Source organism: Mytilus galloprovincialis, chromosome 2 (assembly GCF_965363235.1).
Source record: "Mytilus galloprovincialis chromosome 2, xbMytGall1.hap1.1, whole genome shotgun sequence".
In the NCBI taxonomy this organism is placed as follows: Eukaryota; Metazoa; Mollusca; class Bivalvia; order Mytilida; family Mytilidae; genus Mytilus; species Mytilus galloprovincialis.
Genome location: NC_134839.1, coordinates 71,469,610 through 71,541,698, shown reverse-complemented (window position 1 = coordinate 71,541,698; position 72,089 = coordinate 71,469,610). Strand labels below are relative to the sequence as shown.

Here is a 72,089-nt window from a genome sequence, read left to right as displayed (position 1 = left end):
AATGGTAATTCTACATATTCCTTAACATGATTTACCAAGGACGAGATTTTACAAAATCACAAATCTGTCCTTCTTTCTTTTGGTATCAACATCAAGGAAAACAAAGAAAATTTACCATCATTATACTGGATACCAAAACTACACAAAACTCCATATAAAGAACGATACATAGCTGGATCGTCAAAATGTTAGACTAAACATCTTTCTAAAATACTGACTAATATTCTTTCTACAGTTAAAGATGGGCTTCAAAAATATTGTGATGAAATATATTCTACCAGTGGTGTTAACCAGATGTGGATTCTCAAAAATTCGAAAGATCTACTGCTTAATCTTCGATCACAAATTTCTTGTTTTGGGTTACAATAATTCATATTTTGTGAAGAACTTCACTGAATCTACCAGAAAATATATACTGAAGATGATATTATCAAAATGCTGGACTTTTTGATCGACAATTGTTGAGTTTGGAGGACTCATATTTCAACAGACAATCGGTATTCCAATGGGTACTAATTGTGCACCCCTATTAGCCGATTTGTTTTTGTACTCGTATGAAGCAGAATTCATTCAATCTCTTCAAAAAGACAAACAGAAAAAGCACCTTGCAAAATTCTTTAATTTCACTTTCAGATATATTGATGGTGTCCTATCACTGAATAACCCATATTTCAGCCAATACTTGCATCTCATATATCCCAGCGAACTTGAAATTAAGGATACTACTGATACTAGAAGGACTGTTTCATACCTTGATCTTTTCCTCAATATTGACACAGATGGACGACTTCACACGAAAATCTATGATAAACGGGACGATTTCAACTTCCCAATTATAAATTTCCCATTTCTCAGCAGAAACATACCCTCTGCCCCTTCGTATGGTGTTTACATATCTCAATTAATACGTTATTCTCGTGCATCTTCACACTATACGGACTTTATATACAGGAGTGTGCTCCTAACGCAGAAACTGCTCCAACAAAGTTATGAGGAGGACAGATTAAAAATGAAACTACGTAAATTTTACGGACACCATCACGAATTGGTTGATCCATACGATGTATCTTTGTCCAAACTAACTATGGACATTTTTACCACGTGTTAGATTGTGGTTTGTCATTACGTCGTCTGATCTTTTAATTACAAAACGTGACTTGTTCCCGAATGTGACTGTTTTTCTGAGTGTGCATTCGTATTGATTTAAGACGTGGCACGGTACTTATCCATCCCAAACTAGTTTGTTGGGTTTTGATGTTGTGTTTGCTGTTATCGGATTTTTTTCAAATGTTTTAACGTTTGTAGTTGTATTGTGTTGTATTGGGGGATAACTACTTATCCAGTTCATTTGATAGATTTAATTTTGGATCAACGAAATTTAAACTATATATTTGGTTTGCAGTTTGATCAGAAGAAACAACCACAAAGCTAGATAATTCAATTAATTATCTAATTACTACTTCAATTAAATATTAATTAGTATTATAATTTTCACTGTTATTAATATAAGATAGATGAGTCATACAAATCTAATCTTGAATTTCATCCAAATTCTCTTAATTTTCGGAACACGTTTTAGAAATTTATATGTGATGTCACTTTGGGCGTTGCATTGACTATGGCTAACAGGGCTGTGATTTTGTAATTTATTCTTTTTTTATTCTATAGCTAGTCACCACGTCAGTTTAATCATGTATATCTATTATATAGTCATTTTATAAAATTTACTGTTTGCAAAACTATGTATTATTCTTGATAATAATGACATTTTGTCCCATGCGGATAACCCTGGCTTCACAACTTTTTGGAACTTTTGGTCCTCGGCGATCTTCAACTTGGTAGTTGTTATGGCTTTTAAACTTTTTACATCCGAGCATAGTTTTGTGTGGACGTAGCGCGCGTCTGGTGTATAAAAATATTTTTTTCCCTGTTACCTTTGGATGGCTATTATTCGTTTGTTTCCCTGTCCTATATTTTCTCCCATTTATCTGTTTATTTATTGTAACCCTGTCGTGTAATTTTAATGTTGTTATTAACACTGCAATTAAAGCGGGAGGTTTATATATAATCATATATATCAAAGTCAAGCAGCTGCCACTATATGTTATGCTAAAATTGAAAAAAAATTGTTTTCGACTTGTCGCGAAAAAAAAAAGTTTGTACAGAAAAAAAACCATAGCCCCCCCCCCCGAAAATCAAATGGTTGCTGCCTTACAATTGTCATGAAAAATTGTTCTGAGAAATTACCTAAAAACTGAAATTCCCTCTTAGAACCTCTATAAAGTCAATATAAATACAAGCATTCCACTGGGAACACCCCATGAGTGTTCTGATACCACAAAACCAGGTTCAACCCACCATTTTTTCATAAAATGCCCTGTACCAAGTCAGAAAAATGGCCATTGTTACATTATAGTTCGTTTATCTGTGTGTTACGTTTCTGTGTTGTGTCTCTGTTGTGTCGTTGTTCTCTTATATCTGACACGTTTTCCTCAGTTTTAGTTTGTAACCACGATTTGTTTTTTTCTCGATCGATTTATGAATTTTGAACAGCGGTATACTACTGTTGCCTTTATTTACGGAGACTTTGTCGTCTGCCATTTTGTGGGGACAGAAACATGTGTTTTTTATGTCTTTAAATACCAATTCGTCCCTAGGACAATTGATCTAATATTGTATTTTTAATACCACAGATAAGATATTTTATAAGTATACCCTGCCGGACAAATATATTTTAAATATTTAGATGGTTGAAATGTTGTATGTTTTTTTTTACTTATTATGTAATAACGCAGATCGTCTGCTAAATCAATGCGCGCGCAGTGGTGTCCGATTGTTTATTTCAAGCTTCTTTATCGATATTTAAGATGCTATATCTTTGTTTTAATATTTTATGTCTAAGGACCGTCTTCGGACAACAAAAGATGATATGTATATTATATTTTTCATTATCTGAAATTTTTATAGTTCCGGCTTCCCGGAAAGGACAAGTTTCCATTGGATTAAGTACGTCACGTGACAATTACAGTTTTGTATATAAACGCGCGAGCACTCAGCATTGGCAGATATCCCAAAGTTTTGCTGGCGGCAAGTTCAAACTTAGAACAAACAAATTTACCAATAAAGCAGTAATAACCTTTAGGTGAGAATAAGGATAACATAATGAAGTTTAATTATCTTTAATTAGCCGTCTTTTGTACAGTAAGCTATCTCCCACCACGTCGGACACCACAAATATGTATTTTAGGATTTATGATTCAGTACACTTGAACGCTATTGTTTATTTATATAGTTTTTCGATGTTATAATGTTAACAGTGAGCAAATAAAACTGTTAATATAGAAAAGATTACTTTATTTTATTGAACTTGGATACATACATAAAGTACATGAATTTACAGTGATGAAAACAATAGATGTCGGAGGACGCTCGGTCAAACATAAAAACCATGGACAGCCGTTAGGAACAAAATTAGCTTAGTAACACTCGAATACAAGGGATCGCTCAATACATACATATTAAACATTCCGAAGACCATACCTGACAAGTAATTTGGAGGTTTAATTAAAATGTAGAGTTGCTAGAGGAGTCACATTCTGTTTTTAAGTGTTATTAAAGTAAACTACAGAGTATATGACAGGATGCTCTCGGGTGGCTTACAATGTGGTGTCAGAAGTGGGATGCTAAAATTCTAATTAGCATCCAGGTTACGAACCTTGGAATAACCTGTCAACTAAAAACGTGGTTTACGCCCGACGTGGTGGATTTACTATACAAAAATGTATTGTAACTATAAAATATGAACTAATAAAATTAAAAGTCTTTATTTAGAATATGGCTGATGCTGGTAGGAATTCCCCAGACCCTGAAATAAATTTCCGTAGGGAAAGGGATTAAGATGACTTAGGCCACACCAATTTAATTTCTTGTTCTACGGATTTTTGGACTCAAAAATTTGGGGCGAGCGAGCGATTTGAAAATTTTAATAAAAAAATATTTAATTTGCAAATTTTTGAGGCGAAGCTTGAAAAGTAAAGGCGAGCGACTATATTTTTTTTTTGTAAACATAAAATAGTAGGTTTTGACAATAATTAAACTTGATTTATAACTTGTACTTTGACATTTCTTTAATTTCTGAAGTATTTTTTCCCTATACACCAAGAAATAATTAAATCTGGTCTATGTATGTGTGACTGACAATGAGACAATTCTCAATCCAAGTCATAATCAGTTTGGGGTCAACCCCTAATGTTATAAATATCCCTTTTACATGTTTTATGAGGGATCAATATAAGTTATAATATATTTGTTTGTACAAAAGGGCTCATATTTTCTCAAAGAACTATATATCTATCTGGTATTAAATGGTCAAAGCATGTCCAAGAATTTTGTAATATTCCTGGACTAATTAACCATGTTAAATTAACACATTTACTTTAACAGTTTAATATTATTCAAAATAAGTGGACCCCTCTTTTAGAAAAAGTTTAAAATATGATGTAACTCTCCTCTTTTTGAGTACAAAATTCTAAGTTTTCAAAGGTTTTGTATAGAAGAACTACACAAATCCTTGGTATTTCTATTTTCTTTTCTATATCAGTAAAATGACCCCTTGTCTGAGGGAGGGTTGTTCTCAACCTGACAATAACAAACACAGGTCAAAGTACGGCCTTTTACACAGGGCTTTGATACAGACCAAACAGCAAGCTATAAAGGATCCCAAAATTATTAGCGTACACAATTCGAACAGGCAAACCAACGATCTAATTTATATATCCAAACGGGAAAAATTATACCAATGAACAACATCAACAAACGGTAACTGCTGAACGACAGGCCCCTGAATCAATCAGGACAGGTGGATAAACATGCAGCGGCTATAGATAATTTTGTTTTGCCAGCATAATATAATTGCAGTTGAAGGCAAATCCTTCAGAAGTTCTTTGTACTTTATTCTAACAACGAGCATTTTTTTAATAGGGAATATAAGTAAGGGGGAAAGAAACCAATGTGGATATCTTTTTATAATATTTACAAAAAAAACGGTGCGGGAAATAGACATGATTACATTTCCGGATGCGGGAAGCGGGAATAAAAAAAATAAATAAAAAAATTCTGTTTTGAAAAAAATAGGTGCGGGCGGGTCCGTCAAACAAGGAATCAAATTGGTGTGGCCTTAGGACAAGGGGATCAAATACACACTGATGACAATGACGACTTTGATAGAGAATCGATTTTACAAGGTCATAGTGATGAAGTAGATCAGAGACCTAAAGGACGGGATGAATATCAGAGACAGGATTTTGACGATAGGAATGATAGGGATAATCATAACATGCAACCAATTGGCCCACCAAAGGTAACACTTAACCCTGATCTGGTAAGGATTGTAGGGAGGAATACTTGTCGCATTTTGAGGACTGCGCTGAATTGGGACAATCGGGAAACCGTACAAAACTGCTGTTTTTGGCAGCTAGCTTGAGGGGTCAAACAAGGACATATTACATGAGTTTGTCTCCTGGCGATAGGCGCACATACCAAATGCTAACACAAATGTTAGATCTGAGGTTTGGGAGTTCAAACCACAAAAATCGTTGGGTCGCAAAGTAAGAGATGCGCAGGCGCATGCCAGGGGAAAGCATAGCGGAGATGGGGGATGACACAAGGCAACTAGCGCAAAAGGCGTCCTATGACCGTGACTTAGCAGCGCAGGAGTCTCTTGCATTAAACCAGTTGTTCAAGGTAATAACTGTGGAAATCAAATGTCGCAGCATTGACAAGGAATGCCAAACAATAGCAGACGTTGTCAATGTAATAGAGAGGTATGAGTCAATGCTGGGGGATCAAGACAAAAAGAAGTCAACAATCAGAGCTGTGGAGTCAAAGGACATCGAAGGACACATGAGTGAAAAAGATTATCATAGAAATTTGCAGGCTTTACAAGATAGGATAGCAAAGCTGGAACAAGGCCCCGGAAGTCGGACACAAAGAGGGCAAATACTGGCAGATGTTACAGTTGTAACTCACCAGACCATTTTATGAGGAACTGACCACACAAAAACAACCAAAGAGCAAGCGGGTACTTCCAGGGCAACCAAAGACAAAATACCTCTTTTAATAACAACCAGTTAAACGACAGAACGCTGGCTCAATAGGTGAGTTAGTGATAGAAGATAAAAGGTCTGATATGAAGGCAGAAAAACATGTCCGGATCGGACATATAGGGGAAACAGATGATATTTGCGATAACGTGTTTTATACCAACGGATTAATTTCTGGGTTTCCAGTCAACTTTTTAATTGACAGTGGTTCAACAGCATCAATACTATCTATTGATGTTTACGAAAAATTGCCTTCAAATGTTTGGTGTTCTTTAGTACCAAACAAGTTCGAAATATTTGACGTTAAGGGCAATGAATTTTTTGCCATTGGATCAATCACATTGGAACTAAATTTGGGTCAAGAAATTACAGAAAGATTGCTTTACAGCTAATGAAGAAATACCAGAACATCTTACTGACTTATTAAAAAGGAGTTCAACTTATATAAATGAGGACCAAAGACAAAAATTCTCCAGACTCCTTTCACAGTACCAAAATGTCCTTTCAAGGACAGATGATGACATAGGGAGGACAGACCGTGTAACGTTTAACACATAGAATTAATACAGGAAATACAATACCATTTAGGCAGAGATCTTGACGTATGCCACTTGGAAAGCAAGAGATGGAAAAATTAGAAGTCAATCGGATGTTGGACAAAGGAATCATCGAACCATCTTCTAGTCCTTGGGCATCAAATATAGTCCTCGTAATGAAGAAAAATGGCAGCCCTAGGTGCTGTGTTGATTACAGAATTTTGAATGACGTCACAAAAAAATATTCCTACCCGATTCCGAGAGTAGACGAGTGCCTTGACTCGCTCGTTGGGGAAAAATTCCTCTTATCAATGGACCTAAATTCAGGATTTTGGCAAATTGGCATGGCTCCCGAATTCAAGGAAAAACTGCCTTTCTGACAAGTTTAGGGTTATACCAATTTACTGACATGCCCTTTGGCCTTGCAAATTCATCATCTACTTAGAGCGTCTGATGGAAAATGTTCTCAGAGGGCTACAGTGGAAAGAACTATTACTCTACATGGACGACATCATATCAGTAAGTTCTACATTTGAAGAGGGTCTTGGGAGGCTAGAAAGAATCTTTATACGTCTACAAAATGCACATCTAAAATTGAAACCTGCCAAACGCATTTTCTTTCAAAAACAAGTTAGGTTCCTTTGGCATATCGTGTCCGAGGAGGGAATTTCCACTGATCTAGAGAAAACAAAAGCAATTGATGACTAGCCAGTCCCCAAATCTGCAAAACAGGTGAGCAGCTTTTTAGGACTTTGCTCTTACTATAGGCGATTTGTTAAGGGATTTGTAGCAATTGCAAGACAAATGCACAAAATTTGCGAAAAAGAAAAGCCGTTTTGCTTGGAATGAAGAGTGCCAAAAGGCATTTGAACAGTTGAAAAATGCTTTAACAAGTACACCTGTGCTTGCCTACCCTCTTCGAAATTTGCATTCAAACTTGACACAGATGCAAGTGATAAGTCTGTTGGAGCAGTTTTGTCACAAATTCAAGATGGTCTTGAACGAGTTATAGCATACATGAGCAAATCTATGAACATACACGAAAAGGCATACTGTGTAACTCGAAAAGAGCTACTTGCTGTTATTATAGCACTTAAGACATTTCATCATTATCTGTATGGCCACGAGGTTTTATTGCGCACAGATAACGCAGCTGTATCATGGATGAAAAATCTAAAGAAACCCACTGGTCAAACAGCCAAATGGCTCGAAGAACTGGGAACGTACAATTTGACCGTTACACACAGGGCTGGAAAGAAACACTCAAATGCCGATGCTCTGTCCAGGAGACCTTGTAAATATCTGTAAACCACACAAGCGACAATGAAACAGATGAAATCCAACTTGAAGAATCTGATTTTGTTAACCAGGAGTTACATGAAAATGAGGAGCCAACATCAAGAATAGAAATAGGACAAGTACGTACAAGACGTCAGACAGGAAATCAGTCTAGTGCTACACCAAGTGGCTACTGCATAGATGGATGGGGCCCAGATAGCATCAGACAATGCCAATTGGAAGACCCAGACATGTCACTCATTGTGACATATCTTCAAGAAAAAAAAATAAACCTGACTGGGACCAAGTATCAAAAGGAACATCATTCCAGAAAACAATATGGCGACAATTGGATAGGCTAACAATAAACAATGGCATGCTTTATAGAAAATTTTATTGTTCTGATAAAGGTGATGTAGATAACTTCAAATTGAAGCTCCTGGTACCAAAATCACACCAAAAGACAGTCTTCAAGTATTTCCATGACATTCCATCTGCAGGTAATTTAGGACCAGATTATAAAATATAAAGTAGGATCCAGCATTTCTTTTACTGGCTAGCTATGAGAAGCTCAATAACAAGGTACTGCAAAGCATGTGACTAATGTGCTGCTATGAAATCACTAAACGAAACAAGGCTCCATTGGGTCAATACATGGTTGGCGAGCCTATGGAACATGTTGCGATTGATATTCTTGGTCCACTTCCGTTAACAAAGCGACAAAACCGGTATGTTCTGGTTCTTTGCGATTGCTTTTCTAAATGGACTGAAGCATATGCTATTCCAGACCAGGAAATCCTGACCATTGTCCGCACCATCGTGAATGAATTTATTTGTAGGTTTGGATCACCACTACAGCTCCACTCTGATCAAGGAAGGTCTTTTGAAGCAAAACTGTCCCAAGATCTTTGTGATCTACTTACAATTGACAAAATTAGAAGTACAAGTCAACACCCCCAGTCCAACGGAAGCGTAGTAAGATTTAACAGAAAACTGCTAAGCATGCTAAAATTTTATAGTCAAAATGATCAGAGAAACTGGGATGAGATTTTGCCACAGGTTATGATGGCATACAGATCATCAGTTCACGCCAGTACAGGACAGACCCCTAACATGATGATGTTTGGCAGAAACATATGTCTTCCTATGGAAGCTGTTATTCCACGTCCTGATGGACCAAATGAATCCACTTCCCCTGAAACAGATAAATATGTATATGAATTACAGGACACTATATGTCAAAGTCACATGTACTTGCTATCTAACATCTTAAGCAGAATTCTGAGTACTAGTATCAAAAACGTCACTATGACTTGAAAGCAGTAAAGCGCGAATTACATGAAGGTCAAGCTGTATGGCTTTATGATGCATCAAAGAGAAAAAGAATTTGTCATAAGTTATACATATTCGATCGCAACGGATGAGCTTCGCTATGTTAGCGACAGTGTAAATAACTTTTAAAATTCATTTAATGGACTGGATATAAAGAAAACATTGTGTTAAAACGGATATATATATATATATATTCTGTTGAACAGGTCTGTCATCTTTCATACAAAACTTTAACTAGTATAGACGGTATTCTGAGTAATAACAACAATACCCAGAACGTCCTAAATTATGACCTGCATACAGATTTTCTGCGTTCGAATATTTACTCAAGCAACTCGTGCAAACGTGGGTTGTTCCATCTTCCATGTGAGTAATATATAAACTGTTGGTTAGCGCTTGTTGACAGCTCCCTCAAAGTTACATCTGTGTTTGAACTAAATTATAAATTTGATGTCTTACTTGCATCGAATATGAACTTTATCAACAATAGGCTATCAATAGCTACCAGTAATCTTAGATAATACAGTACGTCCATTGTTAAACTAAACCACCGCACTAGGCGCGGAACAAAGGCAGGGAGGAATGTTTTTCGACCGATTCGATCTATTACAACAACACAATTATCATAAATAGACAATTTTACTATTTCTTTAAAACTTGCTCCGCCCGATGTCAACAAAAGGCGAGTTGAAGTTGGTCATTGGCGGATCTTGGGGGGTTCCGGAGGTTGGAACCCCCTTCTTTGGCCGACCAATGCATTTGAATGGGGACATATAGCTGGAACCCCCACTTTTATACTGGGTTGGGACCCTCCCCCCCTTATAAAATGGCTTGATCTGCCCCTGTTGGTGTTGACAAATGCATTATCTGTGATTCTGGTGTTGATTTTATACTTATTATATCAACAGAATCTGGACAAAATAGTCTGATAAATTCTGCAGCAAAGAGACGTGTTGATTTGTTCGGTTTTTTTTTTACGAATTCTGTAATGATACAGGTACTGAATTAATCGAATTTAGGAATTATAGGTCGTTTTATAAAAGCTGCTCGAGTTAGCTAAATTTGAAATCAGTAGCATATTCTTCGGCTAAAAAGGAAGGCAACACCATATACAAAGCAAAAAAAACCCCAAAAAAAACCAAAAGTCTTACTAAGGCCAGAGGCTCTTTACTTGGGACAGACACAAAAATCCGCCCCTGTACTCCTAGCCTATGTAGAATAAAGAAACACACAGCAATATGCACAGTAAATCTCAGTTCAAAAGAAGTCAAATGACAGGACAGGCAACAAAATAAACCAAGCAAAACGACAATGATACATAAATAAACAAATGAAAACTAGCAGTTACTTACAATGTATATGCGTGATCCGGACCTCAACTACACTGTTTGAAAATAATATGTCTTCAAAATATAAAAATAAAGCACAATCCCTCCCGCTACCAGTCTTTTTTATCAAGTAAAATTAGTAAGTCTTACTGTAATGTCTTTAACCTAAACTTGAGAACATCTACAGGGCTGCAATTGTTTTCTCTGCTCAACAAGGACAACGTTATACCTAGCATTTTATCGGTCGTCCAACTGTCTATATCAATCTGCTCAGCTCTTAATAAAACTCCATATCACGGCTTTGTGACGTCAAATACGTTGACCTGGCCTTAATAACTTTGACCCGGACATATCAGGGACGTCATAATGTTTGAACCGACGTTGATAAGTTTGACCCGAACTTATCAAGTCAACTTCCGGTTGCTGGTGAAACTAAGACAATACTTCCAAAAGACGCAAATACAGCCCGATAAATCGATTATCAGGTTATCGGCATATTAATATTGTAAAATATCAGCTGCTCGACATAATATGAAGGCTTTTTGATCTCGTTCGCTGCGCTTACTCGACCAAAAGCTTCATATTATGTCTCGCAGCTGATATTTTACGATATCAACATGGAGACAACCTGATAATCGGTACGAATTCGCTAGCGATACAACTATTGGAGACGATGTAAAGGCCGCAAATAACGCCAAGCAGAAATAGAATTGGCAGCATGAAGAATAACAGACGAGTTATACCAGTTCACGCCATTGTTTCGAGTTGTCACCGGTATTCTGTCGTTCGTGCATGGCTTAATTTAGTGATTTTTCCACCTCCAGGTTTTGTTTGCATCGTTCAGTAAGTATTCTACCTCCTCAGTACGATACCATTATTCTTGTAGCTTCAACACAGGATGATTTGACAGTGCTGTAGTTGCTTCTATGGTGTTTGTTACTGCTTTATACGACTCGAAATACAAATTTAAGGACTTGCACAACAATTTAAATTTGTTTAGACATTATTTGACATAGATAAAGAGAGAGATCGTATAAAGCTACGCCTTTTGAATCAGTATTTTAACAACACGTACTATATGAAATGTTGCAAAGCAACGTTTGGGTGTCGGCAAATTAGGACAACACAAGTAATGACGCACCATTTGCCTTTGGGTAGAAAATTGTGAATATGACAAGCTGGAGCCAGTTTTCCCCAAGAGAAAAATGGCGTAAGACTTTCATATTTGTTCGTGTGCGAGAAAAATCATGCCAGGCAGCATGTGTTTACAAAGATCAGGGTCTTATTTGTACTGATATCGGCTTTTGTCAAAATGTAGGTAGTTGCAACAATATCCAGGCCTTTTAGCTCACATAACTGATGACACAGATTAAATATCATGAACATTGTTTTGTGACTTATTTTGAAACTTTATTATGACTTTTTTAACGTTTCATGTACACGGAAACGGTCAAGATTCATTTTTATATTTGTTATACAACACGCTTGCACTTATTGCAGTTATGTTGAATGAACATTAAACGTGTTATAACTCCAATAGCTCACGCAACTGGCATCATCTAAGAGGTTATCATTTACTGAGGCAGTTAAAATACCTTTTAAGAAAACTCAGTGACATGACGAATCCTGAAAAACGGAAATGAAATTTAACATGACTGCAAGTTTCGTTTGAATTATCAACAATGTATTGCGAAAATTCTTTAAAAAACTTGTATTCGAAAGTATTCCAGAAATACTATTTGTCGAGGTCAAATATCAAAGTATTCTGTAACTATTTATTAGGCTTTGAAAAGGTTTAGGTAGCAATAAACAGTTAGGAAAAAATATTAAAATTTGCCCTCATAAATTTTACAATCCCCTTTTCATTGCTTTCTGGCAATATTAAGCGTACTGTTTATGTCATATATGTGCATATGTATGTAATCAGAATCTTCCATAGATTTTATATCAAGTATGTAAAATGGTAAAATATATTTCTTTTGGGTGTATCCATGGCAACAATTTGTATTTATTTGTTATAAAAAATTGCAAAAAGGGGGGAAAGATGTCACATATTTCCCGAAAGTTTGACTAAAAGTAGAATTTCAATCGCTTGAAGTAATACCTTTTCTGAAACTGTGTACATATACAGTCATTCAGTAAATTCAATGAAAATCATATGTCTTTCATCTCATTTTTTTTTAAAATTGCGTCAAAAACTTCGTGTAGAAAAAAAGTGTTTGTAAACATTACATTAATTTTTGAACCGATGGCCGGTCTAGCTATTAAAATACGGATTGTCAAGCAGAAAATAGCCCATATAACATGTGAAATTAATCTTGATGCTCTTATAAACCGTCTTTTAAGGCTAAATTAGTACTCAGCTGTCTAAAAATGAATTTTATTACACAATAACTTTCCTATTTGAAAAATCCACCGGGCCGAAATGCGAAACAAAACTCCTAACTGTGTATTGCTACCTTATAAAACGTGTTATCTTTCAAAAAAAATTCAATAAAACGTTGATATGACGTCATGCAAAAATATCGAAAAACATCTGGTATTAACTGAAGTATTGATACGTAATACTACTTGTATACTTTATTTAATGTGTAATTGGTTTTGAAAAATACAAATAGTATCTTCCTTCAGTACGAAATAGAAGTTTTTAAGTGTTGACCTTTGACCTTGATAAAAGTCAAGACTATCAGCTTTTATACTTACGACACATATTTTCAAATAGTACACGTTTTTTTTAGCTTTCCAATGAGCTATTGAAATGCCATGAGGTATTTAGGTAATTTGAATTTCTAAAATTGTCCTCACCGCCGCTTCAATAACAATGATAGTTTATTTGAAGGTGCTTGAAAACGAAGTTACACAATTTACTAATTGACTTTAAAAGAAGGTAAAAAAAAACTTTTAATCAAAGGACAAGGTACGATAACCTATTGCAACTGGCCCCCTATTTTCGTAGAAATTAGAATGAATAATATCCAAGAAACATGGCTACTTCTAAAGAGAATATTGTTTCATCTGTGGTGAAGACGATTATGGAACATCTGTTTTTTTTTTTTTTTTTGTTGTTCAAATGAACAAGAAATTTAAACAGAGAGAACTTACGCATCTAAATGAATAGAAAAACTAAGGATTGACAATTAGAACAAAAGTTTAGAGAAATCTGGCATTTGGTGTAATATTCACTTCGCATGATTCCACAGGGTAAAAAAGGAAAGGGGATACCAAAACACTTAATGATAATTGTTCACCAAAAGTCTGAAAAAGGATATCGACTGGCCAAAAAACATGGTTTCTTGCTCGAACCACATCGGTGTTGCTAATTCCCTTTTTGGGGGGTACCTGCAGATGTTTTACTGAACACTTTATTTCTCTTTAGCGGGTCATAAAATCTGATTCGATATGTGCCTTGCATTAGGACTATTTTAAAATTTTAGAAAAAAGGGGGGATCTTCTGTATGTAAATTCAAAAGTCAATAGAAAGTTTTCCACTGACTCTGATAACAATCTATTTATTTTTATCAGTATTTTGCAATCCTTAGTAGAGTCATAGTCCACAGCTGGTTTTGGAAAATGTAGTTTGTGCAGTATTTAGACCTTTCTACAACCAAATTTGTTACATGCGTTTTTATATCAATAATTATGACATCTTGGATGGCTTTTTTAAATTTTGCTTTGACGCCTTCCGTCAATGAAAGGTTGTAAAAGAAAAAAATACAATAGCCTTTCAAGACGTCATATACATGGGTAAACCTACAAAAATGTAGTTTTTAATCAGGAATATGTTAGGGCTAAGCTTTTAGATACACTTCTCTTGGTTACGACTGCATATTGTGTAAAAATGTATTGCTGAGTAAATCCTGGATTTTTTGGCATATTTAGACAGAAACATAAATTCAAGAGTTAAAAATAAACACTGATGTCTGGCATGGGTATTCGTTCTAACCTTTACATTCAAATTTCCAGACATATTGACAACATCATGAAAAAAAATTCCAGTATCTTCTTAGCAGTGAAATGATTTTAAATTCTAGAATTCCAGAAAATTTTGGCAATGGTGAAAATATTTTCATGGAATTTTTATTTCACAAATGATATCTTTCATAAGGCTTATTTCTGGAATAGCATTGTTTTGTCAATAATAATAAAATCACTAATCTGTCATTAATCAATCACTAATCGATCAGTAATCGGTCTTAAATTGATCAGTAATCTAATCGATCACTAATCGATCAAACTCCTGAGAGAGTTTGATCGATTACTGATCGATGACTTCAAGTCATCAATCGAGTACCGATCAAATATGATCGATTAGTGTTCGATTACCGATCTGATCGATTAGTTAAGTCTGGATATGTTAAATGAAAATGGTTTCTAAAATGTGGATATTGTGGTAATAACAGATGAGAGGCATTTATTTTAATATATTGTGTTAAACATTTTAATATATTGTGCCTAACATTTTAACAAAATTGGGTTATCATTTTGATATTTTGTGCTTAACATTTTACAGTTTATGTTTATACAGTGTAATGCTGTTTTATTATGATCATTTATAGCATAAATTATTTGACTTTTATTCATTTTCCTTATAAATTAAAACTATTTCTTCATTTCAGTTATTATGTATAATCCCTGACTTTTTTTCTAGTGATTATACATAATCCCTGAAAATTTTAGTGATTATATATAATCCCTAAATTGGCCAGTGATTCTACATAATGCCTGAAAATTTCAGGGATTCTACATAATCACTGATTATACAAATTCACTGTAACATATATAAGCTGATCAGCCGTTACTTGCTAAAAGCTGGCATTACAACATGATAGAAGTTTCAGTTAAAAAATAATAATACTATCTTTTCTGTGACTATTTTATCCTATCCTATTTTATTTTATTTCTTTTCACTTTTTCTTTTTTAGAATCTTTTCTCTAATAAAATAAGAAGTGGCTATATGTGACTTGATAATTGATAAAAGGTTAACATAACTAATTTTTGTAAAAGACATAAATTGTGTTTTTGACATATTCCCTATCCAGTCCATTCCAGTTTTAGACAATGTATATTAAACTTGTATTTTGTGCATCTTCTGAAGGGATGTAGAAATGAGTAATCAAAAGAAGTACACAATGGACCTGTTAGATAATGAGGAACAAAAAGGTTCAGTGTCTTTTTGTTTTTGGAATGTACAAGTACCCGGCCACGTCCACTTATTTGTTTTTGTATTTTTATAGATCTGATGAGTTTTTTCAAATGATTTTTATAGTTCGTTCTTATGTTTTACTGTTACACCACTGTCCAAGGTCAGGGGAGGTTTGGGATCCCGCTAACATGTTAAACCTGCCACATTCTCTATGTATGTGCCTGTCCCAAGTCAGTAGCCTGTAATTTGGTGGTTATCGTTTGCTTGTGTTACATATTTGTTTTTCGTTCATTTTTGTGCATAGATTAGGCCGTTGGTTATCTCGTTTGAATTGTTTTACATTGTTATTTCGGGGGTTTTTATACCTGATTATGCGGTATGGGATTTTCTCATTGTTGAAGGCCGTACGGTAACTTATAGTTGTTAATTTTTGTGTCATTTTGGTCTTTTGTGGAGAGTTGTCCAATTGGCAATCATACCACATTATTATATTAAAATTGCACATCTGCACTAAAGGTACTGATAAATCTCCTATAGTTCCACGTCTCAAGTTTAAGATTTACACTCAGTGATACTAAAACATCTTTTGAAATGTTCAACTGTTAAGTTAAAACTAACTATGCGTTGCTAAGGAAAATTCGGATTGATTTGACGGGTTAAACAGATACAAAATCAAAGTGTTCTTTAATGCAAACATTGTTACTAAATATATCAATATAGGAGTCGACGAACTTAATATGAGTTGTATGAAAATATTTGAATTTTTCATTTATTTTTATGGATAACATTGGATAAAAATGTATTTTTGTGTGATCACTAGGCAACATTGTGGTTGCTAGGTTGCTATTAAGACCTTTTTAAAATGATAGATCCAACAATAATAAATATTAAAGTGTTTGGTTACACATCACCATTCATTTTAATAAATTAAGAAGTCTTTTCCTAGGACAATTGCATTAAGATGGATATTATAGTTCATTTTATAAAACCCGTTGCTAGGCAACCAAATAATCACATTAACACAAAATGTTCAATATTTTTTTAAGTCACTATGCATAGACTAATGATTGATTGAATATTAAGTAATTTAAAGAGGGGGCCAAAAATACCCCTTATCATACATTTATACTTTTTATTTTGAATTTTCCTGAGATATAATTTATTTAGCCGCTGCTCATTTTAACTTACATTTTATATAATAAATTACAAAACCAGAAATCGTTGCTTCTTTATCACCTAAAGTCTTTTTTCTAAATGTCCATGATGGACAGCGCGAGGCATAATTACCATTGCAAGCGTCACAAGTCAAATGATTAAAGACGTCTAGTGGAGGTTTCCAGATTTACTACGTATCAGGTACGGTTGGTAAGCAACTCAACGGTTAGTGCTGTTTTTGAGGCATAATTTAGTGCACCAGATTTTTTTTATTCATCATGATACAATTAATAGAATTGAAATCCATATCAGCAAACAACTAACATAAAAAAAATTAATCGATGACGATTTCAGAGTACCTAGAACAATTTCTTTATATCAATTAGTTGTGCACAAGTGCATGAATCAAATAAACTGAGTTGATACGGCCTTTAGATTCTAAATATAGATTTGCGTTTCTATTTATTATATGTATTGTTTTTGTTTCATTTTAGATTTTTTTATGTACAGAATTTGGATTGATTAGAATAATAACAACGAACCTTTTTCTAAAACACGCGTTACTGGCGTATGCCCAGTAAAAATTGTGTTGATTGCATTTTATAAACTTAAAGGCGGAAACACAGTTGAAATAGAACAAACAAATCGAAGCTTTATGTTAGAAAAGGCGATAAATTGTAACTGTAATGTTTACTATAGTAACAAAAATTAATAGAAAAAAAATTAATGACAGTTTTCGGCTAAACTACGAAAGTATTTTATCATGAAAACATCATTTGCGAAAGTTTTCAATTTATCTATCACATAATTAAGCTGAACAGTTAGATATCAAGTCGACGACATGGGTGTCTATTCAGTTTGAACTAAAAAATACATAACCTCCGATTTAATTTGTTTTACCATGGACGGAGAACATAACAATCTATATGTTTCTTAATTTTCGTTCCTGCCTTTCCGTTATGTGACTAAAGAAAAAATGGATCAAAAAAAGTAAATCGAGTGCATTTTTTTTATGTTAGGGCGTTTTTGAGTTGAATATTTTGTCTTGAAAACGTATAAAGCAAGAGTATTTTTTATACATCATCTTGCGTCAGATTTTATCATTTTAGCTCACCTGGCCCGAAGTCTGGCCTGGAACCAAACATGGCACGAATGTTCCTTATGAGGTGCTGATCAAGTGTTGTTACTTTGTAGACAATCAATCATCCCAAATAGCCTCCAGCGGGGAACTTAGTTTAACACAGGACCCTATGGGAAATGCATACAAATGTCTTATAGAGAACTCCTGAATGGAATGCATCTAGACATAGCATGAATGTTCCTTATGAGGTGTTGACCAAGTGTTGTTACTTTTTAGCCAATCCATCATCCAAGATGGCCACCAGCGGGGAACTTAGTTTAAAATAGGATCCTATGGGAAATGCATACACATGTTTTCTTATAGAGAATAACTAAATAGAATGAAACCAAACATAGCATGAATGTTCCTTTTGAGGTGCTGACCAAGTGTTGTTCATTTGTAGCCAATCAATTAAAATATCGGCATAGAAGGCAAACTCGTGGTAAAATCAGTATTAAGGCAAGCCCCCGTGACTTGTTTCGATTCTAAAAGGACAATAACGGATTTGTTTTAATCGAAGCGCTCTAAGTGAAGTCAAATATTTGCCATTCCCATAAATAAACGCACTATTAGATTGACATAAAAGAACGAAACACACTTAATAAGTGGCATGCTAAACTATTTACAATAACGCATTTAGATGGGTTTGGATGAATGTAAATGATAGTTTTACTTTATGTCTTATATGTAATAAAAATATGGCTTATAACACATTTTTGCATTTTTGTTTACGTTTCCTTGTCGTGATGATTTTCTGTTTTTTTTTTACCCTTTCTTCGGATATTTAACGTAGGTAACATTTTTCATACGTGTTAGATGATTTTTGCGAAAATTCAGAAAGAATATCAGAATGGTATAGATGATAAATTTAAACTACTAAAAGAACTTACCATATTATATTCTATTAATGAATGAGAAGGTTTGGTACTGAATTTAGAATAAAACTATATGATGATTACCGATATGTCATAAGTTTCCAAGTTTACCTGTAGCATTGTTCAATAAGGATTTTGTATATTCATGCTTTGATTTAGTTAGACGCGAGGTTTATATACTATAAATAAACCAAATAGCGGACCTGGTTTTTTATTTATCTTCATCAATAATATATTGTAAACAAAGGAAGTTTAAATCTTCAAATTCTTATAATCTCTCATGTTTTCTTTAAGGCTACTGTTATATCAATTTAGCAGATGAACATTAGATAGAATATGAATGTGCTTTTTTATGGGACGCCACAGCTGTCTTAAGTGGTACAAGGATGAACCTAATCTTTGTTAACACATGCTACCTTGTGTGATTTTATCCTCACATCAACAAATACGATCTTAAAGAAAGTCTGATGTCATTTGTCCCTCATGGAAAACTGGCTCCAGCTTGTCATTTTCACAATTTCCCCACGAATGACACATAATGAGCCATTATTTGGATTGGCCAACTTGGCCGACAACAAAACGTTGCTTTGCCACATTTCACACAGTATGTGTTGTAAAAATGCCGATTCACATGGCGTAGCTTTATTCGATCTTTATCTTTATTTATGTCAACTGATGTCTCACCAAATCTAAATTGTTGTGCGAGTTCTAAAATTTGTATTTCGAGTCGTATAAAGCATTGACATACACCCTAGAAGAAACTATAGCACTATCAATATCATCCTGTGTTAAGGCTACAAGATTAATACAGCCTTTAGAAATCTTCCGGAGGAGGTTGAATACTGACTGTCACCGGTGCAAAACAAAAATCGTTGTGGAATCACACCAAATGAAGTCATGAACGAGAACGGCAGAATACCGGTGACAACTCGAAACAATGGCGTGAACTGGTATAAATCGTCTGTTATCCTTCAAGCCGCCATCTCTATTTCTGCTTGACGTTATTTGAGGCCTTAACATCGTCTTGAAAAAAAATATCGCTAGCAAAACAATTCGAGATTAACGATGTCCTTGGTAGTGGTTCTTAAGTTTAGCCTTTAGGTTAACGAAATTACAGTTAGAGTAACTAATTTTACTTGGTAAAAACAGACGATAGCAGGAAGGATTATGCTTGATTTTCATATGATGAAGACATAATTTTTCAATCATTTTAATTGAGGTCCAGAGAGGGCATATCAGTAACTGCTAGTAGTCCTTTGTTTATTTATGCAGCATTGTCGTTTTGTTTGGTTTCTTTTGTTGCTTGTTCTGGCATCGGACTTCTTTTGATCTGAGTTTTACTGTGCGTATTGCTGTGTGTTTCTGTACTCTACATTATCTAGAAGTAGAGGGTAGTTTTTTTTTTGTGCCTGTATCTGGCCATTGTTAGTCTTTTTTTTAGTATTTTTAGTTTTATTTCATTTATATGTTTTGGAGTTGAAGTATGACGTTAATTTTCAGTCAACTTTGGTCTATATGCCAATGTTCTGTTTTTTAAACAGAAGCAATGGTAAGTAATGTTATCTCCTTTTTATGAGAATGATTCTTCCAAATGATACACTTTGATTTATTGAGAGGATGAATATTTTCAGACAGCAAAATTGATAAATTGAGACTTGTATAAGATGCTTTATTCCTTTTTAGCCGAAAAATGTGCTACTTATTTCAAATTCAGCTTACTTGTGCAGCTTTTATAACACGACCTATAATACCTCAATACGGTTAATTCAGTACCTTTATCATTATCAGTTTGTGTCCAGATTCTGTTGATATAATAATATTTTATCAATACCAGAATCGCAGATAAAACATTTGTAAGGCCACACCAATTTGATTCCTTGTTCGACGGACCCGTCTGCACCTATTTTATAAAACAGAATTTTTTTATTGTTTTTATATTCCCGCTTCCCGCATCCGGAAATGTAATCATGTTCATTTCCCGCACCGTTTTTTTTTGTAAATATTATAAAAAGATATCAACATTTGTTTTTAAAATCACAGCTGTCTAACCTGTAAATAACGATTTTAAACATAAAATCACCCCACCACACTGTGTAAATATCTGTGAGAATATTTGTTTCAGCATGAAAACTATTTATCTAACGCTGGAGTGCTCCGAAATAAATTTATAACAGCGGAAATACCTGTAAAGAACAAAAAATTGGTTTCTTTCCCCTTACTTATATTCCCTATCAAAAAATGTTCGTTGTTAGAATAAAGTACAAAGAACTTCTGAAGGATTTGCCTTCAACTGAAATTATATTGTATGCTGGCGAAACAAAACTATCCATAGCCCTGCATGTTTATGCACCTGTCCTGATTGATTCAGAGGCCTGTCGTTCAGCAGTTATCGTTTGTTGATGTTGTTCATTGGTATTTTCCCGTTTGGATATATAAGTTAGATCGTTGGTTTTCCTGTTCGAATTGTGTACGCTAATACTTGTGGGGTCCTTTATAGCTTGCTGTTTGGTCTGTATCAAAGCCCTGTGTAAAAGGCCGTACTTTGACCTGTGTTTGTTATCATCAGGTTGAGAACAACCCTCCCTCAGACAAGGGGTCATTTTACTGATGTAGAAAAGAAAATAGAAAAAATACCAAGGATTTGTATATAGTTCTTCTAAACAAACCTTTGAAAACTTAGAATTTTGTACTCAAAAAGAGGAGAGTTACATTATATTTTAAACAACTTTTTCTAAAAGAGGGGTCCACTTATTTGGAATAATGTTTAACTGTTAAAGAAAATGTGTTAATTTAACATGATTAAAGTCCAGGAATATTACAAAATTCTTGGACATGTTTTGACCATTTAACATGTTTAATTCCAGATAGATACATAGTTCTTTGAGAAAATATGAGCCCTTTTGTACAAACAAATATATTATAACTTATATTGATTCCTCATAAAACATGTAAAAGGGGTATTTATAAAATTAAGGGGCTGCCCCCAAACTGATTATGACTTGGATGGAGAATTGTCTCATTGTCAGTCACACATATACACATACATAGACCAGATTTAATCATTTCTTGGTGAACAGGGAAAAAATACTTCAGAAATTAAAGAAATGTCAAAGTACAAGTGATAAATCAAGTTTTAATATTGTCAAAACCTACTATTTTATGTTTACAAAAAAAGATTATAATCGCTCGCCTTTACTTTTCAAGCTTCGCCTCAAAAATTTGCAAATTAAATATTTTTTTATTAAAATTTTCAAATCGCTCGCTCGCCCAAAATTTTGGAGTCCAAAAATCCGTAGAACAAAAATTAAATTGGTGTGGCCTAAATACCAACTACAATTCGCATTTTCTTGGCATCGGGCGGAAAGTTTACAACTATAGGTCAACGCCTTCAACAGTGAGCATAGCACATACCGCATAGTCTGCAAATATAAAAGGCTGCCCTACAAACGGTATCATCTGAATGGCAAATATGGCATGCTACTTAAGTTTCGATTTCAGTATTATTTATTGCTACAATGGGAGTAAAAGTGTTTATTTTCTAGCGACATATATCGTCATTGCCGGAATGATAGACCAATTTGAATATGAACCAAATAATGGTATAAAAATATTACAATGTATGAATAATGTTGAAGCCCCAAATGAATAATACACAATATTCACTTAATCCCACAACATGTCGATAATTGAAAAATATCCCATACAGGGCAGATAGTAGTATTTTGCATCATAAAATATGTGACAAGAACAGATCGTACCATGCCAACAACTGGTTTTTGAATAGATGTGTTTATTTCCGATGCAAAGACACTGAGTGAATCAATATTAATACCATCATATGTCATTTTTAATGACCTGACATCAGTATCGTAACTGTATTTGTACTGAATAAGTCTGTTTGAGGGTTATGTTAGCTTTTGAGGTGAATGCCGACGTTGTTGTGCTTTGTTAAGTATATTATCATGAAATATTGGATGTGAAATACCTCAACCGTCTATTTTTCTGAAATGATAACCTCTCGAGATGAATTTGATTTTTATAGCAAATTATTTTTAATGACATTCCGTAAAATAACGTCACAATTAGCGATGTCTTGTGAAACAGTTATAGAAAGCAACTATTCATACAAACATATGAAACAGCTCCAAATCATGACGACACCAAACATGGTTACTTGAATAAAATACTTCCATTGATTAAGAAACAGTTAGGTGAACTAATTTTAGATGATTATATTTTGGATTATATCTATATCTATATTCATAGAAGATTGGTTCATCTGTTATGGTTTTACTTTTGTTTTATAGTTACAAAGAGTTCCAACTTGTATATACAAATGCTGATAGAACATTCTTCTATGCTGGAATCTACTCAACAGTTATTTCCAGGGAAATTAAAGTACTGTTTGCGAACCAGCACAATGTTTCCATGAAAAATGGTTCGTTTAGTTTCTAGGATACAGTTTTTTCTGTTTTGTTTAATACTAATTATACAATATTTTTTTACTCTTTTATGAATAAATAACAGTTAAGATCAATTCGATTTTAATTCCGAAAGAGATTAAGCTTTTTAACATTTAATTGATAATAATATTCCTCATAATAAATCAAATCCAAATAATTCCAGCTGAATTCTTATATTGCTGTGTCATAAGACAAATATATATTGTTACTTACTCGAAACTAGAGGTACTTAGAGTGGTATTTTAATGTAGTTGCAATTTAATGCATGGCCTAGTGTTACCTTTACTTGTCAAAAGAATTTCATACTACTGAGATATCGTAATACAAAATCGCCTGCACTGTATCCGACGCGCTAGACCATTCGAACCAGTGACAACTCTAAAACAGATTAATCCATCGAATCACCAGCAGTGATGGTGATACATGGCTGTGTACATTCTGTATATATAATTCGTCTAAAAATTAGCCCAACAATGTTAGATCTGTAAATTTGCTTTCGAGATTCGAACTCATGCTACTGAGATATCGCTTCGCGATATGCCCGAATTTAACACCGTTGTTGAAATTCATACACCCATTCGGTTGCGACTCAGGTTGTATGAATTTTCTTAATAGTTATCCCACGAGGACGCGGTGTGTCAGTGTAAGATCACCCCGATGGCCGGAGGCCAGAGGGTTATCTAACACTGACACACCAAGTCCGAATGGGATAACTATTTTACATCCTAGCTGTTTTTAGATTAGACGAAAAACCATTTACAATTCATAAAATCTAGTTTAGAACGCCACACAACCATTATAATATACCTTATATATTACTATACCCTTAATGACCCACGAACACGATGAGTAGATATCAAATAATGTCAACTCGCCCCATTGGCCAATCGGCCCACACTATATCGCCACTTTATGAAGAAAAAAAAATGCCCCACTCTTGTTTACCGACTCGCCCCAATTTGAAAAAGTGTAAAATCAAATTGAACAATCAGTCTGAGAACTCACTTGTTAACGAAAAGGGTTTAAACCCCACTGAACACAGGTCTGCCAACTCTCCCCACCTATAAAAATATCTTGCTTCCTTTAAGTATGTTGAATTACTAATAGTTCGTATCCAGTCGTCCTGGTGTAGTGGAACGTGGCGTGGCTTGATATGATAAAGGTCCTGAATTCGAATCCCAGCATATACACTGGATTTTTTCTACGTGAATTTTCATAGATGGTCTTTTCCGTATAATTAATTATAAGTTTTATAGTGGATTTGGCGTTCCCGCCAAAATGTTACAGAACAATGGAAAGCATGCATAACAAAGAGACTCAAACTGGTGTGATCTGGTAGGGGTGATCCGGCTCAAATCACCCCTGTTAGAACAAAGGAGCTGGGATGTAAAACAACGGTGTAAACACTGTACTACCCTTATTACACCAAGATAACTACTAGAAATATTATCCGATGTTCACTTCAAACACTGAATTTAATAAAGAGAAAGGAAATTTATGCATTTAAATTGGCGCAATCGTGTACTTTATTTTTTGCTCTAATGATACTATGTGTTTTCAAAACTAGTGGCGTAAACGTAGCGTTGGCTCAAACAGATTTCTCCCTGTATATTATAGGTTGACATTATGATGACTGTTTTCTTTACAATGTAAAAAGAACCCTCCTATATAACTTCGACACGAATAGTAGTACTACTATTTGTTTTTACTGGTACACTCAACAGTTACCTTATCGAAGTTAACAAGACCTTGAATACAGTTTCAATTCCCATTCTGTGCATTTTTGCTTTTTTGATGCAGAAATTCTGTGTATTTTAACTGTAGTTATTATAATATTCCATTGTAGCTAATGAACTCGAACTTGATACGACTTCTGTCGAAATTGTACCAAACTTTAAGATAAGCAGCCATATTTACGGTAAGTTTTAATTGATTGAACAATACATTATGCCGATAAAAATGGATCCTTATGCCCCGTTTATAATATCTATCCGAAATCTGCATCAATATATTACTTTGTTATATAAAAAAAAATAACGTATGATGTATTCTTAACAATTACTTTTATATAAATTAATGTCCACTTGTTTTAATGAAGTGAAGAGATATGATTACAATAGGCATTCAAAAAGATATCTATTTAGACCAAAGTAAAACTTACGATCAAATATATGTAGCTTTAAAAATGAGCATAACCAAATGCCCAATGTACTGGCCGGACCAGCGAGTTTAACCAAGATGACTGGGTTTATCTAAAGACAAAACAATCAGGAGCTGACTTTTATTTCACTACCAATCCAAATGGTGAAAAACTGAAAAAACAAATATCAATACAATTTTACAATGTGTTCAATGATAGTTAAAGTCCATTAAAAATACGGATAAACAGTTCATAGATATATAAAGCTGTTAATGTTAAATATTTCAAGATCTTATATGAATAAACACAAAAAAAAATAAAATCAAATGTACTACTTATATACACGTAAAGAACTTTGAATATTATTCATTTGAGATTTTATCATAAAAGGTAATAGAAAGTACTGAGTATCACTCTATTTGTCAATTAACAATTTGGTTCTACGTTAGCACAAGTTCATACACAAACAAACGATTTTATCGTATTCACTCCTATCATGCCTGTAAACTGTTCCAACTATCCGGAATATCTTTAAAAGTAGGGTTGGTACCGTTGATTTTATTACATATTCCACAAAAACTCGATATTTCCTTATTGTTTTGTAAATTACTGCATTAGAAATTAATCAGTCGCCATTTGCATTATTGAAAGTACATAAAATTAAAGCTCGGGATCATATACTGTTTTTTGGTATATCTGCAGATGCGGATACGTCAACGTATATGATACGGTTTATACGTCTTTAACTGGCGTATCCGAATCGACGTATCGTATAACATGTATATGAGGAAACGATACATTGAGTCAAGTTGGTCCCGATGAAAATATTATATAATGCGTTTAATTCTAATTGAGACCGGGATAAAATCATTATTGTACTAAAGTTCCGGTTAATGGCGGCGCACATGGAAAAATCTGAGTAGCCAAAAAACCTGATTTCTGATGCAATGAAAATCTCCAATATTAACCTACTATAACTAAACACACATAAAACAGTGTTAAATATTATATTTCGCTTATACAAAAGCCCACTAGAACTATTAAACATAAAATGGCACAAAGTGAAACTAGCGACTTGCAAAACACGTGTGATGACAAACGGATCACCTGTGACTTGAGCAACAAATCTGTGTGGTACTGGCGAAGGGCATTGTTGTTGAGATATTATATTGATTTAGGAAAAGGAGTAGGTCCGGTAAGACCCCTTTTTGGCCCCAAAATATAACAGTTTTACAAAATTGTTAAAATGTAAACTTTTAGTTATTTATTGGACAGTTGAATGCTTCTGCTACATAAATATGGGCTGTTTTTTGACAATACAATGCACATATATCGGGTTGTAGCACCATTAAGTCATGCTAAATTACTGAAATCTTCAAAATTCTATCATTTTAGTTAAATTTCAGACGGTTTTCTTGTAAAACGAAAGTGGCCGCATTCGTGTTCATCCTTAATATTGAAATGTAAGTTGTATTTTATGATAATACATAACATATATAAAGGTTGTGGATGAACACGGATGCGGCCACTTTCATTTTGACAAAAAACATCTGAAAAGTGACGTTTTTTGGCATATTTGAGAGATTTTTCATATTTGAGCTCGAATCGGATCGATTTTAATGACTAAATCAGTTAAAATCTTTCACTTACACTAATTAAATCAAGTGAAATAGACACTTAAGTCTTTAAAAAGTGGTCAAAATCTTTCGTCAGATGAAACTGAAATTTGAGGCCAAAATGAGTCCTTAACGGACCTACTCCTTTCCAAACGTAAATGTGAAATGGTCAGACTATGACAAATCATCCAAAATACTCAATTTACATGACGATGAACGACCATTCGAAGAAAAGACCCCCTCTCAGTCTCTCAACAAATCTACAGTGCAAGTATTCCACCACAATACCAAACTCATCACAATAACTATCTACTATTCAACCAAAAGATGCCTTGTACAAGTCAAAAATGGGTGGAAAAAGAATTCTTTGATTTGAAAGAATGCATAAACAACTGTATAAAGGAGGATAACTCCAAGACAAATATTGACAACGTCATTCGACAACTTCAAAACTCAAACATTCCTATAGAAGATGAATATAATGAAAATGAGGAAACAACCCCTAAACAAATTGAGGAAACAACCCCTAAACAAATAGATGGGAGCTCTGATGAATCCTTCCGACCTCAAAATGACAAAAACAATAATGAAAACATAAAAAAAACAATAACTTGACCAATACCATGAATACAGAAAGTGAAAATCAACATGTTTTATATGCCTTCCATTCACTGGAAAACAAATTGATAGACTGTCATTTACAATACAGTGAAAACATAGACCATCTGGCAACGCTGATCATAATAATGGAAGAAAAACTAATATTACAGGCTAAGGAGCAGGAAGAACTTAGAAACAAAAATATGGAACTAAGTAAAATCAATAAAAGGCTTGCAAATATTGAAGAACATGTAAACAAAAATTCTATTGATATAATAAATAAAATTCAAGACACTCTTACAAAAGTGGAAAAACTTTGTGCAACTGTAATAACAAATACATGTACAGTTGAAGATAAACAAAAAGAGAAAAAAACAAACATATGACAAACCTAGTACAAATCAAAGTCATGAACAAATTACAACTGGAAGTAAACCGAGACGAGATAATTTTCAAGTAACAGAAACCCGTGACCAAGATCAGAGTAAGAATAATCCAGAAGAGAGCCACCCAATTAACTTATGGATTGTAGGCTCATCAGTGGTGAAAGATCTGCGAAAAAATCGAATATACAGATACAAGAAAACCAATATTACTACTCTGCACGATAAAACCATTCGAGGTGCAAGTGAGTTTCTATTAACAGGAAAGCTTAAGGCAGACAACATTGCTTTTCAAGTCGGATCAAACGACATAGAAGATAGTACACCTGAGGACGTGGCTAAAAATATGGAAAGACTTATATTAGATACACAGAGACTTGTCCCAGGGAGCAACATCATAATAAATGCTATATTGCCTCGATTTTATAGAAACGCACATTCAAGCAAAATTTATGAATCAAAAAGATCCAAATGTAACAACATTCTTTCAGATCTATGTAATGAATATAGTCTTAAATTTGTCAAACATGAAAATTTCGTACAATTTCACTTCACAGACGGCATCCATTTAAATCAAAATGATGGTATCCCACTATATGTAAGAAATTTAAAACATGTAGTAAACCCACTACTAGGAGTAATAAATGATCAACAGAACTTTGAAAATCATCAATTTCCTAGGCAACGTAATCAACAGTTCCGTAGAGAAAATGGTAATCACTTCTACAAACGTCCAAATCGATATGATGAAGAAAACCATCAAAGTGCTACTTACATGTATGACAATAACAATAATTGTTATGAAAGAGAAACAAATCACCAAAATGCTTCACATGACAAACACAACAATTATTACCAAAGCTATGACGACAATTTAAGCAATAATGGCATAAACATGCGACTACTCAAACTAGCACTTGAAGGTTTGAAATAGAAATTCTTAATGTTGCTATGAATTTACATTTGAAATTGTATACAAATTTTGTTTACTAATAATTAATAACTACAAGTTATATTCATTTTATTAATACTGATATTAAAATTTTTAATTGACCTAGATAAGGTCTTGATATTTACTTAACAACACACATGTGCTGAAAAATGTTCACACATGTAACATCTGACATGTTCATAAATTGTATTACATTCCAATTTCTGAAACAAATAGAGTTATCGTTCTTTGTATAGCTAAAACATGAATACTATAATGTGAATATTTTGTTTTCTGTTTTTTTTTTGTGTTTTTTTATATATTGTTGTTGTTGTATTTTTCCTTCTATAGCTGTATAGTATGTTAACATGATACAATTACTAGATTTCAAAATATCATAATATTTATTTAAACATGTTTTAACTTGAAATGAAAAAGAAAAGAATTTTGAAACAAAATACCTTTAATACTCAATATATTGATTTGCATCAGTTATCTTCTTTTTCACTGCTCATTGAAAAAATATTGTAATAAATGAAAATGAATGTTGTTAACAACAACCAAATTAGCATATCTGCATGGAATATACATGGCTTAGGCGATAAAACAAATGATGAGTTCTTTTTAAAACAAATTAAAAGTGACATTAATATTTTACTAGAAACTTGGAAAGGCGAATCCAAAGAATATACCATTCCTGCCTTTAACACTATAAGCAAAATACGTAAAAAGAATAAACGTGGAAAAAGATATAGTGGGGGCATTATAATATTTTACAAAAAAAGCATACATCAAGGTTTAACCTATGTTAAAAATGGATCTTTATCAAATAATAGACTATGGTTAAAACTCGATAAAACATTCTTTGGATTGTCTGATGACATATATATATATATATGTGCTGTATATATTCCTCCTGTTAGTTCCACTCATTATGATGATGATTTTTTACAACTAGAAAAAGAAATAAACATTTTTTCTAAAAAAGGGAAAATTGTACTTTTAGGAGACTTTAATTCTAGAACTGGAAATAGATTAGACTATATTAAAGATGACAGCCTAGACATAAATAATTTTGCTCAAACTAATCTATTACCAGATGAATATAAAATAGATAACTGTTTTAATAGATTAGCTGTGACAAAGTTGTCAACGGGCAAGGTATAAATTTACTAGATTTATCTACATCGTCAAGCCTACGTATATTAAATGGTAGATATATTGGTGATATAATGGGAAATTTTACTTGTATGACAAGCAATGGTTCAAGTGTTGTAGATTATGCTATTGTAAGTGAGAGTCTCCTTTCCTCAGTTGAATATTTTAGAACACATGAGTTTAATTATCTATCAGATCATGTAAAAATTGAGATTTTCTTGAAATGTATGCAAAGAGAGTATAATTTTGATATCTTTGAAAATTCAAATTGGTCTAGCTATATATCGTTTAAGTGGGACTCGCAAAAATCAAAATTAAAATTGCTTGACCATTTATCAGATGAAACTGTTTTGAACAATATTTTAAACTTTGAAATGCAAAACTTCAGTAATGATCAAAGAGGTGTTGATGATGAAACAAATAAACTAACAACTATTTTATGTTATTTAGCTGAAAATTCATGTATAATTAAAAGAAAAATCTTTAAGAAAAGTAAACCAAAAAATAAACAACCGTGGTCGGATAATGCAATAACAGATTTAAAACATCAAATAAATGCCATCGGCAGAAATATCAAAGCAAATCCATTTGATAAAACATATAAAACTAGATATTCTAACCTTCTAAAAACTTTTAAAAAGATGATTAAACAAAAAAAAGCTAAATACAAAACCGATATTTTTTAAAAAACTTGAAAACTGTTATAAAAATAATTCAGAGGAATATTGGAAAATACTTAAAGAAATGAAAAAGACCACAAAACATGAAGATAATTCTCAAGAAATATTTAAAAACTTAGAAGAGCTAGAAAAACATTTTCAAAACCAAGGAAAATGCTCTTCTGTCAACAAAGAATTTAAAAAAAACATAGAAACAGAATTTAAAAACATTGAAGATAAAATGTTATATATAAACACCACTGACAAACCTTTTACACTATCAGAGGTTAAAATTGTTATAAATAAACTAAAAACAGGTAAATCTTCAGGACCTGATAAAATCTTAAATGAAATTATTAAATTCAGTAGCCCTGTTACACTTAAATCTTTTACAAAACTTTTCAATGTTATACTAAAATCTGGATGCACTCCTAAACTATGGGAAAACTCATATATTATTCCAATTCATAAATCAGGAGACAAATATGATTTAAATAACTATAGAGGAATTGCCTTAATGAGCTGTTTGTCAAAAGTATTTAGTGCATTGTTAAATAATAGACTAAATAAACTTATGGAATCCAAATATAACCACTCACAGTTTGGATTTCGAGAGAATCATAGAACTTCTGATAGCTTATTTATTCTTAAATCTATTATAAATAAATACCTTCATAAAAATAAAAAGAAAATATATATTTGCTTCATAGACTTTAAAAAGCCTTGGACTCTCTTTGGCGCCGGCTAGGACTAATGTATAAATTGTGTAAACTAGGAGTTGGTAAACACATCTTTAACATCATTAAAGCACAATTCAATCATACTCTTGGTTCTTTCAAACATAAGAATTCAGAGTCTAGGCATTTTATTATAGATAAAGGTGTACGACAAGGAGATTCTTTAAGCTCCACTTTATTTAATATTTTTATTAATGACTTAAGTCAGAAATTTGAAAAGCAAAACTGTTCCCCTGTAAAACTTATAAATTCTGACATAGAAAGTATCCTATTTGCAGATGATTTAATCATATTATCAGAGAGCGAAAATGGTCTGCAAAATAGCTTAAATAATCTCTCTGAATATTGTGATAAATGGCAATTAACAGTTAATACAAAAAAATCTAAAACCATGATACTACAAAATAACCCAAGTAAAATAAATAAAACCTTTTTGAAATTTAAAGAAAAATATCTTGAAAAAGTATATGAATATAAATACCTTGGATGTGTTATAACATCTAATGGCAGTCTAACTAGTAGTAGATCTTGCAAAAAAGGCAAGAAAAGTTTTATTTGCTATTAACTCTTATCCATCAGGCTTTGGACAACTTCCTGTGAGAGTGTCTTGCAACCTTTTTGAAACTTTGGTCAAACCTATTTTAACATATAATAGTGAAATATGTTATATGGACACTTATATTCAATTTTATAGAGCTAAACTCCGAGCTAACAAAAATAGCTCAACACCAGATGCTATTCATTTTATTGATAAAACTATTTTAGAAAAAAACCAGCTACATTTTATTAAACAAGTACTGGGGACAAAAAGAAGCTCTACAAATCTAGCTGTTAGAAATGAATTAGGACTTCTGCCATTAGAAACTTTCATAAAAACCCAAACTATGATGTACCTATCTAGATTAAATAATGAAAATCTAAACCCACTTCTTAATGAAGCCTTTAAATTAACTAAAAGTTTAGATACTAAGGGAACATACTCTTGGTATACTTTTGCAAAAAATGTGTCACAAGATGTAAATAGTGACATCAAACTTATTGAGGAAACTAAAACTTTAAAACAGACTAAAATGTTAAAACCCCAATTAAAAAAGAGTTATATCAACTATTATCAAACTCTTATTGATGATAAAATAAATAACTTAAACGAAAATAATAAAATATATCTATATAAATTTCTTAAATCTAATATAGATAACCAAATGAAATACTACCTATCACACTGTAAAATAAATGAAAATAAAAGAGAAATCTTTCTAAAATATTATATACAAAAATATGTGAATTTTAATACACTTAGTTTTACTGATAAACTCGTGATTATACTAAATCCATCAACACCAAATGATGTAAAAGCAGTTGTTTCTTTTATTAAAGAGTCATTAGAACTGATATGAGGAAAGGAGAACAATAACTGTTTTTATCATATCGCTTATAATATTGTCGAGTTTTCATTATGTTTGATCATGTTTGTTTTGTCAATGTATTTGCCACAACCAAAATTGGTTTTTGTCTGTTTTGCAAATAAAGCATTATATTGTAAACAAATCTGTTCGATACGTATACGTCGATCCGTGCACGTATCCTGATACGTGAATAATGCAAATGCTCTTCTATTAGAGGTCGGTCATTTAAAGACGTATCAACCGTATCATATACGTTGACGTATCCGCATCTGCAGATATACAAAAAACAGTATATGATCCCGAGCATTAATTTTATGTACTTTAAATAATGCAAATGGGCGACTGATTAATTTCTAATGCAGAAATTTATAAAACAGTAAGGAAATATCGAATTTTTATGGAATATGTAACCCTACTTTTAAAGATATTCCGGATAGTTGGAACAGTTTACAGGCATGCTAAGAGTGAATACGGTAAAATCGCTTATTTGTGTATGAACTTGTGCTCACGTAGAACCAAATTGTTCATTGACAAATAGAGTGATACTCAGTACTTTCTATTACCTTTTATGATAAAATATCAAATGAACAATAATTAAAGTTCCTTTACATGTATCTAAGTAGTACATATTTTTTTTTGTGTTTATTCATATTAGATCTTGAAATATTTTTTTAACTAGATTATTAAAGGATTGTGTACGATATTCGTGTACCTGCCCTACATTAACTCCTTTTTAAGGCCATGTTAAAGTAGTTGATAGAACCCCTTATTTTTGTTTTAAAAAACACCACCATCACAAATATTGAAAGTGTATGTTTGATTGTTTCGAAAAGATTCCAATTAGGGTTTTTTAAATGAAGTATGATCTAATTAATAAGCTCGGGATCACATAATATTTTTTGATATATCTGCAGATGCGGATACGTCAACGTATACGATACGGCCGATACGTTTGTAAATGACCGACCTCTATTAGAAGTGGGACATTTAAAGACGTATCGTATCTGTATCTGATACGTTGACGTATATGTATGGCACGCGGGAACCACATAAATGAGATCATCACAATTTATCGGGGATAATGATAGATTATCGGTCGACCATTATAGATGTACGGCGTAAAGTATACTTTACGGATGTAAATGCATTTACGACAATCTATCATTATCGATCATAAATGCATTAACAGTCGACAATCTATAATAAAGGAACGCGGGAACCACATTATTGGATAATTACAGTTTAACGGGCGATTCATAAATGCATTTACACCCTGTTTTCAATAACAATTCATATGTACCCAATATCAATGGGTTATCGACAATGCTAAATAATTTCGTCCAATCATATCCATCGATTCAAATGACAACACATTCAAGTAAAATGGATCGTCTAGCCAGGTCTCACCAACCGTCAATTAATAGTATTTTAAAAGAATTGAATTCTGTTAATTAGATGCAAGTTTAAAGTTATTAATTATTTTTACGTTTGCAACAGAGATCAACAGACACGTATCCCGGGAATATTTAAAATTATTATACTTATAATAATTTTACTAAGTTAATAAGTTATAACTGGCACTAATTTCATATACATGTACATGGCAAGTCGTTGTAGAATAATTTACTTTCTATTTATTATAGTATTGTCCAGTGCTTCTGTTGGAATACAGTAATATGTTTAGTTGTAAAAACAATTACCAAGTGATAATCCATTTATAACTTCACCTCCGGCTTAATTTCAGGTGATCGGAGGGCAATAAATTGCGCAATCGCACACCTGTGAATTAGTCACAACTCGGGCTTCAGAACTAATTATCGGAAAATCGGACACATATAGTTTCACTGTGTAATTAAGAAGCAAACTTTAGCAAAAAAATGCGGTACAGAAACGTTTCTTGCAATATCAATAGATCATTACCAGATTTTAATTTTTAAATTAAAAGAAATGCCGAGAAAGTAGCTTTTTATTTTTTTGGTGTATAAAATGACCATAAATTCACTTATTCATGGTATGGCATCAATATTTCTGACCTGACACTACGTACTTTTTATTGCTTATTTCTATAGAATTTGATATACAATGTTTCGGTTTCTTTAAGGAATATTCCCAGGTAAAGCCTCATTAGAGACCGACAGGTACTGTCTAGTGAATATTTAATTGTTACAGTACATAATTAAATAAAGTTTATCAAGAGAAAATAAAATCATGAAGACGTATCTATTGGTTATTGTCAAAATACACGTAGCTGTCGAAAAAAGGGGAAAAGTGAAAGGTTAATGACTCTTTTTGGTCTCTTTTATTTTTAATACCTGAATGTTTTTTTTTTAATAATTGTTTGATAAATGTATTAAATGTGTTTATAGACTTGCTTCTTGTATGTCAAATCCTGACTTCTTATATCTATTGTACATTTATTGCCCTAAACGTGATGTCACTACGATATATATTCAGTACCTTTAATACAATTATGAAAGCATGAACGACTGCATCTACACACATTTCACAATCACGTGTTTTTCGTGTCAATCTATATACTTGTATATGTCATGTATGTGTTAACACTCGATATTTAAATCATTAGAACTTCACAGGCGTACAGTTGAATGATAAATTAAAGTTAATGTTGACAATCTCTATATACGCGTACTTTAAAATGCTTATAAATGAATCATTCAACATCAGCAGAGTTGGATTGATGACTGATATCAATTTTTCAAATACATTTAGCAAGCACACTTTTTTCAAATATTAAGAATAAAAGAGACCATAATTTTCCTATTTGTTTCCTCTCTTATTTCTGTTCTCGAAATTATTTTCACATTTTTTGACTCAATCATTAATAGTTATCGCACAAGGACGCGGTGTTTCAGTGTATGATCACCCCGATGGCCGGAGGCCAGAGGGTGATCTAACATTGACACACCAAGTCCGAATGGGATAACTATTTTAAATTCCAGCTGTTTCAGATTATACGAAAATTAAAACCATTTACAATTCATAAAATCTAGTTAAGAACGCCACACAACCATTAAAATATACTTTATATATATTACTATATGATGTATACCCTTTATGGCCCCCGAACACGATGAGTAGATATCAAACAATGTCAACTCGCCCTACTTGCCAATCGGCCCATACTATATCGCCACTTTACAAAAAAATCGCCCCACTCTTGTTTACTGACTCGCCCCACTTTTGAAAAAGTAAAATCAAATTGAACAATCAGTCTGACAACTCACTTATTAACGAAAAAGATTTAAACCCCAATGAATAAAAGTCTGCCAACTCGCCACACTTATAAAAAGATCTTGCTTCCTTTAATTATGTTAAATAACTGTTAGTTCGTATCCAGTCGTCCTGGTGTAGTGTTATGTGTCGTGGCTTGATATGCTAAAGGTCTTGAGTTCGAATCCCAGCATATACACTGGATTTTTTCTACGTGAATTTTGATAGATACTCTTATCCGTATAATCAATTAAGTTTTATAGTGGATTTGACATTCCCGCCAAAATGTTACAGAAAAAACCTTTTTTTAAAGAAAGCATGCATGACAACGAAACTCAAACTGGGGTGATCTAGTAGGGGTGATCACCCCTGTTAGAACAAAGGAGCTGGTATGTAACTATTTATAATATACACCAGCTTTGATAAATGTTTAGCATGACTATAAAGTTTTACTTCTGTTTCTCGTACAATGAGCTAAAAAAAAAAATCCGTTCTCCATTTATGCGTCATACCTTACAACAAAATTATTTTCTTTTATCTGTGTTCATTATTCTCTTTGGCGGCTAGGTTATTTTTTCAAGGTTATGGTTGAATTTCCGAAATGATTTGGCATCTCACAGCGGTATACTACTGTTGCCTTTATTCATTCGCCCCTTATTTTATTGTTTTTGTTTTTACATTGTGTCATAGATCAAATTTATTCGTTCAGTGTATGTTTTATTGTGTTAATATGCCTTTTGATTGAGTTAAGCCATTTCAATTGATAAATTTATTGTGTGTCTTTCTATGTTGTGATGTGACACTGTTGTTTCGGGTTAGGGTGAAGGTCTGTACCTATTTAAACGTTTAAACCAGCTGCATTTGTTTGCATCTGTCCTAAGTCAGGAATCTGATGCTCAGTAGTTTTCCGTTTGTTGATATGGATCATAACTGTTTCTCGTTTCTCGTTTTTTTATAATATAGATTATATAGATTGGGGCCCTTTATAGCTTGTTGTTCGGTTTGAGCCAAGGCTCCGTGTTGGAGGCCATACATTGACCTATAATGGTTTACTTTTTTTAAATTGTTATTTGGATGGAGAGTTGTCTCATTGGCACTCGATCACACCACATCTTCCTATATCTATAGACCGTTGGGTTTCCCGTTCGAATGGTTTTACACTATTCATCTTTTAGGCCTTTTATAGCTACACAGTTAGGTGTGAGCAAAGGCTCCGTGTTGAAGACTTTACTTTAGCTTCTGATGGTTTTCCTTTTACAAATTGTGACTTAGATGTAGAGTTGTCTCATTGGCGCTCATACCACACCTTCTTATACCTATAGGAAAGACATCAAGTCTCTTTCTTATATAGTTTAAGGTAGCACCACAGTCAGAATTTTCTGACTCCAATCAACAGGCTCTTTAAAGATTAATTTCTTCAAAACTACTCAACAGGTTTTTTAAAATCTTTAACTCATTTTAAAGCTGAAATATAACTCTTTCTTAATCTATATATAAATTTATTTTTGGTTTGATTAATTGAAAGTATAGCTCATTCATTGCCAAACAAGTGGTCTTCCAACTTAGCTGAAAATGGCACATTCATGTGAAATGGTAGTAAAAATTTGTTATCATCCCTTTAATCAACAATATACAATCTCCAAATCCGTGTCTGAGATTTTTTATATATGCCTCCAGTAAGAAGATACATTAATTTAACTGCTGGGTGCCAAACCTCATTTCACCTTTCATCTTTGGAGACCTATAAATTCTTTTAGAAACAAATTATCCAAAAACTGGGACAGGGTATTGTAGAATTTACACCCTTTAATCATATATATCAAAGTCAAGCCGATGGGGTACCCATAAAGTAGCTATTTTCATATTTTCCTTACAATTGTAATGAAAAATTATTCTGAGAAATGACCTAAAAACTGAAATTCCCTCTTAGAACCTCTATAAAGTCAATATAAATACAAGCATTCCACTGGGAACACCCCAGGAGTGTTCTGATACCATTACTATATCAATAGAACCACACACTTTGTGTCTTTAATGCTCTAATGCTGTATATTTTGTATTATGTTAACCCGAATAATTCAGTCGTTATATTCCGCTTACTACATTAACGCCTAAATGCATAGACAATGAAAAATCTTCAATCAACCATTCGGAATTAGCTCGGGATTTACCTATCTCGATAAAATAGAGCTAATTGCTGATTTGTCACCTCTTCTACAGGGCACCAATCAAAATCAAGGATTCGTAAAGAGTTTTTATCGTGTAAGGAATTCAGGCCCTCGCAAGTAGGAGAGATTGATTACGGGGAGGGACTGAATTATTCGGGTTAGTATTATATGTGAACTGTTCAACACCAACTTGGCATTTGGAGGAGTTTGACGTTACAGATTTGACCAACATTTGTGATGTAGTAATTAAATATAGACAAAGCTCCACCTCTTTCCAGACAGTCTAAGATAAGAGAATAACATGATTGGCCAGCTGCATATAAGCAATGTTTAACATTATTCCCTATATATAAAGAATAATTTTCATTTGAATTGAAAAAAAAAGAAATAAACTATGTCTGAAATTAGCTAGAACATTAAAAGTGTGCATCAAAAACATGTTCATAAAAAGATCAAGACCACCCTCTTCTTGAAAATACACTTTCCCACCTGATTTAATGGAACTGAAAAATTTACACATCAACTGAAAAATGGTTAAAATGCATAACACTGTATTTAAATGAAGACTAAAGAGAGGAAATTTATACAGACAGTCAAAGCTTTCAAAACTTCTTTCCCACTCTTTTCCATAATATTTTTCCCCATTTTTTGTAGATTTTTTCCCTTTAGATTTTCTCTTGTATTTGGTTTTGATGTTATATTTGTTATTCTCGTGGGATTTTGTCTGATGCTTGGTCCGTTTCTGTGTGTGTTACATTTTAGTGTTGTGTCGTTGTTCTCCTCTTATATTTAATGCGTTTCCCTCGGTTTTAGTTTGTTACCCCGATTTTGTTTTTTGTCCATGGATTTATGAGTTTTGAACAGCGGTATACTACTGCCTTTATTTTTCCATGTTATATAAATAATTTTGTTGCACAACAATTAGATAAGACTACACTATCTTGTGGTCAGGGATTAACAACTGGACACTGGTATCAACAGATGATTGACATATTAGACCATCCTAAATACCTATATATTTAGATTAATTACCATGTGCTTTTATTTACATAAGTTCATTATCAATTTACTCCGTGTTGTGATATGAAAATGACTTTGGGATTTTTACAAACTGTGCAGAATAAAACTTACTTCAAAATTATGTGATAACAAAATATCTGTAGTGACTCCTTAAGCTTATGGTAAATCCGTCTTTTACTTGCTCGGATTATTAATATTAAAAACAATATTTTTGTATCTATTCTATATTCTCAAAACTACATATGCACAGTTACATGCTACAAATCTACGACTCCCAGTTTATGGGTACACGTGCTGTTCTTATCTATATTCATGCATATTATTCGTTAGCTATGTAGGCGTGTTAAAATCGTATCATACGCGATAGTGAACAGCTAGTACACACTGTAATGATTTCATTAACCAGTATTAAAAAGATTGGAAAAATAACCCCACATTCGAAACTAATTGCCAACAACACATTGTTAAACTTTAAAACACATTTTAAGTATGAATATGATTTTACCAGGGGATATTCAGCCAGACAGCAATCTTAGTATACAAATTAACATAAAAGGTGTTTTGAGGTTATGAACAAGAGGCAGTAGAGATTTCAAAGGGAGAATGAACTCATAAGTGGATGAAAAACGTACCAAAGAAATCATCGTAAAAAGACCAACAGAAAAACGACAAAGGAAACAACTAAGGTTCTGCAATACACAACATAAAATAGCAGCATCTGCAAGGCACAACATAAAATATCTTAATGTTCTAAATTGAGTTAAACACATGAACATCTACCTATAATTCTAAAAACTGTGAGAATAATACGCGTCATCCATTTCATACAAAGGAATATTTTTATTGAATGTATTCTACAGGTTAACAACAACGTGCGACTGGTTTGTTGATCTGATAAAATTAGTGTTGTCAACGGTTAACCGGTTAACCGTTAACCGTCGGAAGGACAGAATATCGAATACCAAAAACGCGAACCGGTTAATCGAACTTTATATATTTTATTATTATTTTAATAGATTTTATATAAATGTGTATTGAAAGCATTTTGTTCTATAATTTGAAATTATCGTCGTGGTTATTAATTTGACAGATCAAACTGAAAAGTAAAGAAAAATGGTATAATAAACAAAGATAGAATTGACCAGGCCACAACTTTTCATTTTTATTGGTTTTTGTTTTCAGATCATCCCGATTGCGAGGCTAAAGAACCAACTTTAGTATTAGACAAATGTCCTACAGGTTTGTTAAGTTAGACAGGGAAATAACAAATACAAAACATATTAACTTCAAAGAAAGGATAATTTGATTGCTTTGTCGAATCTAGAATCACCTAAAACAGCTATTGTTGTCAACCAATTTAAATTTACGTTCTTTTTAAAACTGACGAAGTTCAAAATTGAAATTGTAAGTATCTGGGTATTCATGCATTTAGTTTTAAGCATTAAAAAAACCAACAACATAAAACGAAAAAAAATAAGTGCCAACGAGTGTCCCAATGCAATACTATATCAAGGTACGTGCACCTGCCAGAATACTCGTCACCAAAGTTCATATGTATCATGCATGATTACATAGATCCTTAACAAGATGACACTATGTAACCAACTTAAAAATATGTGTGCAAGTGTAACAGTAATACGTTTATCTTGTACGGTTAGAGTTAGTCTATCATTTATCGACAATAACGTTATCGAAAGTTATGAAATATTTTGAATCTCAAGAACTTCCTCTTAAAATAATTTATAAAGAATAATAAATAACTCAAGCAAGCAATAACATTAACGGTACCAAGTTTCCTGAACCAAATGCGCATTTCGACAATACATGTCTCTTCAGTGATGCTCGTTGCCAAAATATTTGAAATCCAAAGCTTATATAAAAGATGAAGAGCTATAATCCAAAAGGTCAATATATTTATTGGAAACATAAATATGAATCAGGCCATTTCAACTAGTTTATTCGAGCGCAATATATCTTTGTGTAGCCGAAACACGCACTTGCAATACAAAGTTTAACAGTCTTCAACGGAAGTCCTTTGACCAAATTGAAGAGGCATCAGCAGTCGCAATCATATATACTATTCAATTACTTGTGACATTCAATAGTTTTATGGCATTTGATGTATGAACAGGAAGTGACATGATATGCAACATGACAGGAAGTGACACTTGGTTTTTCAAATAAATGCAAGTGAAAAGGTACTACTATACAAAGCTTGCGCTTTAGAATTTATTTCTATTGTATCATTTTTAGGTTTAAATGACGGTAGGGTTAATGGCCATAAACGTATGATCACAAAGAAATTCTGCATATTCCGAAAGATTTAGGGATAATGGTCTCTTACATGCATGTAGCTACGAGTATCATCATGTTTACGGGCGTGTTCCGTACACAGAGACCTATGTGGCATAATATTGCTGACGAACAGTAATGGTTATGAATAATGAATGAGTTGACACTACTTTTTGTAACGCGTAGATGGAACAATATCCCTAATGCTCCTCCAATTTAGGAACACAAAAGTTGTGTGTAAATAAAAAATCTCTGTGTAGTCATATTGGACATGTTTCAATTTTTAAATAGTGACTGAACTTAACCTTTTGTGTTGATCGGGAAAGTATAGGACCTTAGAATAAATGTGCAAAAACTATGGAGTTATTATATGTATCCAAAGTGTTAAATTTTCAAAGAAATTATTGTGTGAAAAAAGGGACTTTTTACCATGAAGAGCCGCATCACGAAAGGATTTTCGAGGTATGCTAATTTACGGAAAAATGAATCACACTTCGTACCCTGAAGATATGTAAAAATGTCTCAGCTTCGAAACAAGCCATCATACATATACAACTTTACGATATGGGCTGAGCTACAGAAGAAAACGTTACCATTACCGCCTATGGAGAAACAATTGCGCATATTGCCCAAAATGACATCATTTCCTGTCATGTTGTTCATGTCACTTCCTAGCACGTGATTTTAGTGCCATTATCAATGAAGTTATAGAATTATCCTCGGACTGAGGCTTGATATAACTTAAATCGTGAATAATATTCGACTTTGGACCTTATCATGAGTTTTCCACATGCAATGTTCGATTGAAAATTTTACCTACAATTTTGCGTCTGTATTTGTTTAAGCTGCAATATAATCTCTTAGAATGGTCTAAGATGTATTTTGATTTCAGGCGAGACAACTCTCATCCATCTAACACATAACGGGCATGATACAACTCATTGCATGATGAGTAAATAATAAGCTATGATATAAAACATTTATGTGGGCGCGTAACCCTACATTGAAACCTTGATTTCGAAATAACAGCGCAACATTGAAATAGACTGGAAACAATGATTGAATAAAGATCAACCATTGTATATTATTAGTTACAAAAACAACAGCACAATAACAATAGACATATTAATCTGATAGTACATTGTACCTAAAGTTAATGAAAGTTCGTCCAAAGCAAAATTTCAACTTATATATGTATATATTATATGTTAAAAAGTAAAATAAAAAAATTATCGAACTCCGAGAAAATTTTTAAACAAAAAGTCCAAAAAATCAAATGGCAAAATCAAAAGCTCAAACACATTAAAACGAATGGATAACAACTGTTATATTCTTGTCTTGCTACGGGTATAAATCGTAGATTTATTTGAATTTCCTTCCTTATCTACAGGTTAAAGGCACATTCATTTCCGGTATTATAAATGAAATAAATCCAATTCACTTCTTCAGCATGTTCAGGTGCTTGAATATTTCAAATTGTTATCACATAACTGTGTTGCAATGAAAACGAATATTTAGTAATATAGTATGTTGTGTGTCTTCTAAAGAAGTGTTACTCACAGACGTGTTATACATTTCTATTGATTGTGTATTTCTTTTGAAAAGTATTTCTTGCATATTTAATTGTATCATCTTTATAACAGTATGTTTGAAAAACAAGCCGTAGTTCTACTCGTTCTTTTATAGTTTTTCGTTTTGTGCCACGCTATTGATTTCAGTTTATGAGTTTGAATTCTCTTGTTTGTATCTCTCGCCTTTCATAACAACGCAAACTTTAAATATTTTCGACATTTCAGATTCAGATCCCCCAACCGTATATGTAACTCCCGGAAACAGCAGTATTCATGTACATAGACATGATAATGTGACATTAGAGTGTTCATTTGTATCGCTTACTAACATTACGAGTTTCAAATGGACCAAGCATGGACAAACAGGACAAACAATTATAGCTGAAATCACTCATTTTTCCGGAGTTTCTCATAGTGTACCGCTAGTTATGTTTGATTTTATACCCGAGGACGTAGGTACTTATCAGTGTAATGTGTCTAACGAGAATGGCGAAAATGATGACAAGGTATCCATACTCATATTTGAAGGTCAGTTTATTTTATGATAACTTTCATAAAAATAAACACATATAGAAAGTTATTTTTTAAATGCATGGTTTATTGCACGAATAATCTAGAAAAAATAATATTTATTTCATAAAAACTCTGATACTGTCTAATGTACATAGAATATAAAATACTATATTTGAATATACGATTTAAGACGACGCAAACATAATTAATAGCATATCAAGTAAATAAATGAGAGGTATACACTGCCACGAACCATAAAAAAGGGATAAACAGAAATAATTGTCAATAAAGTAAAACAGAGTAAAAACTAAAGATTTAGCAATTATAGTACACATGTCATGTGGAACCTTTTATTTTTGAAATAACAAATATTTTTGTTTTAAACAATGTCTACAAATATCGAACAAAATGTTATACACTATGATAAACACGTATGTTTTGTTATAAATCAGAATCCCCTGACCCTCAAATACCATTTGAAAAATACCCGCTGAATCTTGGTGATGACGTTCATTTGGAGTGCATGATTGATGTATATCCAGAAGTAACGAATGTTTGGTGGACGAAAGACGACGGACTTATAGATATAACAGATAGTCGGTACAACGGATCTGTTCCAGAAAAACCATCCCTTAACATATCTATGACTACTAAAGACGATATTGGATATTACAGATGCTGTGCAAACAATACAAAAGATTTCAGCTGTAGTAAAAGCATAGTTCTTGGATGTGAGTTGAATTTCTTTCTAAAAAAAATCAGCAACAAAACAATTATATAAATCTTTTGTTCATAAAAAGCCGCCATACGATAATGTAAGAGATATATCTGTGGGTTACAGTAGTAGTATCATTCCTTCTAACTGAGTCTATGAATGGATCTTAGTTAATTCGAAATGCTATTATGATTACATTATGTCAATTTCACTTCAATTTAGAAACTATGCAAACATTACCATGAGGAGAAACGGCTTACAAGTTGACAGCAGCTGTGTGGTTAGATTAAAAACAACTTTCGGTGATTAATATATAAAAGGTGACATTTGCATTGTCTGGTCTTACTTTATCAGGAATTATTGCACTCATATGTTAGTCATCAATATGTTACTTTTTCTTTAAATATAAGGGAATAGACATTCAAGCAGCAAAATCACACATGTACTGCCAATAGTACCAGGACTATATTCTAGTACACCAGACGCGCGTTTCGTCTACATGAGACTCATCAGAGACGCTCAGATCAAAATAATTATTAAGCCAAACAAGTACAAAGTTGAAGAGCATCGAGGACCCAAAATTGAAAAAAAGGTAATCTATCCCTGGGATGAAAAAATTCTTAGTTTTTCGAAAAATTCAAAGTTAAGTAACAGGAAATTTATTAAATGATAAAAAAGCTTCGCGTTACCGAAGTTTTTTTTTCTTTTTTTTGTTTAATAATGAAAAAGCTTGTTTTGGAAATTCGATTGCTTTACCTTTTCAGCAAACTGTGTGAATATCTTGTTGTTTTGAGGTATTTTGGTTTGAAATGAAATAATACCTGCAAATTAATAGATGATATACTTTTAAATAGTTTAGATTGTATCTTAATTGCAAAAAAAATTTAGCAATCGTAACTTATTTTATGAAATCAAACATGAAAAGTGTCAGCTGTCGTTCTCAGATCTTGATAATTTTAATTCTCATGGGAATATGTATACACAATTACTGATGAAGAAAACCACATTTAGTTTCCGCTGCATTAAATGTCTTTCCTTAATACTATTTTTCGTGATTCCTCGTGAGATAGCCCAATGATTAAAGCCAATCTTTTTTTTGTAACACAGGCTACAAATTCAACACCGTAATTATATCTTAGAATATTGTATTTATTGGTATTAATATTAATTTTGTTATAAGTAAATTAACACATTTTTGTTTAATTTGTATTCATATGCACATTCAAGGTTCAACGATCCGTCGATATCTGTATCTTGTAATTGTACAAGGTCATGTTGTTTCACCTACAGATTTTGACGGATTTTTACACAATTCATTTGATGTGTACTGATTGGTAATAGGATGGTTTTGAACAGTAACTATCAGTAACTAGAAGTACTTTCAAATATCTACTTAGTGTCTTTTTGTTGTAGGTATTTTTACGTATAAGACTTAGTGTCTTTTTGTTGTAGGGATGTTTACGTATAAGTACCCGTCCATGTCCACTTTTTGTTTTTAGATATTTTTCTTTTTGTATCAATCTGATGAATTAAGTTTTTCAACTAATTTTTATTGTCGTTTGTTGCTGTGTAACATACTTCTGTGTTGATATGAATTATCATTGAAGTGGTCATAATATTAGTGGAGCGGCGTAGAGGACAATTTTAGAAATTTAAATTACCTAAATCAGTCTATGAAAGAAGCGAATCGGTATAAACTTTTCTTATATCAACGAGCGATATTGTGTTATATCAACAAGTTGCATTGTTGTAAATTTCAGACGAATGTTAGCATTTGTACGAAGAAAGGCAGATTTCTCGGTATAAAGTAATGTCTTTTTTTTAAAACAGGGTCTTTACAGTTAGGGTTTTTTTTGCTTGTGAGAGAGCTGTCTACTTATTCTATTATCATGATTAATGATCTATTTCTTATACTGTCTATGTCATTTTGGTCTTTTGTGGATAGTTGTCTCATTTGCAATCATACCACATTTTTTTTTATATTTTCTGCAGGGTTTATTACTCGTGCTGTGGGGATTCAGTAGAATGTGTCCCTGTGCCTGTAGTGTATGCCCTTATATTTTTACAGTTAGGGGTTTTTTGCTTGTGAGAGAGCTGTCTACTTATTCTATTATCATGATTAATGATCTATTTCTTATACTGTCTGTGTCATTTTGGTCTTTTGTGGATAGTTGTCTCATTGGCAATCATACCACATCTTCTTTTTTATATGACATTTAACACGATATACGTCTGCTGTATAATTTCCATGAATTATTTTATGTAATAACAAGCAAGGTGTATTTAAACCAGAAACATAAATGCACGATTTATCATTTGTAGATGTACACAATCAATAGATATCATGTAGCAAATTCAGTGGAATGCAGTTGAGATAAATTCTATTGTTTGCTAGGCCAAAATCACCTATAAGTAAAAGATACTGCTATATTAAATTATATCAATGCGATGTTTGTCTTATATCATAGCGATGTGTTTTTAAAATATCAAAAATTTATGAATGCGATACTTTTCTAATATAACTGCTTTAGTTTTCTAATATAAAATGAATACGATGACACGTCACAATGCATGTCAAGAAAACCGCAAACATAATTCACAAACTTAGTTCATGACCGGCTTTATGTTTGAGGATCAATATCACTAAAATTTCGTATCTGTAACAAAATTTACGCTTACATGAACTTATCATTTTGAAAATATTGCATTCCGATGTATTGTTGCCACAGAGATTTGACTTTCGTTTTTGACTAGTAAGAAAAGTTTTTATCGATTCGCTTCTTCCATAGACTAAATACCTCATGGAATTTTAATGTCTTAAATTGTCTATCAATTATTGAGCTTCTAACTAACTTCTGAATGTATATTTAGACTCAAATGTTGTTTATATTTGGACAATAAGTTTTAAAGTTAGTATTTTCTGAATTTTTCGTAGCCGAAAACAACATTTTCCTTATGGAATGTCTGCATATTTACAATTGATATTAGACAATATCGCTTTGTGATATAAGAAAAGTTTTTATAGAGTTTTAGAAAAATGTTTGTCGTAAATGACAAATCTGGTACAAATGACGTTAAAAACAGCCTTATTTTTGAAGTATAATACGGCGGCCTTCATTTTGTTCCTTTAAAAAAATATAAACTGCACTTGCAAATAATGTATCAAATCAAAATAGTTATGAAGCCAAACAAGTACAAATTTAAAGAGCATTGAGGACCAACAATTCCAAAAAGTTCTGCCAAATACGACTAAGGTAATCTATTCCTGGGATAAAAAAATCATTAGTTTTTTTGGAAGATTATTCAAAGAAGCCTTGAACGAGATACAAATGTAATAAATATTTTATGTATTTCTAGTCCTTTTTTTTTTTTTTACAGATATGCCTATCATAACTACATATACACATTATGCTGAAGGATTCCTGAGAAAGCCATTTAATATAACATGTGAAGTGAAATCCGCCCCCAGAATCCTCGATGTTAAACTTCAATTTAAAGGGACGATTGTCGAAGCAAAGGTTTTCAACGTATCCACTGGAAATCACCAAGAAAAGTTTACATTTACAATTATTGACCCAACATTACAGGATAGTGGAAATTATACCTGCAACGCAACTAACGGCCACACATCGATCATGAGTGATGCAATTACACTAGAAATATATGGAGGCAAGTTCTGATTTTAACTTTAATTCCATTATTCCGCCCAACTTATTAACTGGTTTTATGTTTTGATATTGCTTTTGCAAGAATTATTGAAAATTAACCGGAATCATTCCAGTTCTCCCTATTTTTATACTGATGCAGTTTATTAAATAAAAACCTGATGAACGAAAGCTTGATTTTACAAAGAAAACTGTTTTCTGTAATTTTCAGTGACAGAATTTTCATTCGAAAAAGTTCATCCTTATCTGAAAAAGTCGTCACTAATTCAGTTATTTGACGGCAAGTATTTCATTAAAAAAAAGTTCATCCCTCAGAAGGTTGTCAGTTGCACCTAAACCGGATGAGTAATATAAACGCCTGATTTCGCGAGCTTCAAATAGTTTTAGTGTTGATGCTATGGGTCTTGTAACTTCTTTCACCATTTGCGCATAAAATATTTGATATGTATGTTGTCATAACAAACTAAATTCATCTTAAAACATTCTACATAAAAAATAAGTGTCCAGGAAACACAACCAGTTGACGACGTATGAAAATGTATAAAAATGGATAATTTCACCATGATTAAATGATAGAAATATTTCTCCCCTAAGCTGTAGATTCTGTGTATTCATCAGTTTAAAGGAGTAGGTCCGGTAACAGCCGAATTTGGCCTCAAATTTCAGGTTCATCTGACGAAAGATTTTGGACACTTTTAAAACACTTTTTTTAAAAGTATCTATTTCAGTTGATTCAATTAGTTTTTGTGAATGATTTTAACTTATTTAATCTTTAAAAACGCTCCGATTCAAGCTTAAATATGAAAATATATCGAATATGCCAAAAAATGTCACTTTTTAGATGTTTTATTTTCAAAAATGAAAGTGGCCGCATCTTTGTTCATCCTCAACCTTTATATATGTTATGTATTATCATCGAATATAATTACATTTCAATATTAAGAATGAACACAAATACGTCCACTTTCATTTAAGACGGAAACCGTCCAAAATTTAACTAAAATGCTAAACTTGTGAAGATTTCAGTAATTTAGCATGACTTAATGATGCTAATACCCAATATATTTGCATTGTATTGTCAGCCTATATCTATGTAACACAAGCATTCTTCTTTCCAATAGATATATTTTGGGTCAAAAAGGGGTCGTACTGGACCTACTCTTTTTAGAATTTTTATTATATAGCATGTATGCATAAATGGCAGCATTATGATAGTATAATAACAAAAATACAGAACTCCGAGGAAAAATAAAAAAAAGAAGGTCTGTAATAAATGTTAAAATCAAAAACTTAAACACATCAAACGTGTTGTTATTTTGATTTCTACTTCTGGAGGATATGTTAATGGAACCCAATCAGAAAAGTTTGGATAATGTCTCAAAGGACTGCTCCAGACTTACACGTTGAATTCTGCAAGGAGCACATCACATTTATATTCCATTGAATAAATGCTGACTGTACTTTAAAATATTTAAATACGAAGTCGTTATACGAATTCAAGATTTTCCCAACAACAGAATATTTTGATAGATGGACTACATTTTAACAAGGAGTACTTATACACTTTTATTACCAAGCACATCAAACGAAAAACGAATTGCAAGTTAGCAAAGTATATTTTTTCTCAATATCTTTATATAATTGTTAATTTTAAAGTTTTATCCAAATTTCAATTCTTGTTAATTTTTTTCAGTCATATTTCACGAACACCCCGATGAAAACGTTACATTTGGAGAAGACATTTCCATCGACTGTGCCGTGGATTCGCATCCACCGATAACACAATTAACAACGATAACTTGGTCATTAAATGGAAGCTGTATTAATATTAATAACACAACAAAATATCTCCAACCAACACCAACAGAATTGACAATAAAAAATGCTGGGTTTATGGACCAAGGAACGTACACATGCGCAGTTGAAAACGATAAAGGTAACGGAACTAGTAGTGGACTTTGGCTTAATGTAATTGGAGGTAAGTCAAATTCAAAGCATAAGTGTATTGTCTGAATGTTTAACTTATTTTTCATTGCAGATTTCTTTCCCATTTGATCTCTTGCAAAGAGAGCTTTATTAGGAAAAAACAAAACTTTTCCAAAAAAGATATGATTAAAGCTTCTTGGTTGTGAACTTGTCATTTTTATGTATCTACCTTCCACCAGCGCCTAGACATGGATTGTATATCTCCCAATTGATACAATATTCCCGAGCTTGCATTTCCTATCTTAATTTTCATGATATTGGGTTCCTATACATTCAAGAGTTCCAAAAAGTAAAATCACAAAAATACTGAACCCAGAGGAAAATCCAATCGGAAAGTCCATATAATCACATGGCAAAATCAAATAACAAAACACATCAAAAATGAACGGACAAGAACTGTCATATTCCTGACTTGGAACAGGCATTTTCAAATGTAGAAAATGGTATATTAAACCTGGTTTTATAGCGCTAACCCTCTCACTTTGATGACAGTCTCATCAAATTCCGTAATATTTACAATGATGCGTTTACTAAAAAGAAACCAAACACAAACGATAATTTATCTATATAAATTTCAGATACGTTTTGAAATTTGAAATATTTTTTTTTTTATGTTAGGATTATGTGATTATGTTGGTATATTTGATATTTCATATTCACTGTTTTAGTTTTAGAAATGGGTATATCATATCTTACAAGTAAATCATCGTTAGTGCTGTTGTTTATGTGGTTAATACAGTCGAGTTCTCTTTCTTGTTTTAAATAGTCAATTTTGATAATAGTTGACTCGCTGAAAAAATGATGCCTTATAGTTTGACATTATAGTTGTTACCAGCAAGGTTACATGTAATTTGTTTGTCCATGGTGTTTTTTCAAATTTCCAAAGCTTCAATTTATTAATATTTTATTATATTTCACCATAAATATTAGTTTAAACCTATTTTCAGACTTCCCGAGCGTGAACAGCGTTATAATTTACAACAACGTTTTATACTCGACGATTGTAAGCTTGAACGAGTCAACAGTCTCAACACTTATACTAACTTGTAGTTATGAATCCTTCCCACCTGCAACAGATATAAAATGGGAAAAACAAAACGACATATACCAGCCATTGTCAGAAAGAGCCACTGGTGGCAATTTGATAGACCCAAACATCACTTTTACATCGATAGAAAAATCTGACGAAGGAAATTATACGTGCTTTGTCACAAATGCTGTCGGTACACGTGCTGGAAACTCAGTATATATACAAGTCAATGAATGTAAGTATTAGTTTGTAATTAAATACCTGACTTTACGTCCAGTAAATGTTATTACACGTTATACTTAATGAAAACAAAAAAAGAGATGGCACAGTGAACATGGTGTATGTCATATTCGAAACACTCTACAATGTATTTTTCAACTACCAATAATATTTTTTGAAAAGAAAGTTGATGTGATATGTCTGTGAGCAAGATTATGTTACTACATATATTCCTTATAAGTTATTGAAATGTATATCTGTGACAACGGGTGATACAATTTGTAGTTATTTAAATTAACCATTTGGCATAAAATATTTTTTAGCATTTCTATTTTTAGGTACATTCTCAGAAAAGAATATGAAAATCTTATTAAGTTCTTTCATCTTATGGATTTGTATGCTCCGTATTGACCTTTTTGCATAAAACCAAAACGAGTTAATAAAAGTAAAGTTATATAGTTACTTATAAAAGTAAATAGTTGTGTATATTTTTCTACTTAATATCTATTTTTATATCGTCTACGATAAAACTCGCAGAAATCAAGGCGACATACTTACTACCAGCAACAGTGACGGCATTCATTATTTGTTTAAAGTTTTCTGTTTCAGAATCTAGTTGTCTTATGTTACGAAGTTAACGTCTGTCATTTGTCCATTGTCCTTGACCTGATTTAATCGACTGCCTAAATTCGTTTAATAAGTGTGGGTTTTTTTTACATATTAACTACCCACTAATTATGAGTATTATGATTTTATATTTAGTTTTTGGGATACTTGCATACTTGTATATGTCTGCCAAATAGGATTCACATGACCTCGAACTAATATTAGTATACACTATAAGCGTTTCGTAGTCTAATCCGCATTTAAGGTACAATTAGCAATAAATGTCATCACAACTCCTCTGAAACCACATAACAGAATTTCATGAAACTTTGTAGATAATACGGACATACTATGTAAATGTGTATATCGACAGGAAATAAGGATTCCATTTGTTTTCCTACACTTTTTTTATTTGTCCAGTGACAGTGTGGGGACATGGGTTATGTGAGCGCGCTCACTAAGGTTCTTTAATTCAACTTTTTTAAATGATTGCATGCATGGTAAACATGTTGTCTGGCAGGGTTCGTATAACCTGGTGGTTCTTTTATCAATGTTCAGTGCGTAAGTATGTCTCTTTCTTGGACGATAATAACAGTAGACTTACTATATTTGGTGGATTGTATGATAGTACGGTGTATATTCCCTTCTAGGCTATGAATGGACCTAACCTTGACCTCATATTAACGTTATATTGTTATACTGTTAGGTTTAGGGGATATTTGTAGTAAAACCATTATATTACAGACTTTAAAGTGTATACACAATAAGTTTAGTTTAAACATATTTATTTATAGTTGATTGGGAAAAAGTTCTTGTAACTTATATTAATCCATTTCCACCTTTCGGGTGCGAGTGCTGCCTTGCAGATACATTAGCCTGCTCTTTTTCTAAATCTACAAGGGTGTCTTTAACGTGCAAGATATATGGCTCTCTCTAAACACGGTTCATCCTTTTATTTTACACATCCGACGGACTATCATCGTTTCCTAAAGACCATACTATCAAATGGTGTCAAGGTAGAGCCGAACATTCAGTCCCTGAAATTTTCTACCCGGAGCAGGGATCGACCCTGGAACCTGTGTGTTAATAGTCCGACGCACTAACCTCTACACCACGGCTCTCTATAAAAACGTTTTTTTAGGAAATTTATTGCGGTGAATGTTGGTTAGTTTTTCATTTTAAGTGTTTGATTTCTTTTTTCAGCTATAGATATGTGCACATGTCAATGTTCTTTCAAAGAAAAGATCAACTTTTGGAAAAAGAAAAATTTCACTCGGGAAGAAATGTTAGACTATATGGAACCGTCTTTAAAAAAAGTTCTGGAAGAAATGAAACTTGAAAAGGATAAATTATCGCAATCCATTCGTAAACGCACCAGTGCAAAAGATGGCAGGAAATCGTCCACGCAGATTGGAATAGCGGGTGTAGTTTTCATTGGTGCTACGTTCGGATTGATAATTGTTATCGATATTATTTCCATAAAACGATATGTGCAAAACGTAAGAGAAGCGTTTAATATAACATAGTAATCAGGTTCTAATTATTCATCTTTTGTATGCTAAGCTTTCTCTGAGTTGCAGTATCGAATGTGGATCTCTGTTTTATATTAAATTGTTGTCGTTTTCTTAAGCATTGGTTAGACAGTCATCAAAATTGACAGAAAAAAATACTTTTGGAAAAAGAAACATTTTACTCAGGAAGAAATGTTAGCCTATATGGAACCGTCTATAGAAAAAGTTCTGGAAGAAATGAAACTTGAAAAGGATAAATTATCGCAATCCATTCGTAAACGCACCAGTGCAAAAGATGGCAGGAAATCGTCCACGCAGATTGGAATAGCGGGTGTAGTTTTCATTGGTGCTACGTTCGGATTGATAATTGTTATCGATATTATTTCCATAAAACGATATGTGCAAAACGTAAGAGAAGCGTTTAATATAACATAGTAATCAGGTTCTAATTATTCATCTTTTGTATGCTAAGCTTTCTCTGAGTTGCAGTATCGAATGTGGATCTCTTTTTTATATTAAATTGTTGTCGTTTTCTTAAGCATTGGTTAGACAGTCATCAAAATTGACAGAAAAAAATACTTTTGGAAAAAGAAACATTTTACTCAGGAAGAAATGTTAGCCTATATGGAACCGTCTATAAAAAAAGTTCTTCACGAAATGAATCTTGAAAAGGACAAATTGTCACTATCCATTCGTAAACGCACCAGTGCAAAAGATGGCAGAAAAATCTTTAAATAGAAATATTTGTATTCTTGTACACGCTTTGAAATAATACAGATCTCAACTGTTGCTTTAAAAGATATGCACACATGAATTCTACTATGTGACCTATATGTCAAAATAAATATATGCCGACCCAATGTTTATTAAAAAGTAAAATCACAAAAATACTGAACTTAGAGGAAGATCAATTGGGAAAGTCCATAATCACATGGCAAAATCAAATAACAAAACGCATCAAAAACGAATGGACAAAAACTGTCATATTCCTGACTTGGTACAGGCATTTTCAAATGTAGAAAATAAACTCAATTTCCAGCAGAATTAGCCTTCTTGACATAGACAAAAACATGATGCCAAAATAACGTAATTTTATACGCGTTGCGGATAAATTATGTCAACCATTCTTGATTTATATTCAAATTTTCTGAAATAATTTTTTTTTCACTAGATGCTGTAACAAACTTTTTCTTATGATCTTACAGTTGCAAATAAGCAATAACAAGATTTTTTCTAAAGAAACATTTCCATATCTATAAATGAAACTAATTGATTTGTTTTCTTTATTAAAATATATTGTATTGTGACAAAATTCAATGTAGAACACATTTTCAAATATCTATCTTATTTTTATTAATGTCCAAGCAAACTTTATAATTCTTAGTGAGATGTACGTTGTGATTTTATTTTATTTTTAAATTGCTAATTGATTGTTTTAATATGTAGAACTGTGTGTATAATTATTCTTTTGTATTGTTAAATATTTGTAATTTGTAAACATTTCATATTTATGTTAAAGTCTGATAGCGTCTTTAGTTAACCTGTTATCATTTATCAGCAAAATACAACTTAGATATAAAAGTATCTAATATGTTTTACTAAATGTTCTCATCGTAAATGTATCATTTAACACTATTCCTGTCAAATAAAAAGTATAAAAAAACCTTGCAAAACTCGAAGTTGAAATCAAAACGGGGGAGTCAATATAAACTGACAAAAACCAGACGTTATCAACCAAAAGAATGAGTAATAACTTGGTACATACTCTTTCTGTTAGAAAGGGTGGATTAAACCTGGTTTTATAACTTTAAAACTTTTCCTTTGTATAACAGTTGTTCAGATTATTTTTATTTTGACAATATTGTAAAATCCAAACAGATATAATAGAGAAAACAACCAGCGGCCATCTCTGTCTAAAAAATAAGTTCAAAGAAAAGATAATTGGTTTATAATCGCCTTTATATACATTGATTTCAGTTAACCAATAGCATCCACGCTTATTAATGTCACATTTGGATTGATAAGTAAAGACTATCGGGTTTGGTTAATATTGATATCGTAAAATATAAGCCGCGAGACACAATGAGAACTTTTTGGCGCGTAAGCGCAGCGAACGAGCTAAAGAGCTTCACATGGTGTCCTGTTGGTGGTATTCTACGATATCTTTACGAAGAAAACCCGATTATTTGTTTATCGTTTCTACCACTGCTCTTTTTATTCTTCCCTTACAGTTTTACTCTTGACGAAAGCAAGCTTGATAACGTATCCTCACACATTGTGATGTTACTGATAACTTATCCTTAGAAATTGCGACGACGCTGAAAATGCCTGCTCTCTTCTCAAAGCATTGATACGAGAATTACGGAGCGAATAAGCAGGGTGATAAAGGTGTAGGGAAGGACGATAAGATGTGCTTGCTTAATGTTTCGCTATTATGACGTATATGCGAACCCAAATAGTTTTTGCTGATAAATGATGACACTTAAACGATAATTTTTATGGCCATGTTAAACATTTCAAACTTCAAGCCCGACAACGACCACACGGTCAAATGGTATGATACGTGTTTCGAGGTATATGTCAACGGTAATAATAATGCAGTTGCAATATCATAAATTATTGAAATAGCTTGGTTATCAATTGCATTTTGCTATTATGGTGTTGTATTATTTTCCTTATACATTACAAGACAATTCTTTAAAAAAAAAAAAAAATTCATATTAGTTTAAAGCTGCTTCAAATTTTAAGATTGATCTATATTGTATGAATTTTATTGGAAATGTAATTTAGCCATATTTCCAATTAAACAAACGATCAAGGTAATGAACCGTTTCCTATATTATTTTATCCGTTGTATAGTTATTTTCTCATGTAAATGTCTCACTTATTATGAGTAATTGAATAGTTATATTTGATACATGGGATCCTTACAAGGCATACATGTCTTTCAAACAGGTTTTAGTTATGAGAGGATTATAAATAAAGAAGATGTGGTATGATTGCCGTTTTTCAAATACTGTTAGAAGGTCAACGTAATTTGATTTAAGGATTGAGTAATAAGTGTACATGTATGACTGGCATTTTCAATCTGACGTTGAAACCATTGTCCTTGCAGTTAGGTCAATTTTCAGTTTTTATGCTAGGTTCTAAAAGCTGTTGGTCAACTATATTTGATGCATGGAATGATTTGAAAGGTGTTTATGTCCAACTTTTAGGTTCTATCTGTCTTTAGTCTCATTTCAATGGTTTATTGGTCAGTGTTAAATGTTAGCGTTTTGTATAAATTACATCTCTTGTAGTTCCGTATCATATCGAAATTCAAAATGGAAAGTCCGTTATAACATGGCAAAACCGAAATCTCAATTTCACATCACAAGTGGAACACAGCTGTCATATTCCTAACTTTGTACAGGCATTTACTTAGGAAAAAAATGGAGGACTAAATCTGTTTTTATTTCTAGCTAAACCTCTCGCATGTATGACAGTCGCATGCATTCCATTATATTGAAAATAATGTATTTGTGATTCAATCTGTTTCTGATGTAATTTATGCAATTTGTTTGTGTATAGAATGATTATAAGGTGTAAATATAAGAAGATGTGGTACAAGTTCCAATGAAACAACTCTCAATCTTAGTCACAATTGGTAGAGGTAAACCATCAAAGGTCAAAGTACGGTCTTTAACACTAAGTCTTGGCTCACACCGAGCAGCAAGCTATAAAGGGTTCGAAAAATGACTATTGTAAAACCTGTATCAGGCAGGTATTAATCATCATCTCACCTTGGGCTCGTTTCGTGCTCATTTATTTATGTAAAGTGTCCTGGCGAGGTGTTTTCATTAGTAAGAGGTTAATTAAAGTTGTAGTTTGGAAGGATTGTTAGGAATAAAAAATCAGTCTTGGAAAAACGATCAGACAGACAAGATTTTTTGCAATTGTAACAAATTGATCATTTAAAAATGCCAAGAAAGGCCACAAGCTGTTTAGACCTTCTGTTTTATTTCAACTGATGAAAGGTTTATGATAGTTCATCCCTGTTGATTAACATTGTAGTTTAAGAACATATTGTAAGGATTGATCTGTTTCCTTTTTAGTCAAAATCTTATTTGACGATGCTTCTACATTTCAGTATTTAAACTATGTATATGTACTTAGTTTCAAGGATGTTTTAATTGTTATGTAATCTAGATGTGTTACTCTATTCTTGTATCATTTTCATTATAATTACTCACAATTGTATCATATATTAGCGATTCGGAGTTTAGTGTGACGCCCATTTTTGCTGAACACGTACATTATTGTTATGTGGCAATCTAAAGCCCTCTACCGGTATGAAAGACGCATTGGTGGCTATTTTCTGCTCTTTAGTCGGATTGTTGTTTCTAACGATGCATCCACCGTTTCCATTCTAAATGTAAATAGTAGATGTCATCCGAATTAACGACTAAATCGAAAAAACTAAATGAATTGCATTCGAGTAATTTGCTCAGCATTTTAATATTTATGTTTTTAAAGATGTTTAAAGGTGATGTTTATAAACTTTGTTCATTGTGCCTTTATTGCAGTTGTTATGTATAAACCATGACATTATGTCTAGTGATTATATGCATACTGCGTGAATATTTTAGTGATTATGTTTAATAACTAAAGTGACGAAGGATTACTCTATTATTCTAACATAAATAAGTTTCATTTAGAACAGTATTTATATGTGATATTCATGCAATAATGACCTGTCCGCATATTTCTATATTTCTACGATTGTTTTGTATGTTTATGGCTAATATATTTTAGATCAAATGGATTAACATGCTCAGACTTTTTTTTTGTATGAAATTAGTCATTAAACAGACAATTTTTTATTCAGATTTTGTATTTCTTTAATGTAAAATGCAATTATAATAACTTTATAGCCGTATGTTTTTCGAGATATTGGAAATCTGAGGGAAGATATCAGAACTTGTATGATATAACTATATTAGTAGACACCCATAGCACATCTGAAAAACAAAAACAATGGCTTCATGAATGGGAATATGTGGGGAAATTTAGTTCTTATTCTAGTAAAAGTAGAAGGGTATTTATTCTTTTCAAAAATCACTTCTAATTCAAGATCCATGAGGAAATTATAGACCTGTTGGGTAATTTTATTATACTAGATATCACCATTTAGAACTACCGTATGACTTTGGCAGCTATATATGGGCCGAATAATGATGACCCATTCTTTGTTGAGAATATCAAACACAAAATATCCCAATATGGCAATTCGTCAATTGTAGAAGTGGAAGATTGGAATGTTATTCAAGATTATAACATCATGGACACATTACATTATTGAAGTGAAAATAACCTTCAGTCACCGAGATTCACGAGGTAATGCATGATCTAGATTTATTAGATATATGGCGCCAACAGCACCCTTTTGATAAAAGGTACTCGGGACTCGGTGACGGGATTCTTATCACAAACAAAATTGTTTGGACTTCTTCATGATTACTACTGATATAGAAGCATTTGTAATTTTATCAGCTATAAGGATTAGTGATAGATCGGATCATTCTCCTGTATTGATTAATTTAAGATTTTTGAGTTAGATAAGAGGGAAGGGTACATGGAAATTTAATAACAGTCTTTTGAGGGAAACTCAATTTATTGAGAAAGTAAAAGTGGACATAAAAACTTTTATTGAAGAACATGAGTCTGATCCATCTATCATTCTATGGATATTAAGACAGAGGATAACCAGTTTAATATCAGCTTTCAAAACAAAACTTTACGACAAAAGAGATGATTTCAGCTTTCCAATTGTGAACTTTCCATTTCTAAGTAGCAACATTCCAGCAGCACCTGCATACGGGGTATATATCTCCCAATTGATACGATATTCCCGTGCTTGCATTTCCTATCATGATTTTCTTGATAGAGGGTTACTGCTCACAAGGAAGCTATTAAACCAAGAGTTCCAAATGGTGAAGTTGAAATCATCCCTTCGTAAATTTTACGGACGCCATCACGAGTTGGTTGACCGTTATGGAATAACCGTTTCACAAATGATATCGGATATGTTCCTTACGTCGTAACTACAATCCCCTTCCCTTTCATGAATGTGACCTACCGAATTAGACTATTTACCGGATTTGTAATCACATAAGCAACACGACGGGTGCCACATGTGGAGCAGAATCTGCTTACCCTTCCGGAGCACCTGAGATCACCTCTAGTTTTTGGTGGGGTTCGTGTTGTTTATTCTTTAGTTTTCTATGTTGTGTCATGTGTACTATTGTTTTTCTGTTTGTCTTTTTTCATTTTTAGCCATGGCGTTGTCAGTTTGTTTTAGATTTATGAGTTTGACTGTCCCTTTGGTATCTTTCGTCCCGTTTTTTCAGCTTTTATGGGATATGGTCAAGAGGATAGTCCGCGGATCTGCATTCTCATTTTCGTCTTTCCAGAAGAAGGAAGAAAATAAAAAATAAAAATAATTTCTTTGAAAAGGGGGGTCCGCCAAAGGAACACGTCCCCTATCTCCTTATCTATTTCTTTGAATTCTTGTATTGCTCAGTGCAGCTATTTTAAGTTGATCTGATGTTGCTGGTGTAACAATTAATGACTCTGCGTTTTTGTTGAGTCGATATGCTGACTATTCTTTCTTAGTACCTAAAACAGTGTTTATATTTGTTTTGAATTTTTTCAGAATGTGCTGGACTGTATTGTTGCAATATGGATTGGGTCAAAAAAGGATAGTATGGGGGAAAAAGTCTCGTAACGTGGATAAGACTATATGTAATTTTACTTGGTCTTACAGAGAACTAACATATATTGGAAGGGTTGTAGTTATTAAAACTTTGGTACTTTTAATGTTGGTTCAAGTTCTGACTATCATTCTTGACCCCAAGAAGGGGTTCTGAATGAGATACAGAATATCTTTTTCATTTTTTTTTATGGAAAGGGAAACCAAATAAAGTGACGAGAACAGTAGTTATGTCTGAACACTGTGATGGTGGTCTTAAGATGCCTTATATTAATCATTTTTGCTAAAGTGTAAAACTGTCTTGTTTGTAGAGATTACTAGACCCACAAAATAACTCCCATTCGAAAGTTTTGCTTCTTAGTTATACACATAAATTTTGGGGTGAAAAATTTTTGTACTTAAGTCAAGATGGATTGCTTCATTTAGCAAAACACGGCAATCCCTGGCATGACATTCTGCTAAGATTTTCCAAGTTGAAAAAATCAAAAAGGAACCGAAATCTTTTTATATAAATTATTTTTTTAGTATAATAAAATGTTAACTTTATCTTCCTGTAATAAATGGGAAATAGATTTAAATATTTAGATTGAAGATTGGAATACAATTCACTCCATGCCTTTTATTACAACCAGAAATTCGTTTTTACAAAAATTGCAGTTAGAGATTGTTCATGTGATTTTTCTATGTTATCCTTTTTTAATGAAATGTAAATAAAATAGATTGAAGATTGGAATACAATTCACTCCATGCCTTTTATTACAACAAGAAATTCGTTTTTACAAAAATTGCAGTTAGAGATTGTTCATGTGATTTTTCTATGTTATCCTTTTTTAATGAAATGTAAATAAAATAGATTGAAGATTGGAATACAATTCACTCCATGCCTTTTATTACAACCAGAAATTCGTTTTTACAAAAATTGCAGTTACAGATTGTTCACGTGATTTTTCTATGTTATCCTTTTTTAATGAAATGTAAATAAAATAGAAGATTGGAATACAATTCACCCCATGCCTTTTATTACAACCAGAAATTCGTTTTTACAAAAATTGCAGTTAGAGATTGTTCATGTGATTTTTCTATGTTATCCTTTTTTAATGAAATGTAAATAAAATAGATTGAAGATTGGAATACAATTCACTCCATGCCTTTTATTACAACCAGACATTCGTTTTTACAAAAATTGCAGTTAGAGATTGTTCATGTGATTTTTCTATGTTATCCTTTTTTAATGAAATGTAAATAAAATAGATTGAAGATTGGAATACAATTCACTCCATGCCTTTTATTACAACCAGTAATTCGTTTTTACAAAAATTGCAGTTAGAGATTGTTCATGTGATTTTTCTATGTTATCCTTTTTTAATGAAATGTAAATAAAATAGATTGAAGATTGGAATACAATTCACTCCATGCCTTTTATTACAACCAGTAATTCGTTTTTACAAAAATTGCAGTTAGAGATTGTTCATGTGATTTTTCTATGTTATCCTTTTTTAATGAAATGTAAATAAAATAGATTGAAGATTGGAATACAATTCACCCCATGCCTTTTATTACAACCAGAAATTCGTTTTTACAAAAATTGCAGTTAGAGATTGTTCATGTGATTTTTCTATGTTATCCTTTTTTAATGAAATGTAAATAAAATAGATTGAAGATTGGAATACAATTCACTCCATGCCTTTTATTACAACCAGTAATTCGTTTTCACAAAAATTGCAGTTAGAGATTGTTCATGTGATTTTTCTATGTTATCCTTTTTTAATGAAATGTAAATAAAATAGATTGAAGATTGGAATACAATTCACTCCATGCCTTTTATTACAACCAGTAATTCGTTTTTACAAAAATTGCAGTTAGAGATTGTTCATGTGATTTTTCTATGTTATCCTTTTTTAATGAAATGTAAATAAAATAGATTGAAGATTGGAATACAATTCACTCCATGCCTTTTATTACAACCAGAAATTCGTTTTTACAAAAATTGCAGTTAGAGATTGTTCATGTGATTTTTCTATGTTATCCTTTTTTAATGAAATGTAAATGAAATAGATTGAAGATTGGAATACAATTCACTCCATGCCTTTTATTACAACCAGAAATTCGTTTTTACAAAAATGCAGTTAGAGATTGTTCATGTGATTTTTCTATGTTATCTTTTTTTAATGAAATGTAAATAAAATAGATTGAAGATTGGAATACAATTCACTCCATGCCTTTTATTACAACCAGAAATTCGTTTTTACCAAAATTGCAGTTAGAGATTGTTCATGTGATTTTTCTATGTTATCCTTTTTTAATGAAATGTAAATAAAATAGATTGAAGATTGGAATACAATTCACTCCATGCCTTTTATTACAACCAGAAATTCGTTTTTACAAAAAAAGCAGTTAGAGATTGTTCATGTGATTTTTTCTATGTTATCCTTTTTTAATGAAATGTAAAAAAAATATATTGAAGATTGGAATACAATTCACTCCATGCCTTTTATTACAACCAGAAATTCGTTTTTACAAAAATTGCAGTTAGAGATTGTTCATGTGATTTTTCTATGTTATCCTTTTTTAATGAAATGTAAATAAAATAGATTGAAGATTGGAATACAATTCACTCCATGCCTTTTATTACAACCAGAAATTCGTTTTTACAAAAGTTGCAGTTAGAGATTGTTCATGTGATTTTTCTATGTTATCCTTTTTTAATGAAATGTAAATAAAATAGATTGAAGATTGGAATACAATTCACTCCATGCCTTTTATTACAACCAGTAATTCGTTTTTACAAAAATTGCAGTTAGAGATTGTTCATGTGATTTTTCTATGTTATCCTTTTTTAATGAAATGTAAATAAAATAGATTGAAGATTGGAATACAATTCACCCCATGCCTTTTATTACAACCAGAAATTCGTTTTTACAAAAATTGCAGTTAGAGATTGTTCATGTGATTTTTCTATGTTATCCTTTTTTTAATGAAATGTAAATAAAATAGATTGAAGATTGGAATACAATTCACTCCATGCCTTTTATTACAACAAGAAATTCGTTTTTACAAAAATTGCAGTTAGAGATTGTTCATGTGATTTTTCTATGTTATCCTTTTTTAATGAAATGTAAATAAAATAGATTGAAGATTGGAATACAATTCACTCCATGCCTTTTATTACAACCAGAAATTCGTTTTTACAAAAATTGCAGTTAGAGATTGTTCATGTGATTTTTCTATGTTATCCTTTTTTAATGAAATGTAAATAAAATAGATTGAAGATTGGAATACAATTCACCCCATGCCTTTTATTACAACAAGAAATTCGTTTTTACAAAAATTGCAGTTAGAGATTGTTCATGTGATTTTTCAATGTTATCCTTTTTTAATGAAATGTAAATAAAATAGATTGAAGATTGGAATACAATTCACTCCATGCCTTTTATTACAACCAGAAATTCGTTTTTACAAAAATTGCAGTTAGAGATTGTTCATGTGATTTTTCTATGTTATCCTTTTTTAATGAAATGTAAATAAAATAGATTGAAGATTGGAATACAATTCACTCCATGCCTTTTATTACAACCAGAAATTCGTTTTTACAAAAATTGCAGTTAGAGATTGTTCATGTGATTTTACTATGTTATCCCTTTTTAATGTAATGTAAATGAAAAGAAATCAAACTGTGTAGATTTTGTTCAGAAATCAGAAAAAATATTTTTCATTTTTTTGGGGAATGTTATGTTACACAAAATTTCCGACTTTCCATTATGTATTGGATTAGAAATTATGGCATTTGCTTGCCTTTTAACGCAAAAGAAGTCATTTTAGGTGTTCAGAGGATTTTGTCAACATTAAAACCGTCAATAATATCTTGTTGTTATTTAAAATACTATAGATACAAATGTAGATGTAAGAACATATTCCCCAAAAATATGGCTGGATAGAATATTTAAAATATGGATTAATATAGAAAAATACTCTGTATGTTCCTTACCTCCTGCACAAAAAATAAAAATGGTTCAGAAGAGGCAATTGTTAGAAGTAGCATTTAATTCACAAAATCAATTGTAATATTTATATCTTATTATACCGTTATGATTTGATCGAACTTACAATTGTTGCTTAATTATTATAATGTGTGTCCAATACTGTACTTCACAATTAATTAATTTCACAAATTTAATTTTGAAAAATTAATATACATAATAAAAATTAATATATATAATAAAAAATTAAAAACAAAATCTGAGAGAAGATGAAGTTGGGTTGAAATTAGAAATTGTTAAAATATAACAAAACAAAGGTGACAGAGAGTACAAAGCGCACATTATTGTAATTTTAAACTATATCTCATCCATATCAAATCATCTCAATGGTTTAGGTGCAGATTAATTAGATTGTACTATTAAGTATACTAAGTACATGGATGATGTGTGTGACAAATTGCAAATTGCATAGTCTAATACATATTTGTACCAAGTCTCATTGAAAGAAGGTATGGCGTCAATGACAGCATCTTCTTATGAGGTATAATGGAATATCATTTGTTGTTTGTAATATCCTGAATGGAAACAACATTTCAGATGCTGAAATAAAACTGAATAGTATTCCGTTTTGATATGATTATAATAAAGTATGTAATTTTTATTAATTTGTTTTAAATGTTGTATGTCCAAATACAGGCATCAGTAGTATACCGCTGTTCGAAACTCATAAATTATTTAAAATAAAAACAAATCCGGGTTACAAACTAAAACTGAGGGAAACGCATCACAATATAAGAGGAGAACAACGACACAACAGAAACACAACATTAAAATGTAACAAAAACAGAAACGAATTTTAATATAACAATGGCCGTTTTCCTGACTTGGTACAGGACATTTTAAGAAAAAAATGATGGATTGAACCAAACCAAACGTTATTCACAACCACATGAAGATTCAAGAAATTAATCAATATCATATCAATATCAAATTCTGCAATAGAAAATATGTCAATTGTTAAGAATTGTCTCATTGGCAATCATAGCACATCTTCTTTTTTTTTTTTTTAAATAATCAGCGTTTAATAGAAACGAATAAAGACTTTGGCTCTAAAAATGATTTGAACATTTTCAGGCAAGGAGCGTCTTTTCAAAACATAAACGTTTATGAAATAGAAATTAACCCCTATGTGTGAAACCAAACATTCACAGATGAACGTCAAAGTAAAATCACAAAAGTACTTAACTCCGAGGAAAATTCAAAACGGAAAGTCCCTAATTAAATGGCAAAATCAAATAATAAAACACATCAAACGAACGGACAACAACTGTTATATTCCTGACTTGGTACAGACATTTTCAAATATAGAAAAATGGTGGATTGGACCTGGTTTTATAGCGCTAAACCTCTCATTAGTATGACAGTTGCATCAAATTCCATTATAAAACGGTAACCAACATGTGAAAAACGAATAAGTAAATGAAACAGCAGAAGATAATGCCATCCATCAATAGATTTACAATACAAACCAAGGCAACATACAAAAGCATAGCGTTTCAAATCAACTCAAACTCAAAAAAGCGAGGCTGGATTACAGGGAAAACATCCACTGCAATGGATACATCACCCACCATTGGAACCTGTATTGAGGCAAAAAGAATAGATACGTTTTGTTTTAAGTGTGGAATGCCTGATAACACTTATATAGAAATGATGAGAATGAGAAAAAAACAAATTTTCTATAGTTAGCTATAAAACAGGGGCTAAAGATACCAAAGGGTCATTCAACCTCATAGATCGAAAATAAACTGACCACGCAATAGAAAAGAAAAAAACACAAACAGATAAACAATAGTACGCAAAAACACAACATAAAAAATAAAGACTAAGCAACACGAACCCCACTTAAACTGGAATTGATCTCAGGTGTTCCGAAAGGGTAATAGCAGATTCCGCTTCACATATAAAAGACCCCGACATGAATGAAACAATTCAACTGAGAAAAATAAATGCCTTATTCATAACAAAGCAATTCACGAAAAACAAATATGATAGACGTAAACCAACGACAACCACTGTTTAACATGCTCCTGACTTGAAACACGCATGCGGAAAGTGGCGTGGCGAGTTTAAACCAAACCGTCCCACCACCTTGGCCAGTGGTGAAACATGACAACATATAATATGACGAAAAGGTCTTATCTCATCAGATTGATACAAAGCAGAAAACCAAAAATCAAAAACACAAACCTGATGGAGCAAGGTGTTTAAAAATCTCCACAGATAAAAAACACTACTTACAGATCAGAGAGTACTCGCAGTTTCTGGCAGGATGCTTAAAGCGAAAAACAACACATAAAACTAATCCTGTCAACCTAAGACAGTGCCAAAGGCAGATCAACGGTCAAAAAAGGGAAATTTAAAAAATCGTCCCTTTTTTCGAATATTTTTACGGTTTCTGGTGTAAAAATGATATATCTAATTATAGGAAAGGACAGTGATTGTTATCCTTATTTAAAGTGAGTTCAATTGGGTATATTTCAACAGTATATTTAGAGAACTCCTAGTTACATAACGAAAAATATCATCATGAAAACGTACATATAGTTGAATCTATCAGTTAAATGGAATTAAGATACGTTTTAATGAATAGTTTAGTTTAAACAATACTTTATTCAAATAAATTGAATTGGATTGGGCCACAGGCATAGCCTATGTAAGCCCTCTCATTAATGAATGTTGACACATATTGTAGAACAGAAACAGTTTTGCTATGAATAAGACACAATTGATGCCGAAAGAACTATCTACAATCTGTCGTTAAACTTTAATGTCGAAGCGTGTACTACATAAATATTTCGAAGGGGAACATTTACAACATGAATCATTTCATCACATCTCCAGTAAGTATATCTAACATATTTAACACTCTCTTAGAGAAAAAGCTTTACATGTATATGAGTTGCAGCAAATACATTTGCAATCAGATGTTAAAAACGACCAGTCAAATAAATACTAAAAAAATGTTCGATAAGATGGTGTGGAAGAGCAGTATCTAGATTTGAAAGTCAAAACGTTCAACCGATTCAAAAGGTCTATCAAAAGCACGTATCCAAAGATATGTTACACCCCAAAAACAGTTAAAACTGCTATTTGTATATGTTTAATGACAAAAGTTAATGACAACTTCTTTAATAGTAGTTAAGGAACTGGTTAAAAACAACGAAAGAATAGAAGTAAAACACTTACTATTGGCAGATGCCATATTACAGTGTATATAAAGTGTGAATCCAGCTAGTTCATTTTTACTGTTATATGCGGGTATGTCTATTGTAGAATAAAGGATCATGGGAAAACTGTATTTGTTTACGTTTTAAAAATATCAAGTTAAAGGATTTTAAGTTAAGTTTTAACATATTTTCATTGTGATATGTCTTTATAATATACAAACATAGCATTAAACTTCAAATTAGTGTTATAAAAGCATCATAATATAGCATATCGATTATTGAAAGCGATTCATTTTAACTATAGATGCGATGAATTATCACTGTTAGTGCAGTCATTATTAATGTAGAATTTTCAAAGATGCGAGGAATTTTTATTGTAGAATTATGTGATAAATGCACTTGCAACAAATGAAAAAAAACTTAGTTGATGACTTTAAGATTTATGATACATGTATTTTCCAATTGAAATACAAACTCCTCATTCATTCTTCATCAAATATATAGCTTTTCAAACTTGTAACAAAAGCGATTCTCAAAATGTCATATTGTATTCTTCAGATTACGTTTCTCCTTGATTTTAACTTATATAGTGAATCACTGGAGCGTGACAGCAGCGGGCCCTCTTAAGCAGTCAGTGGGCCCCTACTTATGAAAAATTCTAGATCCGCGAATGGATACTACCACAGAGGTAAAACCATGCACATTTGGGTTATTGTACACGAAATGCATGCTACAATTCGTTTTTGTTGATTTTAGACCCTTTGGAACTCTATGTGGGCTATTTCAGCAACTAGGCAAAAAATCCCCAAACTTGATACATGGTCAGATTCAGCATGTCAACGAATTCCAAATATCTATATTAAAGGACTTTTGTCTATAAATTTGGATCCCACAAAATTGAAAAAGGGACCAAAAATATGAAAAAATGCATGCATATATATTGTTATTGAAGGCATGACTGTAACAATAGGATGAATATACAAAAATATCTTTTTCTGGGGTCTCATTGGGGGGTTCTGATCCCGGATCCCGCTTACTGTTTTGGCAGATTCCCGTATTCCGCTTATTGTTTTGTCAGATTCCCGTATCCCGCTTATACTATGCAGTTCTAATTTTTTGTAATTATCCGTGTCCCGCTAGACTTCATTTCCCGTTTTTCTCTACACAATCATTTGACTTTCACCTGTCACGCTTGCAAAAAATCGGCAATCCGGCGTGACGCTTATAGCCAAATGCGACCCACTATTTTACTCTATTTTGACTCATATAAAGCCCATTATAAATATATTAAAAAAGTAGCGTAGATTTTTCGTCCCTTTTTATCCCGTCTCGTTTCGTTTTTGAGCCATATAGATGTCGTATGTGACAATGAGACAACTCTCCATCCGAGTCACAATTTATAAAAGTAGACCATTATACGTCAAAATACGGTCTTCAACATGGAGTCTTGGCTCACACCGAACAGCAAGTTATAAAGGGCTCCAGTGTAAAACCTTTTAAGCGAGAAACAAAGGTGCAATCTATATCAAGATGTACGTAATTAGTGGTGAAGTGTCATGGAAATGGATAAAAAAAATAAGGATAAAGATCTCTATACGCTTTATAAGAAACTAAATGGAATACATTTGAAATACATGTTATTTCTATTGAATTTAGTAGAGTGTTTTAAAACCAAACTTTTATCCGTAAGTTAAATTTTATCAAATCTTTCTCTTACTTTATCTATTATTTGAGCAAGTCGGCTAAATTAAGGCTTTACAGCTAATTTCCTAATGCATGTAAAGCAAAACTTTGGTTGGCTTGCTTGCTTTGTTTGTATAATTGTTTATACAAACTTTGTACATAAGATTGACATTTTTAAACAATATGAATAGGCATACTTCAACCTGTATTTTTAATATTTGAATTAAATTGGGTGTTATCATAATGATTATCCAATAAAAAAAGCAAGCAAATCAACTAAAGTCTTGCTCTACATGCTTAAAGAAATGAGCTGTAATAGATAAAAAAAATAATAATTATACAGTGAAAATGCACCGCATATACAATACTAATGATTCGCTCCACAGTTAAAATGAAAGAATAGTATCATTATTCGACAGTAAACATGACTAGCATTACGAAATCATCATAGTGGAATTTAGTTAAATATGAAGAAACTGAATGACAAAACATATTCCACGTTATACAACTTTAATAATTGTATTAAAATGAATATTTTTTACTGCAACAACATCTCACCTGTTAGTTATAAAGCACCTGCACGATCTGTTCGTGAAATGTCCTAAAAATTCACCTATTTTGGTATATATTTCACAGTTGGATGGCTTTAGGCGCGATAAATCCCGGTCGCGTCTCTTACTTTGTTTTATTAGTATTATGTATTTCTGAACATATACATTTTAACTATTTTTCTTCATTTTCTTCAAAAATTAAAAAAAGTTCGTCTGTTTATTTATCATTCTACATTAGACATTTATGGCATATACAGTAAAAATAATATTTTAGGATCCGAACTTTACATACACTGATATTATAAGTGTTGTTTATGTTCATTATTTTGAATCATTTAAATATTTCGTGTATACTTCATTTATTTATTACGTTTACCTTCTTTTAGCTCGAAAAATATATAATAAATTGCGAAGTCTTTCAAATTTTGTAACAAAGAACATATACCGAAGGGCATACACCAATAAAATAAAATAAACTAAATGTAGGACTACATTGGCGTGAAACAGGAAGAGATCTTATTTGTATTTTCTCCCATTAATCACACAATTGATGATCTCTCATATTATATTTGACTAAACAAAAGGGCATTTTAAGGGGACAAATTGACCAGTTTCTTGTCCTGTATTTATGCTGATAAAAAGTCGTGATGGTCAAAAACAAGTTTAACACTATTTTAAAGATAATAGACTGGATAAAAATACTATTACGGCCCTAATAATGATTTTCGGGAAGGAAGGCAGACTGTTCAACCCTTAACTAAATACTTCAAATTATGAACTTTCAATATGTATCTTATGAGTGATAGTTTTTTTTTATAATTCTTTATTTTGTATTTCTTCACCTCACACATTATTTATATGCATTTTATCAAAGAAAAATACAAAACATGTTTATTCATTTTGACCTGTCAGTGTCAATGCTTATATGAAAATCCCCCTCCCCATACAAAAAAATACAAAAAAAAAACAAAAACAAAAAAAACAAAAACAAAAACAAAAACAAAAACAAAAACAAAAAGTACAAAAAACAAACAAACAAAAAATAAATAAAATAAATATAAAAAATCATTGACTTATATTCATATCCGATTAAATTGATATTAAACGATTATAATTATTATTAATGCAACCTAATTATTCTACTCATAATAAAAAAAAAATAAAAAAAAAATATATATATATAGTGACATATATAATTTATATTCTGTTGTTATTTTTTCTCCCAAAAATATCTGGAAATCATATATAAAAAAAACCAGTATTTTAACTCCTATTATCATAACATAGTAACACATATTTAAATCTTCCATACATATATATATATAATATCTATAGGATGCACACTAACCACTGTCCAATTGTGATGTGCATCCAGTTGTGTTACACATTTATTTTCAGTCAAATATGAGTTATCTTTCTTGTATCATAAAATTAGTTGTTGAAATGGTTCCCATTTTTTTTCTATTTTTTCACCTATTGCAGGAGAACTGTGAAAAGTGGAAGATAGTTTTTCAATAGTATAATATTTTTTCAATTTCTTTAGTGCAATCTTAACACAAGGTACCAGTGAGTTCAATCTACAAGAATAAATATAGTACTTCATGAGAACAGTGAAAAAATTTTCTGAGATATCTATAATATCTGATCCCCAGAGGATGTTTTGTTTTGATATCAGAAGCTCATAATTGCAATCTGAATGTAGTGTATCAACTAGTTGGCGCCAAAAGTTTTTTACAATGTTGCATTCCCAAAAAATATGTTCTATTGTCTCTTTTGTTTCATTGCAAAAACTGCATAGGTGTGTGATAGTTAGGAATTATATTTATTATATTCTGAAGTTAAAACTTCTATACTGTCGTACAATATGGGCTCACTTTATTCCTATTTACCTTAATAATATTTCACCATCAAACATGCAATTAAATCCTTGTATTAAATACATTTTTCTTTTAAAATGATGAATGTTCTTTTATTCTCTAAAGACCAATTTTAAAGTTAGTAAAAACTAATTCGCTTTCACCCAAAATTTGAAATTGTGAAGAATGGTATGTAAGAATTAGTAAAATGGCTAGTAAGACTTCTCCATGAGTTCAAATGGAAATTAGAACTCCAACTGATAATAGGATTGAATTGTTATAAGTACGCCAAAACAGACGCCAAAAGTCAAATATGTTAACAATTGACTTCTAAAAGGGAAAACATCCTCATTGATTTGAAATTATAATGGCATTCGACTATTTATACAGATCTCGCACAGAGAACGTAAATTTCAAAACCACTGATTTGAAACTAAAGTGCTTGTCTAATAATTGTACAGAGCTCGCTCAGGGAAGGTTATTCTAATCTGTCTCCTCCCAAAATGAGTCCATCTCAATAATAAATAACAACACATTCAAATGTCCTTGAAT

At 32.1% G+C, this 72,089-nt stretch overlaps 1 protein-coding gene and 1 long non-coding RNA gene across 2 annotated transcripts; both read left to right on the top strand.

The window, feature by feature from the left end:
- Nucleotides 1-23,182: 23,182 nt before the first annotated feature.
- On the top strand, nt 23,183-43,789 carry LOC143062536 (uncharacterized). The gene is made up of 4 exons (XM_076234202.1): nt 23,183-23,307; nt 25,179-25,250; nt 40,564-40,620; nt 43,470-43,789. Exons 1-4 carry the CDS (start codon nt 23,298-23,300, stop codon nt 43,787-43,789), a joined length of 459 nt encoding a protein of 152 aa, XP_076090317.1. The 5' UTR covers nt 23,183-23,297.
- Nucleotides 43,790-49,834: 6,045 nt separating this feature from the next.
- Nucleotides 49,835-58,345, top strand: LOC143064305 (uncharacterized). Its single transcript, XR_012975219.1, has 3 exons — nt 49,835-50,115; nt 51,071-51,388; nt 53,182-58,345. It is a non-coding gene; the product is annotated as an uncharacterized LOC143064305 (long non-coding RNA).
- The last annotated feature ends 13,744 nt before the right edge of the window (nt 58,346-72,089 follow it).

Coding starts and splice junctions, on each gene's coding strand:
- LOC143062536 (XM_076234202.1), top strand. Junction 25,251..40,563: donor GATAAGCAGCCATATTTACG/GTAAGTTTTAAT, acceptor TTTTGTTTTCAG/ATCATCCCGATTGCGAGGCT. Junction 40,621..43,469: donor ATTAGACAAATGTCCTACAG/GTTTGTTAAGTT, acceptor TCGACATTTCAG/ATTCAGATCCCCCAACCGTA.